At 34.1% G+C, this 69861-nt stretch overlaps 11 protein-coding genes and 1 long non-coding RNA gene across 12 annotated transcripts; 5 read left to right on the top strand and 7 right to left on the bottom strand.

Annotated features, from left to right (window-relative positions):
• The first annotated feature begins 408 nt into the window (after positions 1 to 408).
• On the top strand, positions 409 to 6005 carry LOC110690578 (protein MICRORCHIDIA 7-like). The gene is made up of 20 exons (XM_021867439.1): positions 409 to 623; positions 825 to 988; positions 1880 to 1954; positions 2057 to 2091; positions 2198 to 2306; positions 2554 to 2646; positions 2753 to 2837; positions 2960 to 3035; positions 3188 to 3316; positions 3505 to 3603; positions 3693 to 3794; positions 4010 to 4186; positions 4271 to 4366; positions 4446 to 4497; positions 4642 to 4753; positions 4864 to 5164; positions 5276 to 5367; positions 5476 to 5560; positions 5679 to 5801; positions 5913 to 6005. The coding sequence occupies exons 1-20, from the start codon at positions 409 to 411 to the stop codon at positions 6003 to 6005; spliced, it is 2313 nt and encodes a 770-aa protein (XP_021723131.1).
• Positions 6006 to 13385: 7380 nt separating this feature from the next.
• LOC110690505 (pentatricopeptide repeat-containing protein At4g18520, chloroplastic-like) lies at positions 13386 to 16461 on the bottom strand. The gene has a single exon (XM_021867354.1). It carries the CDS (start codon positions 16253 to 16255, stop codon positions 14375 to 14377), a length of 1881 nt encoding a protein of 626 aa, XP_021723046.1. The 5' UTR covers positions 16256 to 16461; the 3' UTR covers positions 13386 to 14374.
• Positions 16462 to 17067: 606 nt separating this feature from the next.
• LOC110690504 (ATP synthase delta chain, chloroplastic-like) lies at positions 17068 to 18573 on the top strand. Its single transcript, XM_021867353.1, has 2 exons — positions 17068 to 17555; positions 17961 to 18573. The coding sequence occupies exons 1-2, from the start codon at positions 17220 to 17222 to the stop codon at positions 18399 to 18401; spliced, it is 777 nt and encodes a 258-aa protein (XP_021723045.1). The 5' UTR covers positions 17068 to 17219; the 3' UTR covers positions 18402 to 18573.
• Positions 18574 to 20117: 1544 nt separating this feature from the next.
• Positions 20118 to 23036, bottom strand: LOC110690503 (leucine-rich repeat extensin-like protein 3). The gene is made up of 2 exons (XM_021867351.1): positions 21525 to 23036; positions 20118 to 21140 (listed from the first exon to the last, which is right to left on the bottom strand). Exons 1-2 carry the CDS (start codon positions 21706 to 21708, stop codon positions 20374 to 20376), a joined length of 951 nt encoding a protein of 316 aa, XP_021723043.1. The 5' UTR covers positions 21709 to 23036; the 3' UTR covers positions 20118 to 20373.
• Positions 23037 to 24876: 1840 nt separating this feature from the next.
• LOC110690595 (glutaredoxin-C5-like) lies at positions 24877 to 26004 on the bottom strand. Its single transcript, XM_021867453.1, has one exon. It carries the CDS (start codon positions 25658 to 25660, stop codon positions 25220 to 25222), a length of 441 nt encoding a protein of 146 aa, XP_021723145.1. The 5' UTR covers positions 25661 to 26004; the 3' UTR covers positions 24877 to 25219.
• A 6134-nt stretch (positions 26005 to 32138) lies between these two features.
• Positions 32139 to 34948, bottom strand: LOC110690502 (exocyst complex component EXO70B1-like). Its single transcript, XM_021867350.1, has one exon. It carries the CDS (start codon positions 34418 to 34420, stop codon positions 32360 to 32362), a length of 2061 nt encoding a protein of 686 aa, XP_021723042.1. The 5' UTR covers positions 34421 to 34948; the 3' UTR covers positions 32139 to 32359.
• A 353-nt stretch (positions 34949 to 35301) lies between these two features.
• LOC110690501 (haloacid dehalogenase-like hydrolase domain-containing protein 3) lies at positions 35302 to 39247 on the bottom strand. Its single transcript, XM_021867349.1, has 4 exons — positions 39022 to 39247; positions 36899 to 37368; positions 36530 to 36736; positions 35302 to 36444 (listed from the first exon to the last, which is right to left on the bottom strand). The coding sequence occupies exons 2-4, from the start codon at positions 37154 to 37156 to the stop codon at positions 36136 to 36138; spliced, it is 774 nt and encodes a 257-aa protein (XP_021723041.1). The 5' UTR covers positions 37157 to 37368; positions 39022 to 39247; the 3' UTR covers positions 35302 to 36135.
• Positions 39248 to 40028: 781 nt separating this feature from the next.
• On the bottom strand, positions 40029 to 43680 carry LOC110690499 (exocyst complex component EXO70B1-like). Its single transcript, XM_021867348.1, has one exon. It carries the CDS (start codon positions 43051 to 43053, stop codon positions 40819 to 40821), a length of 2235 nt encoding a protein of 744 aa, XP_021723040.1. The 5' UTR covers positions 43054 to 43680; the 3' UTR covers positions 40029 to 40818.
• A 7616-nt stretch (positions 43681 to 51296) lies between these two features.
• LOC110690497 (serine/threonine-protein kinase PBS1-like) lies at positions 51297 to 56090 on the top strand. Its single transcript, XM_021867346.1, has 5 exons — positions 51297 to 51846; positions 52450 to 52658; positions 53324 to 53513; positions 54248 to 54639; positions 54983 to 56090. Exons 1-5 carry the CDS (start codon positions 51723 to 51725, stop codon positions 55568 to 55570), a joined length of 1503 nt encoding a protein of 500 aa, XP_021723038.1. The 5' UTR covers positions 51297 to 51722; the 3' UTR covers positions 55571 to 56090.
• On the bottom strand, positions 55766 to 59344 carry LOC110690498 (bidirectional sugar transporter SWEET15-like). Its single transcript, XM_021867347.1, has 6 exons — positions 59108 to 59344; positions 57865 to 57901; positions 57556 to 57766; positions 57239 to 57403; positions 57033 to 57152; positions 55766 to 56947 (listed from the first exon to the last, which is right to left on the bottom strand). The coding sequence occupies exons 1-6, from the start codon at positions 59154 to 59156 to the stop codon at positions 56738 to 56740; spliced, it is 792 nt and encodes a 263-aa protein (XP_021723039.1). The 5' UTR covers positions 59157 to 59344; the 3' UTR covers positions 55766 to 56737.
• A 5747-nt stretch (positions 59345 to 65091) lies between these two features.
• LOC110690495 (delta(3,5)-Delta(2,4)-dienoyl-CoA isomerase, peroxisomal-like) lies at positions 65092 to 67071 on the top strand. The gene is made up of 2 exons (XM_021867344.1): positions 65092 to 65809; positions 66566 to 67071. The coding sequence occupies exons 1-2, from the start codon at positions 65182 to 65184 to the stop codon at positions 66754 to 66756; spliced, it is 819 nt and encodes a 272-aa protein (XP_021723036.1). The 5' UTR covers positions 65092 to 65181; the 3' UTR covers positions 66757 to 67071.
• Positions 67072 to 67204: 133 nt separating this feature from the next.
• Positions 67205 to 68953, top strand: LOC110690496. Its single transcript, XR_002505108.1, has 2 exons — positions 67205 to 68071; positions 68689 to 68953. It is a non-coding gene; the product is annotated as an uncharacterized LOC110690496 (long non-coding RNA).
• The last annotated feature ends 908 nt before the right edge of the window (positions 68954 to 69861 follow it).

The following is a 69861-nucleotide window of genomic DNA, read 5'->3' as shown; positions in this document are numbered from 1 at the left end:
AAAACAATGCCAAACAAGCCCTTCTTTAATTGCTTAGTTTACATTCCCTATATATGGTCTCAATAGTATTTGGATTTTAAGGTGAGTAGATTATAGAGTAGCAATGTAAAATTTAGGCGAGCTCTCAATTCTATTGGCTTTTTAGGCGAGTAGATAAAATTTACAAAGGATAGTATCGTAAATTTAAAATTTTAACCCGAGAGTGTGGGACCCACCTTCAAGATTTTAACCTACCTATAACTCTACAAGACTACAACTCTACAAGTGCATCATTCATTCATTCATTCCTATCATCCCCTCCTCCTCAGTTTCATCTTTTTATTCAGTTTTGTTTATACACTTAAAAGAAAACCCCAAAAAAAAAAAAAAAAAGGTTTAATTTATCTTGTTTTTTTCTTGCTTGGTACCATGATTAAGCAAGATATCTCAAAAGACATGGATTCAACCCAGTTGAAGAGGAAAAGCCCTAGTTCAACACCACCATCAGAAGTGTTTCCTGATCTCATCGAAATCGATTCGGATTCCGAGGACGAGTCGAATATTAATAAAACCAATGATAATGATGATACATTCATTGAGAGAAGGTCGAGTTTTTCTGAAGATTCTTTTGTTGATGATAACAGGCTAAAGAAGCCAAAGGTTGAGATAATTGATGATGATAATAATAATAATAATAATAATAATAATAATAATAATAATAATAATAATAATAATAATAATAATAATAATAATAGTAATAATAATAACGGTGATGATGATGATCAAGAAAATTTTAACGATGTTTTACCAGTAGGGTTTCTTGACCCTCTCCCTCCTTTGGAAAGGGAACTTGTTGACGCTAGTTATAAGAATGCCGGTATTGTTAGTAATGTTACGACGGCTGCTGTGACCGCCTCGTCGAATGTTGCTCGTAAACAGTTCTGGAAGGCTGGTGATTATGACGCTTCTTGTGTTCTTGGGGCTCATCCATCCACCTCTTCTTACTCCGGTATTTTTTTTTATTTATTTATTTATTTTTGTGTGTGTTGGATGAATGGTGAATTGATGAACTTTTGTATGCTTAGATTAATTGTTAGGGTGTTTTTTTTTTTTTTTTTTAATGAAATTATTTTTGTTTGTTTTATTTGTTATCTTAATTGGAGTTACAATGGATAGTTGTTACGAGTAACTTATTGGTGAATATGAGTCATACTCTTTGTAATTGAATCATGAATGATTGTTTAAATCTTCATACAAGTATAATTGTGTTTTCAATATACTTAAATATCCTTGCATTATAATACTCCCTTTGTACAAGGGAAAAATGGCCAAAGCGTAACCAACAAAAAAGAGTGAAGCTTATTATTATTGTTCGGTGTAATTTATATAAATACGTATTACTCTTGTACTTATTTTATATATCCCAAAATTATGGGAGCATTGTTGATGTTGCAAACACCTAAAACTAAAATGCTAGTGATGCTTGAATATCTTTTGTGCACCTAATGTACATATGATATGAAAATGGAGATAGTAATAAAAAAAAAATTGGGTACATGAGATGCTAGATGAAGTTTTCTTTGTCCTTACCTGGCCTTTCGTACAAAATAAGTATAATCAAGGCAAAATTATTGTAGCAACTCCGCGATAAAATTTATCTAGGGCCAATTTGCATCATTGTGGTAGACATATTGAGCATATAAGTAACACCAATCTATGAAAAACTGAATACTGAGGAATTCAACTGATTGGTAGTGGAAAGAATTGGTTTATCAAGAAATCAATAATATAGTAAAATTGCTTACAATGCTTCAATTCATTGTCTTAGCCTTATTTAATTTTTCGTTTGAGATCAAGTTACATTGCTTGATTCTAACAATATCTTTTCTCTCATTTACAGCCGGAATGGATCATGTTAGAGTCCATCCAAGGTTTTTACATTCTAATGCAACAAGTCATAAATGGGCATTGGGAGGTAAGCCTTGATTGTGAAGAATTATTATACAAAAATAGGCTCATTATGAAATGAAATGCTTACATACTTATGGTGCTCTGTTTTTCTTATATTCTTATACAGCTTTCGCCGAGCTCCTTGACAATGCTTTGGATGAAGTATGCACACAGATCTTAAACCACTGATCAAATATGCATCTCATGCAGACTATTTTTTAAGGCCATATTTTTTTTTATAAATGCTGTTTTTATGTTGTGTTTATAGGTCAATAATGGCGCTACTTATGTTAAAATTGACATGCTTATAAACGAAAAGGACCGTAGTAAGATGCTTTTAGCTGACATAGACCGCCATAGAATGCTGCTAGTTCAAGGTATGTTTCTCTGTTTTCAACTTTTTCTCTTCAGGATTTGGATGTAACATCAATAGTGTACAGGACAGCCGATTATTTTAGTTTGTTTAGAATAAAGTTGTCTCAATATCCTTCATTATGAAGGTTTTAATTACTTGAACTTGATTATTTTCTCTAACTCTGAACATGTTCTGCACCTTTTTATATCTCTGGCTTTCACAATGGCTGTTTGCATACCAAGTACTAATGATTGGCACATCGATTGTAGATAATGGCGGTGGAATGGATCCCAACAAAATGAGGCAATGTATGTCTCTTGGGTATTCAGCAAAGAGCAAGCTTGCAAACACTATTGGGCAATGTGAGTGATTCTGTTCAGGCAGTTGAAATAAGTATTGGAGCAAAGTTTACGAATGTCACATTTATTGCAGCATTGTTGCTAACTTTCTGAACTTGTTTTTACACAGATGGAAATGGTTTTAAGACTAGTACCATGAGGCTAGGGGCAGATGTTATCGTCTTTTCAATGTGTCAAGGGAAGGATGGCACATGGTTAGTCGTTTTCCTTAGCTTTTCGGTCTCATAGCTAGACACACATTATATGTCATCTAATTTAATTTGATGAGTTTAATATTGTTTTGAAGTTTCACGGAATGATTTCATGTATTCTGCAGTCCTACAAGAAGTGTAGGGATGTTGTCATACACATTTTTGACTAGTACTGGGAAGGAGGATATCATTGTTCCTATGGTAAGATCGATGATCTTTTAAACGAGTATTAGTATTATTCTTCGAATATTAGTACAAAGAGACAAACCGATCAATGATGATTTACTAAACACTTCAACTGTTGTTCAATTGGTGATCACTTTTAATTTGTTTCTATGTTTCTGTTTAACAAGATTGACTATGAGAAGAAAGGGGAAGTTTGGACCAAGATTGTACGCAGTTCTCTAGAAAATTGGCATGTAAATTTAGAGGCTGTTGTCCAGTGGTCTCCATTCTCCAGCGAGCAAGACCTCCTTCAGCAGGTAACCTCTGCTCGTAAATCTCTTATTTGCAAGTGTTCAAGTTTGACATTCATGTAACCTGTAGAATGTCCTCTGATTGATTAATTAATTTTGGTGTTTGGCTTTTCATTCATTTCTTTTTGATATAGCTCTGAATTTTATTCATACAAATATGCTTTTTGAGTCTAAATTTTTTGCTTTATATGTAGTTTGATTCCATAGGTTATCAAGGTACCAGAATTATAATTTACAATCTCTGGGAGGATGATAGAGGACAGTTGGAGCTGGATTTTGGTACCGATCCTCATGTATGTCTCTATATACTATACACTATGACAGATGCCAATCATTATCAGAAAAATTTCATAGGCCTAAGATATTTCTATTTTATGAACAGGATATCCAAATTCGAGGAGTCAATAGAGATGAGAAAAGGATAGCTATGGCTAGAAAGTATCCCAATTCTAAGCATTTCTTAACTTATCAGCATTCACTAAGGGTATGTGAGGTTTATAGTTTAATTCTCTGTACATAATACTCGTTTTATAGGTCAGACGCGCAACAAGTCACCCCAAGACTAGATGCATAGTCATAGTCACAATAAATACTATAATGACACTGATCTCTTATTAACAATAACTATATGACTGGTAAATCATATTTGAAAAAAAAGAAAAAAAAACTCTGACAGACTGACTGGTGCTTTGTTTTCAGAGTTATGCATCTATCCTTTATCTGAGAATTCCTACTGGATTTCGGATTATACTGCGTGGGCAAGATGTCATGCACCATGAACTGGTGAATGATATGATTCACCCAAAACAAGTTTCATACAAACCTATGCCTATAACTAATGGGACTGTAAAGGATTCAGCTTTACAGTCAGAAAATGTACGATCTCTAGATATTCTACATTTTGCTTCTTATAGCTGATTGATATGAAAAGGTCAACTAATAGTGTCATTATGTATGTAGATGCAAGCTTTGGTGACACTAGGATTTGTGAAAGATGCTCAAGATCATATGGATATACAAGGGTTTAATGTTTACCACAAAAACCGGCTAATTAAGGTTAGTGTTTTCTCAGCCCTTATACATCTTTGCTGTTAAATTTGTTTAGCATATCAATGATAATTTCTTGTTTTAACAGCCCTTTTGGAGAGTCTGGAATGCTGCTGGAAGTGATGGTCGAGGAGTCATAGGTACCCTTTTCTCTTATGAATATAGCAAATTGTGGTGCTTTTCGATTTGGAATTTGATGATTTTTATAAGATAATGATTATGCATAGGTGATTGCATAATTACATAGTTATTTACCCTTTCCAATATATTGTTATCCTGTGTAGGTGTTTTGGAGGCCAATTTTGTCGAACCAGCTCATGATAAGCAGGGTTTTGAGAGGACAACGGCGCTGTCAAGACTTGAATCACGGCTAGTTCATCTGCAGAAGACTTATTGGTTTGTTGATCTCATCACTGTCTTCTCCTAACACCCCCCCCCTCCCACCCCTTTCCCTTTTTTTTTTTTTTTTTTAATCTTAAGTTTAATCGCGCTTGTTTTTCTTTTAGGCGTGACAACTGCCATGAAATTGGTTATGCACCACGAAGATCAATAAACAAAGTTGTTCCAATAGTGTCTTCTCCTCTTCCAATTAGAGGCAATGGCAATGCTATAAAGGGAATGACTCCCAACAGAAGTGATGACAACGCTTTGGAAATAATCAGAAACAGTAGTAAGAGGAATTCTGTTAAGAAAATTGAACACATTTCACCAAATGTTGAATCTTTAAGTGAAGATGATGAGATGACTAATAATCATATCGAGTTACCATCACCAACAATCCAACACAACCTTTCCAGTAGTAACAAGGTATATCAGATCTTTGCATGATTTAACTGCACCTCATCAATGTACAATAAAATTCCACAGATTTTCTATTGCAAATAGTATAAAGTTAATCAGATAAGTTGTACTACATAGGTGGAACAGATCAACAATGACAAGCATACATCTACAGAAATGAAAGCAGAAGTTGAGATGTTACGAAAAGAGAACCTTGAGTTGATACAGAGGTATCAATTCCTAGCGCGATGAGAACAAATTTTTTTGCTCATTCTTTTCTGTTTCAATTCTTGTTTTCAGACTAATTACCCTGTGTTTTTTCATTAATTCTGCTGTAGGCTAGAAAAGGCTACTGAATCAAGGGATGATTCGCTGCGAGAGCTACAATTTGAAAGAGATAGGAGTAGAGCCCTTGAAGCTCAAGTAAGTGTATAGTTAGTTGCACAAGTTGCATTGCTATATTGGCTCATTTACATGTAAAAACCGAAAGCATATCATAAATTGACACCGAGATTTGCATTATGTTATTATGAACCTACAGTTTGAAGAGGCCAATAGAAAAAATGCTGAAATGGACAAAGAGCAGGAAGCTCTAATCACGATATTTGCAGAGGAAAGAGAGCGAAGAGACACCGAAGATGAAAAGATGAGGGAGCGTTTAAGGGTAAGTCACACCTTCTTGACTGAGAGAGATCGAATGCGCTAGCTCTCATTGCCACCACACGACGACATTAGTAACTCTAACGATAATGTTGTATTTTTTTTTTCTCTGTAGGCTGCTTCAAAAACAATTGACGAATTGGTCGAAAAAGTGCACACAATGGAGAAATACAGGCAGCTTCCAAGATGTAAGCCTGAAATTGATTAAGGAGTGTGCCTCAGCTGTAATGTACAGGAATCAGAGTAATTTTAGGTGGGAGGATTATTTTCTTCCCAACTCAAGTTGTATCCATCCAACTGGATGGCTCAAGACATGTAATAGGCATAGAAATACCTCACAACTCTGTTTTTTTAAGATGTATATAGTTAATTGAGACCAGTTTAGATCTAATCAAAGTTACATATAACTTTGAATTCAACATTTCGTAATTGCTTTGTTTATGGATTTACTTGATACAACTAATTCATCCACAATAATGGTAGTCAAAAAGCTTTGTTAATTTGTGTTTTTGGAATTTGAAAAAATCTAATATATATATTTAAAGGGGAGTTTTTCCCCGAGTTTTTAGAGAGTCACGTAGGATTTAATTTTCTTGGCGCGCCAGGTAGGATTATAAATTTAGGTGGTAGCCAATTAAATAAAAGATTATTAATTTCTTTTACAATTAAATAATTCAAATGCCACGTAAGCAAAATTGACGAATGAGATTTTAAAGTTTAAATTAATTAAATACAAAATATTATCTTTTAAGATTAGGAATTTTATTTAATATTTTAAAACTAATATAATAACAATTTTAATCACATAAATATGAAAAATAATTTTTTTTTTTAAAAAAATACTAACAACCGTATGTCGCACGGGCAGTAAAACAAAATTCAGTAATAATAAAATGATAGAACTTGGGCACCAAGGAATGAAAGAAAGGAAAATTGGAAAAAATAAAAAGATAAACTGAATTGAGAAAGCTACTCCGTAACTAAATAGGTTTCCTAATGTAAGAGGGTTAATAACTAATAGATATCCCACATTAGAAAGGGCTACATCTATAAATACACAACATTAGTTACTAATACGGAGTAATTTCATAATATCAGAATTAAGAAATTAACGAAAAAAAAAACGTATTGATGGGTTCATCATCAAGCAAGACAAAGAGAGGGGGGACGTGGTGGATATTGGAGTTGAACATCAAACCGATACCCGAGAAGCTGAACCATGGGAAAGCAACCTACGTTAGAGGCCGTATTGAGGGGAAGTGGATTTGCATTAAACGTCTTGACAAGAATAATGAAAATGGGAAAATCCTCAATAAAAAAAATGGAAGTGGGAGCTACTACATGATCTTTTCTACTGCAAACGAGGAACTACTCGACCCAGAGTTTAAGCTCACCGTAGAAATTTGTTCTACGGCGAGGCATCAACTCAAAGTAGAGACCATCGGAACAGCCGTCTTTCACCTTAAAAAGGACATCGGCACAACCAATAATAATGCTACCTTATACCAATATCTACACTGTCCGGCTGGGCTGTGCCATCCTCAAGTGCGGATCATACTCAGGCTGTTTAAGGATACTTACAGTATAGCCAACTATATGCGAATAACTAGGGCAAAAATTAATAAATATAGATGTTAGGGCCTATTATTATGTATAGTGTATAGTTATCGGACCTATCTCATGAGCCCTAATCTATTTGCTAGGTTGTATATATACGTTTGTTATACTCTAATGAAAACTACGGAAAATTATTTCGTGACATGGTATCGGAGCCAAAATCACTCTAAGTCCTACATCTCTAAATTTTTTCTAATTCCCACTATCAATTCCTACATTCTAAATTCTAATTTCTAAACACAATTTCTGTTTCCTGATTCGACATTCTCTAATTAATTCCCACTACCAATTTCTAATTCCACTATCAATTTTTTAATTACTAATCCCTAAGTTTGTGGGTTCTGCCAATTTGCGATACTCGGGGTTGCATTTCTTTAATACTTGTTCAACAATGGTGGATGAAGGCATGTTTATCTCTAATCGACGTGATAAGTCGACCTTGTACTGTACCCACTGCCATCGTTTTGGTCACGACCATGCCGCTTGCTTCCTTGTCCACGGGTTACCCGATTGGTGGCTTGACAAGTATGGGCATAAAGGGCGAGTTTCCTCTTCGTTTTCTGCTGCTACTGCTTGTTCTTCGACTGCCCAGCAGGCTACGCCATCCTACCAACCAGAGAACTCCGCGACCCAGCCGCGGGACAGCCCTCCCAGCCGCAGCCAGGCCGTGGAGTGGACTGCCCAGCAGGTTGGGAGTCTTGCTCTTCCTCGGTTTGCTACTAAGACTGCCTCTACTACTTTGACAATGCTTTCTACTTCCGCCACTACTCCTATTTTGGGTGGTGTGTTCGATTCTCGTTCCGATTCTATTAATGATGATTATTTATCTTTGTCGTGGATTATTGACATTGGTGCATCTCATCATGTTACTGGCAATGAGACTTTTCTACTAGATGCTCACTCAATTATTTCTTGTCCTGTTGGTCTTCCGGATGGTGCTAAGACCATGGCTACTAAGGAGGGTTGTGTTGTCTTGGCAGATGGCATTACTCTTCAACATGTTTTATTTGTTCCGCAATTGAATTGCAATTTGATTTCGGTCTCTAAATTGATTGATGATTCTAATTGCTTTGTCCGATTCAATAATTCTCTTTGTGCTATACATGATCAATCCTCGGGGAGCTTAATTGGAGGTGGTGAACGGATAGATAGACTATATTAATTTCGGCGTCTCCCAAAAGTATGTGCTCTCACAGGTCCGGACATTTCTACATTTGAGTTGTGGCATCGTCGTTTGGAGCATCCGTCGGAGAAAACTGTCAAATTGCTTCCTTCTATTCGAGGTAGTTCTGCTCCTAAGTGTTTACATAAAGCATGTGAAATTTGTCCTCTAGAAAAACAAACCCGAGCCAATTTTCGTGATAGTGATAGTCGTGCTAGTCGTATTCTTGAAATGATACATTGTGATTTGTGGGGACCGTATAAGACGGCTTCTACTTGTGGTGCTCACTATTTTTTAACTATAGTGGATGATTTCTCAAGAGGTGTTTGGGTTTATTTGCTGAATGATAAAACTGAAGTTTATTCTTCTTTCTGTTCTTTCTTTGCTATGGTTAAAAATCAATTTGATGTTACTGTTAAGTGTGTACGGAGTGATAATGGTACTGAATTTAAACACATGCTTCCCTATTTTGATGAACATGGCATTCTCTTTCAAACCTCTTGTGTCGGTACCCCTCAACAAAATAATTGAGTAGAACGTAAACACCAACATATATTGAATGTTGGTAGAGCATTGATGTTTCAAGGAAATTTGCCAATTGATTTGTGGGGTGAGTGTATTCTTGAGGCGGTTTATGTTATTAATCGCACTCCTTCTCTTTTACTTGATAAGAAAACTCCATATGAAATGCTTTTTGGCAAAGAACCTGATTTTGATGCACTGCGTGTTTTTGGGTGTCTTTGCTTCGCCATAATCAAAAAATAATTTGATTTATTTTCATGTTTTACTATTAAGTTATTATTGTTTACTTTCGATTTTTTTTTATAGAGATAACCTATGTAGGAATCGAACCTACATCCTCTATGCATTTGCATAGTGCTCTACCAATTGAGCTAATAGGTTTTAGGCCTTTTAGCATATGTTCTTCTTTTTTTCATTTACCGTAAATGTTCTTAAGTTTTTTGCTAATACTTTAGTTTTTCAAAAGTTTTTTTTGCTAATACTTTAATTTTTTTTTCTGCCAATGCCTTTTTATATGTTCTAAATTATTTTCCTATCATCTAAACTTTTTTTTATCCATTACTTAAAATTTTTCTGTCTATGCTTTGAATTTTCCATATATTTCTGAAAATTTTCACCATATGTTCTAAACTTTTTCTATCTATAATCTTAGAACTTCTCACCCTATTTTCTAAACTTTTATCCTATATACTAAATTTTTTCACCCTATGTTCAAAACTTTTTCCTATTCTAAACTTTTTTTGATGTACTAAATTTTTTCGCCCTATGCTCTAAACTACCTACATTACCACCCAAAAAACCACTTATTGGCTTTTACTACCTACATGTATTCCAACTCGTTAGTATTTTACCAATGTTATCGACGATGAACTGAAAGGAGGCAGATTTGCGGCACAACAAGTCAATAGGGACTCCAAGGTGAGACGCAAACCGGTCAACATTAGCCATGCCTAGAATTTCCTTGAACGAAGTTTGCAATTAAGGAAAGCGGGGTATTAGGGATGAGTTTAAAGTGAGACTTGGCAAGATTAATTTGTTGGCCCGAAATGTTACAGGTGCTGTGAATAGGGATGGAAATGGATCGGGTTCGATCGGGTTGAGCTCCACCCGCATCCATCCATTTCACCCGGTCCATCCGTCACCCGCATAATACATCACCCGAAATCCATCCATTTCACCCCGTCCATCCGTCACCCGCATAATACATCACCCGAAATCCATCCATCCACCATCCGCGGGTGAAACGGATGTGCTGGGTGGTAAACGGGTGGGTGAATAAAAATTAATTTTATATAAAAAAAACTTTAGAAAATTATTTTGACCCTTTAATATTAAAATAATTATTGTAAAATAATTGTGATATGTCAAATATTAACATAAAAAATAAAATATAATTGTACCATACAACTTCTAATATTCAAATATTATATATGTATAAGATATTTATATTATTTATTTTTAAAAATTAAAAATATTTATAATACTAAACGGATGGATGGATGGGTGACGGATGGGATTAACCACCACCCCGAATCCGACCCGATCCATCACTCGATTCACCCGTCACCCGCCTCTCATCCATATAAACCGAGTTTTTCACCTGTTTAACAAAGCGGATGGACCGGATGGTCGGATCATCCGCTGAATATTTCCATCCTTACATGTGAATAACGGCTGCAATGGCATGGGTACTGTGAACATTGGCCTTGTAGAACAACAAGGCGTCGTTTGCAAAGAAAGGATGAGAAAGAGAAGGGCCTCTAAGCCCTAGATTTATACCATCAAAGTGCCTCATGAGTTTAGTTTGTGTTTTAGATTTTATTTGATTTTTGTATGAGAGTTGATTTTGTGGATCACTGCTGGTTAACTAAAGCCATTCTGTTGGGTTTTAACTACCACTGCATATGCTTAGCATTCAAGATCATATGAGTTATGTTTTTGAATTGGTCTTAAGAGATAATTAACCTCCTTTTAGTGTCCAAATCTTATGAATTTATAGAGTAATTGATATTAAAGAGAGGATATGAATCTTAGGAAATTTTGACATTACCACCCAAAAAACCACTTATTGGCTTTTACTACCTACATGTAAAATAATTGTATTTTACCACCAAAAAAATTTCCAAAAATTGGATTTCACCACCAACTAACGGATTTCGTCCATAAAATAATGAGGTTGATGAATTTGTTTTAATGTGTATTTTTGAATGAATTCTCCCTTCATTTTTAGTGCCCCACAGTAACATGACACACATGCTTGCCAATGCAAAATTTGACTAATAAAATATCTTTAATTATCATTAACTATAAATTATAACTATCATACAATTTTAATAATTTACTCATTGAGACGATTTCATCAAATACCCACAAGAATACATATTAGTTTTTGTTATGTACGGAGTATAACTCACAAACATTGGTCAAAATATGTTTAATGAATAGTGTCAAATTCTCCAAGGGGCACTTAAAAAAAAACGAAGGGAGTACATGTCATAAAACAACCCCAAAAACTTTTAATTTGAGTTCGTAACTCCACTCTTTGAGGCAAATTATACGAAGTACCAGTTGTATATACAATCACTTTTATAATATAAATTGTCATTAAATTAACATCACAAAGGGCATGTTCCGATTTATTGCAATTAGAACAACTAAACAGATGAATTGATTGGGGTTGAATTGAACCGAGTTGAATAGAGTTGAAATAAATTATTTATTTGAGAAAGAAATTAGGAACTAAATTGAATTGAAAAATGAAATTAAGATAAACAGAACATGCCCTAAGTAACATTAATTATTTAACTATTTAGATAATTATATACTCCCTTTGTTTTTTAAATAAGTGTTTTACCAACGCTATTCAATTCACTCGACCTAGATAGTTTGACTATCGTTTGTGGTTTATACACAACATATATGCCCAAGAGAGATAGAACCCTCATTATAAATTGGAGGGAGTACAAAGTATACACAATGCAATACCTACGGATATGGAGTGATTTTCTGTATATTTTAGATCGATTTTGAGAAAAATAAAAATAAAAACAATAAGTTGATAGAGCTTGGCAACCAAGGAATTAAAGAACGGTTAGTTATTGATCGATGGGAATTTTTTTAAAAAAAAAAAAAAAAAGGTTAGTTATTGATCGATGGGAATATCATCAAGCAAGACAGAGAAAGAGGGGACGTGGTGGTCGTTTGAGTCGTACATAGATCCGCCGGAGAGGGAGCTGAGATATGGGAACCTGCCATTATTGGTTGGTGGTTGGATTGAGCGGAGCTGGACTTGGAAGTGCTTTTCAATTCTCGAAAACGATGGAGTTCGGAACAAGAAGTTCATCTTCTTTATTCCCAACAACAAGCTATCCCAACCTGACTTTAAATTCAATGTATCAATCTTTTCTGGGTTCCCGATTTTCAACATAGTCACCTTAGGAACTGTCGTCTTTCAACTTAACAAGGACATCCCACTCAATGCTATCTTCTGCCAAGAAATAGACTGTCCGACACTGCGACTTCAAGGGCGGATCAAGGATTCCGGGAAAGGCACAGCACACATTGTACGAAAGATTAAATAGTATAGTCAAATTCATTACTAGCTTGTAATTTTGTTCTTAGTTTAGTACTACATTTGTTTTACTGTTTTGGGTTAAATCATTATCCAAGAATTCATCATAATTTAATTAATTCATAATTAGGGTTCAATTCAATTCTTGACTTCTAAATCCTTGAAATTGGTTTGTACTGTACGTGTTTTTATAAGATTTTCTTTGATTTTTGTATGAGGGTTGACTTTGTGGATCACTGCTGGTTAATTCGATGTTATGACAATTCAGCGTGGATGGCATTGGGGGGCCAAGGATCGGGTAGCCCCCCTTGGATCCGCCTATGTCCACAATAATAGTTAGTTGCAATTATTTAACTATTTTGATAATCATATAAAAAGTACTGCGTATATGTAATGCGATGTATTTATGAAATTTGCAAAAAATAAAACAAAACTATCAAAAGTTACTCATAATGTCACAAAAGTAAAACAAAACTATCAAAAGTTACTCATAGCGTCACAAAAGTTTCGTGCCGCACAATAAATATCCCAATGTCAATAGGTTTCCTAATATAGGAGGGTTACTACGGAGTCAAAGATTTTACACATCAAAAACTGTTATATAAGGCGGCTAGGCCTACAGCTATAAATAAACAAACATAACAAAAGAGAAGAGTTCGTTATTGTAACACAGCAAACAAAGAAAGCTTATTGATGGGATCATCAAGCAGCAAGAGTGAGAGAGAAGGGACGTGGTGGATGTTAGAGTTGAGCGCAGAACCCCGGGCCGGGAAGCTGAGCCATGGGAAAGCAACCTTGATAGCAGGCTGGATTGAACGGGGTTGGATTTGGAGTTGCATTGAACGTCTTGACAAGAATGCAAATGGGAACTACGTATTAATCTTTTTTATCGGCAACGACGAACTATCTGACCCAGAGTGTAGTAAGTTCACCGTAGAAATCTATTCTATGTCGTGGTTTATACTTAAAGAGCCCATTGGAACCGCTGTCTTTCAACTTAATAAGGACATCCCAATCAACGCTACCTTCTACCAAGAACTACACTATCCAGCGGCCTTGGGGCTGTGCCAACCTCAAGTGCGGATCAAACTCAGGCGGATCAAGGATTCACACAGTATATACAAGGACAAAATTAACTAATATAGATTATTCAAAGTGTATAAGCCGGATTTAAGAAGGTTTAAGGTTTTTGAACCAAATATTGTACAAAACTAGTTAGGAATTTTGCAAGTTTAATAATTAAAATAAAATAAAATAAAATAAAAAACGGAAATTTGTTCTTGGTTTTTAATTCTAATTTAATAACAATTCTTTGTCAAGTGCTTAAATTTAAATCCCAAAAGAACAGTTCAAGTAAAACTCAGGCACTGGTGGTGAATGCCAGGAATCCAAGATTGTGAGTCCCTTGTTTTCCATGCTTCAAATTTTCCTGGTTTTTCTGTTTTGTTTCTCCAATTTTACTACAAAACTAAAACCTTATCTCCTCATGTAGTAATTAATAGCATCTAGTAATCATGTATGATCAAGAAGGAACAAGAACTTTTTCGTTTTTTAAGACGTATATAGTTAATTGAGACTAGTTTAGATATAATTAAAGTTACACATACCTTTGGATTCAACTTTTTGTAATTGCTTTGTTTATGGATTTACATGATACAACTAATTCATCCACAAACATATGTACAGTTAGTCAATAGAATCAGGATCAACTCAGTTGCAGTTCATCAGTAAGAGATTCTGTATTCCATTCCACACCTCCACACGCACTAAGAACAGTTGTGACAGTGTAATCATCCACTTGAAGACCTTCCTCTTGCATCTGGTACATGAGCTGCAGAGCTTCGCGGCAGTACCCATTCATTGCATATCCCACTATCATAGATCTCCAAGAAACCAAGTTTTTTTCTTTCATACTGTTGAAGACTTGTAATGCATCTGAAATACATCCACATTTAGCATACATATTAATCAGGGAGCTCCCCACGAATATATTGTCTGAGATCGTAGGGGATTTATTCAAAGACGAGTGTATTAGTTTTCCATGCTTAACTGCTTCTAGGCTTGCGCAAGCCTTCAGAACAGAGGAGTATGTAAACGGGTTTGGTTTCACTCCTTCACTGAGCATTTCTTTCAAAAATTCGAAAGCCTCAAACTCATATCCTAGTTGAGTACAACCAGAGATCATGGCGGTCCATGAGACAACATCTCGAAGGGGCATATGTTGGAGAACCTGTGAAGCAAGACCATATTCACCACATTTGCAATAAAGCCACACAAGAGTGCTCCCTATGTAAATGTTGTTCTGTGATGAATTCTTCAGTAATTGTGCATGAATTTCCTTCCCAGTTACCAGAGCACCAATAGAACCACAGGCTCGGAGTATACTTACAAATGTCAAATTATTTGCTGCTACTTTTCTTCGTTTCATCACATGGAAAAGTTTCAACGCCTCATACCCAAGCCCATTCCTAGCATACCCAGCAATGATAGAAGTCCATGTAACCATATTTCGCCTTTTCATCCCATCAAACACTTTTCTAGAATCCTCAATTTCTCCACATCTTGCATACATATCCAGGAGTGAAGTGCCAATATAAACATCATTGTTTATAAGTTTCTTAACTGCTATGCCATGCAACTGTCTCCCGAATTTCAGTGCCTTCTCTTCTCCACACGCCTTCAAAACGCTACATATAGTGTGTTCATTGGGTATATATTCGTGCATAAGCATTTCTGAGAAAAGTGAGAAGGCCTTCTCACCATAGCCTTGTTGAGAACAAGACGTGATCATAGTGGTCCAAGTAACCACATCCCGCTCTTTCATCCCTTCAAAGACACGAAAAGCACTCGAAAAGTCACCACATTGTGCATAGAAGTACATAACAGCACTATCTACTATTAAATTGCTCCATCTACCTTTTATAATACAAGCATGAACCTGTTTCCCTAACTTATAATTCAACCTCTTTCCACACAAAATCAACACACACACAAAAGTTGTCCCATTCGCTTGAATCCCCGACTTCACAAATTCACCAAAAAGACTAAGACCCTCATCCTCTAAACCAAAATTCAAATACCCATTAAGAATTGTGGTCCAAGAAATAACATTTCTTCTCTCAGGCATTTCATCGAACACCTTGCGAGCCTCTTCTAACTTTCCAAAACTCAAGTATACACTAATCAAATTGTTATTAACAAACACAACAGAATCATTCAAACACTTCAAAATCAAAGCATGTATCAATTTTACATCTTTTAATCTAGAGCATGATTGAAGCAAAGAAGCTACCCAGAATGGATCAAGTCTAACCCCTTGACCCCGCGATACCGAAATTCCAACAATTGGGTTCTCTTGTGAGATTTGGGCATCGCTAACTTCTAATAAATCAGCTGAATTTTGCGATGATTTGTAATTTAAACGAAAATTTGGGTGATTTCTTTGAAGAATCAAGTTATGCGTTTTGCAGAAGTTGGCATGTTTTGAAGATTTTGATTGCAGAGAGAAACCAATAGATGAAAGGAGAAGATTTTGGGGAAGAGAATTATGGAATGGTAGAATGAATGTTGAAGAAAGAGAAAGCATTGAACTGAATTTGCAGGACGTTGGTGTTCCCGCTAATATTAGTTTGTTTTCTGTTGGTCTGAGTGTAGAGTGTAGTAGTTATTCTGTTATCCTTCGTGAGTACTGACTACTATGAGTAGTATAATTGGAAATTTGCATATATGAGTTGTGAAACGATGAGTTCAGTTTATGGTTAATGAAGTAGCATGGTTGGTTGGGTTGGTAAATGCAACCCCTTATGAGTGCTAAAATGCAGAGTATTAGTGTTCATTAAAGGTCACGTGTCATGGTCAACGTTGGAGCAAAAAATAAACGGTGACATTCTGGCTTATAGTAGCCTCTTACAACATTTTGCATATTAAGAGGTAATTTCTTGCAATATTCAATAATACGTAGTTTATCATAAAAATCGGTTTTAATACTTGATAGTTTTTTATAAAAAAAATCCTTGACTTTATAATGATATTTTTTTGCTAATATTAGTTCAAATCTCAATCGTTTAACTAGTTAACGAAAAAGTTATGACAAATACAGTTTCCAAACAACGTTACATCAATGGGTAAACTTTATTCTACTATGCTATGGCCTATGGGCAAGAAGCTAAGGAGTAAGAATTATCCCCTCTCATCTCTTTATAAGTTCATAAGCCCAAAAATACAAAGATCCAACTATTTTAATTCAAAGTTTCTAACCTAACAAAGAACAAGATAAAAAGAAAAACGATGAACAATGATTTTGCAAGAGTGACCCCACAACAAGAACAAATCTAATTTCCGCGCCAATCAAATTAACATCACCACATCTCTATTTTATCCTCCATTTTAATTTTATTTTATTTTTGATCCCCTCTGAAAAACAAGAGGTCATCTTTCATCCAAAACCTTCACTCAAAACCTCCATCCATTCTCTGCTTATCTCACTCTCTCCACTTTCTCTCTCTTACTTTCTCTCTCCTCGCCTCACTTTCTCTCTCTAGCCTGCAACAATGGCGGCATCTCTGCAAACTCCAGTATCCTTGCAATCCAGAACTAAAACTGTTGCAGCATTATCAAATTCATCATCGGCTACCAAAGCTCCGACGCCATTTTCTCTCTCCTTCTCCTCTTCTACCGCCACCTTCAACCCTCTCAGGCTCCAGATTTTAACCGCCTCGAAGCTCACCGCCAAGCCTCGCGGCGGCGGAGCTCTCGGTGCTCGCATGGCTGACACCACCGCCAGCAGGTACGCCTCCGCTCTCGCCGATGTCGCTGACTCCACCGGTACTCTTGATGAGACCAGCGCTGATGTTGAAAAACTCTCCAGGATTTTCGCCGAAGAACAGGTTTAAATTTTCATCGATTTTACGAAATTATAAACAATTTTTAGGATTATTTCAATTTTTTACGAATTTGTTGATTTATATCTGTGAATTTGTGACGTACACTCAATTTTAGTTTGAATTATTGTAGAAGTTTCACGTAATTTTGATTTTATCTGTCAAAATTTCTACGCCCTAAAATATACACAAATTGCTGCCGATTAATTATGTTCGAATAATGTGCTATTTTATCTGTTTATATATTTGTCAGGTTATTTATTGCATCAATTTTAGTATAAGTTCCTGTAATTTGATATGTTTGAACAATGTGATGACATATTGGAGCAAAACTTAGGTTTCTGTAAGAGTTATATACTTCGTAACATTGTTGGAGTGATCGCCTGATTCAGTTGAATTCATGTTGTATAGGTGTATTACTTCTTTGCAAGCCCAGTGATTAGCATTGAGAGAAAGCGTAGTGTCTTGGATGAGATTGTTAGCACCGCAGGACTTCAGCCTCATACCGCCAACTTTCTTAACATCTTGATTGATTCGGAGCGAATTGATCAGGTTATTAACATATTGAATGCATTTGAGGATGTGTATAATAAGATTACCAACACTGAAGTAGCAGTGGTGACTTCGGTGGTGAAGTTGGAGAGTGATCACTTGGCTCAGATTGCTAAGAGTGTTCAACGGATGACAGGAGCGAAGAATGTGAGGATTAAGACAGTGATTGATCCTTCACTGGTTGCTGGATTCACTGTCAGGTATGGTAATGAAGGTTCCAAGTTGGTTGATATGAGTGTGAAGAAACAGCTTGAGGAGATTGCTTCTCAACTTGATTTGGAAGATGTTACACTTGTATAAATGTAGTAATCATATGGTCATCTAGTAAATTTTGCTAGATCAATGTTCTGAATTTAAATTTGGAATTCTGTATTTTTGAAACTATATGAACTCAATTTGTATAATTATGTTAATGACAAACAGATTGTACCTTTGTCCATGATTTTTGCATGATATAAGTGATTCCATATTATATAACATCGTGTCATTTTCCACGAAAAGGTGTTTATCTATGGTTCATTGCAAATGTTTTCTTTGTGGCAGACTATTGGAAATACTATAAGATTTTGGACCATTACTGGGAACTAATTTTCTGAATGCCTATATTTATTTAAACTGCAAACACATCTCAGCTCTGTGCAGGGAAAGGTGAGCATATGTGGCTTTGAGCATCAATCTTTGTAAAACAAGTAATCTTACTTCTGTCTGTATTAGTTAGAAGCTATGATTACTTCTGAGTTCCCGTGCTGTGCTTCATGCTTCGGCTATTGGACAATGAATATTGAATGCATTTGCGCCATTTCTGAGATACAAATTGGTCGTTTGCCTGTCAGATGTAGCTGCATGACTTCCCTACCTGTTTATTGAATGGCATGTTTTTGTTTCTGCAAATACTTTAGTTTCAAGCATGCAAACCTGTCTACTTATTGAAGAGTTGTCACGGAGTTTATAGTCTTTTAAATACCTCTATTTCCTTTGTAATAACTTTTGAACACAAGCTAGCAAAATACTAACATGTTGAGCAAAAATTCGTTGCGTGGACAAGTGTCTAGTATGCTAGCATAGTTACCTTGATTAACAAAGTTCCAGTTTTTGGAGCGGGATACAGGAACACTGTACAGCAAATTGCTAATTGCTACAAGCCTACAATGCATGTTTATGGGGCATCAGGTCTGCAAAGCTGGGTTTCTGAGAATGCTTCTGAAATTACAAGTTTTTCATTGCTCGACTGCTTGTTCACTTTTGAAACTGTTCTGTTCAAGAAATCTTCTATTATTCTACAATGTGTTCTTTGATGGTCATAACTTTGTTTGATCTTCATTTTATGCTTCTTTGCATTCTTCATGGCTGCTATTCTGATTCAATCTCTTATAATCTGGTGGCTGTAAAATGCTGTGTAATTAGGATCCGATGCCTGTTTGTCTTCTATATTCGCACAATATGCTGTTATGTTTGTTTGCTGGAAATAAGTCTTTACTAAATATTTAAAATCTCTATGTTTGATTTCAATGCTAGGTATCAAAATGTGATGTGTACATTCATCGCAGAGTACTATGCATGTTTGTGAAGCATAAGCTGTGTAATTAATAGGCTGGAATTCTGAGAGTATCCAAAATAACAATGTTTCCATGGTTAGTTTACTTTTGAAACTGTTCTGTTCACGAAATCTTCTAAAGTTCTACAATGTGTTCATTGTTGGCCCAGCTTTGTTTGATATCCAATTTCTGCTTCTTTTCTTTCTTCACAGCTGCTATTATGATTCAATTGCCAGTAATCTGCAATTCTGGTGCTAGTAAAATTCTGTGTAATTGGGATTTGATGCCTGTATGTATTCTACTCTTTAATTTTCACAATAAGCTGGTTTGTTTGTTTGCTGGAAATAAGACTTTACTTATTTGTCTTTAGAATCTCTATGTTTGAATTTAATGTTAGGTATTGAAATGTGCAGTTTTCATTTTTTTTTTTACAGCAGAGATCATATTTTATGCTGATAATTTGGTATGATGTCAGTTGTAGTTCAGTGCCATAATATATTGCTTTTCTTTTCCTTGGTATCACTTTGCTAAAAGGTTGTGAATCAATGAATGTATGAGGCTATGAGCTATATTGACTGTAGTAATTTGACACAAATACATTACAATATTTATATGTAATTCCTGCTGTACATCATAGACTCATATTTTGAGTCACAATCTGTGTAACAAGGAACAATATAAAGCAATAATTTTTTGATAGCTGGAAAACAAAAATCCTACTTCATGGATTCTGTTTTCTAAGGTTGTGATGGAGTGAGTGGAGGAATTATCGGTGTCCAAGTTCTTGGATCGCGTATATCAAATACAGGTGGTGGTGGAGATGTAAGTGGGATGTGAGGTATCCATGTTCTTGGGTCTCCTAGACTAAAGGATGGTGGAGGTGGCGGTTGAAAGAGGGAAGGAACTGGAGGGAATGGAAAGGGTAAAGATGGAGCTGGACTTGAAAATGGAAAGGGTAAAGATGGCGGACTTGAGAATGGAAAGGGTAAAGATGGCGGACTTGAAAATGGGAATGGAAAAGGTAAAGAGGGAGGCGAAAATGGGAAAGGGAAAGATTGCAAGTTTGCAGCTTGTGATTTAGAAGTTCTTTGATTTGGTAAAGGGAAATCATGTGGAAGCAAGGACTTGGATGAACTATCAGAATTTGATGATTCTTTTACTTTTTCTGGTTTCCTGCACAATTTATCATTCTTTTTTCTCGGTTTGTAACTCAGAGAAGTGAAGCTGTAAACACAAAGATTCTCTTTTCTGGATTTGACTGATACTTCAGTTGTTGTAGTTTTCAGGGCTGGAACATTGCAGGCTGAAGATGGGCTTCCCAGCAAACTCGCCTGACAGAATGACTGGATCGGAGGACCATCTACACAATCTATTCCATCAACAGAAGGTATTTCCAACTTGTATACTCCATGTATGTCTGTTGTTCTGTTAACTGAGAAGTTTATCATCTCCGCGGTTTTTGGCGATTTTGCATTGAATTTGCATTGTATGTGTACATCGGCACCTATCATATCAACAAGAACCTATTATAATTTGGTTTTATGCAATAGAATGTCAGTGAACTGGCTGCCCTGTGTTTGGTTGGAAGGAAAATTCTTTTTCCGGGAAAACTAAAACTAAGTTTCCTAATCCTTATCTCAAAGGAGTGTCTACATTTTCCTAACCCTTATCTCAAAGGAATGTCTACATATTCCTTCTCAATCTTCTTTCATATACACTCTTAAATTTTTGCAACCAATACGAAATGAAATTTGAAGGCTAATTTCCTGTAAAATGTACATTCCACTGAAACTAAAAATTCCTTTTTAAAAATATTCCTCCAAACCAAACACAGCTTTATTCAAGATTTTTTTTTTTTTTCTTTAGTATGTTAGCTATAAGTAATTACCTGGGATGAAGTAGCTGTGTTTTGAAAAACCATCGTTGAGGCAAGTATCGCAGTAAACAGCACCTACCACAGTGATGCGAGAGCTGATGGGCGCCGTCGTGGATTGAGCCATAAGAACGAGAATGTGACCGAAGAAAATCACAAAGAATAGAGAGCTAGACATTATATCCATGGGATGAGACATGGGGGAAGTGATAGTAATGTAGGATAGAAGGTTCTAATGAGAGAACATCCCAGCAGTTAGAAATACAGAAACATTAAGTAGTCCATGATTTGAAGAATCAGAGGCATAACTTTTTATAACTTGTAGATAATCCTTTATATTTTCTGCAGTAATATGCCCGTGAGTTTATGTTGGTGGGGTCGATTGTTATCACAATAGATGATGCTCTTTTTTTATGTTCAATTTTTAATTTTTTATTCACTACAAACAAAGTCATGTGAAGAGGCAATTTGGAAGATTATATGGCTTGAAATTCATCATTTCTTTGATAATTTTGTTAAAGGGAATCACGGGTGTTTGTAAGGGAGTTGTAACCTTTGTTTGGTAGTTAGATTGATTGTTTTGGATTTGTCTTTTTGTTTTCTATATAAATACCACTAAGTATATCATGCGTGGTTATTGAATTTGAGCCATTGAATATGCTCATCTATCTACTGCTGTTAAGTGTTAAGCGTAGTTCATTAACGCACTTGTTTGCTTGGCAAAATTAGTTGTGGGAATAATGTGCAATGTCATTGTGCTGGTCTGCTTACCGCGTAATTCCTACAAGTTAGCGGTTTATAATTTTTTTGGTAAGGAAGAAATATGCAAGTAATTGCTACGAAACTGTCTACTGCTGTGCGGAGGTCCTGCATTAAATGGAACTTGTCGTCAGCAAGGTTGACAAATTTAGCCAGCATAGCAGCACATGGGTATTTGCCTTAAGAAGAATTGCTGGCTGGTTAATCATTAGGAAGAAATGCTAGTGAATTGCTGAGATTTGTGAATAGTATGTGCATATTACATGAAATGCATGCGACACATGTCTAGTGGAACTGTGTTATTGGTTTGTGTATGTTGGCTAGCTTACCGACGTAAATTTGATGATGTAAATACCTTTTGGCGATGCTGTTGGTAGGGACAAGGTCACGAACTCACGACGTCTCACGTTGTGTTTCTAATCGACAAGTGCACTTGTTGAAACTTAGCCTGCATTGGTGAACTATGGTATTTGCACAAGATTGAATCTGTTGGAAGAGGCTAGACATGCAGCATGGCAGCTAAGTATGTAATGATGTATATGTTTTTCCCCTTCTTTGTCATTCTCTAGTATCTAATCTATCAAGAGAATTTCAGCACAATTGATACTTAGCTCATCATGTTCCCGTTTTTTTTTGCTTTGTTCTCATCTTAGAAAATTTCATGAAATATTCAAACTTGTAAATTACAATTCTCATAACTTAGGTTATGTGAAAAGCATGGAACCAAGGAGGGGAGGTGGGTTGAGTAATAAGCTTTTTGTTCTCTTCCATTAAAGATTTACTCACTTGTTCATAGTTCATTCCATTAGTCACTTTTTGTTTTTTACACTTTGACTTTTTACAGTCAACTTTCTAAATTTTTAACTATAAAAATTTACTATTACAAAAATTAAAACTATATCAAGTGAGAATGTAGGATGTTGTTAGATTCAACTTTAAATGCATTTTATAAATATTAATTCATTTTTATAGAGTTTTTATTCATGTATACTGTATATATATGCGGTAAAAAAAATTAGCATTAGAGATTATGACTAGTGATTGTTAATTTGTGAGCATTTATTATGTAATTACTACCTCCGTCCTCGAAGAATGACCTATTTGGCTTAATTTTAATCCCAAAAAGAATGACCCATTTGCATTCAAACACCCACCAATTTGCGACAATATTTGTGCAAAATTAACTTCCCCATATAAAAATTTGATTTTTCATGTAATTTTATTACCTTTTCTCTCTATTTTTTTACAAATTCCATGTAAATTTATCTTTTCAATATACTTTTACTTCTTTTTATTTAACTTTCTTAATACCCACGTAATTAACCCAAATGGGTCGTTCTTTCGGAGACGGAAGGAGTATCAGTATTTGAAAATAAAAATTTATTTTTAATTTGCAACCTCATGCAACAAAATTGTTGTAAATCAATTAAAAACTTCATATATTCTCTTAATATTGTGACAATTGGACTTTTACTCTATTCACCCACTCTTTTTTTTGACTAGATTATGATTTATATGTAAATATTGGGTGATTTTGTTAACTTTATCTAAATTTATAATGCTACCTCCGTTACATATTATTTACAACGATTTGACATAAAGTAGACAAGGAAAATGTCTAATAGTTTATGTTATGGGTTGAGAAGTGTAAAACTCAACATGTTCTAATATTAGGGGATTGAGGAAGTATAATTTTATTTGCTAAACAATCCATATATACCTCTCTTGTACAAGAATAATATTGTTCTTTCCTCAAGTATGTAAAACCCTTGTGTAAAAAAAAAAAATGTTAAACCCAAAAATTCAATTACATCTTTTTCTAAACCTGTATCTAAAGCTTAAGAGTCATTTGTTCTTTTTTGTTACTCGTTTTAATTCATGTGTTCTAGTAAATAAATAGAACTGACTAGATAAATCATCATCATCATCATATCCAAAATCATTTGTTACTCGTTTTTATTCATGTGCTGGTAAATGAATAGGATTGACTCTTACAGGATGTACTCTCATTACATTTGTTCTAAGAAGTAACTAGTCAAACAACACACCTAAGCTAATTGTGTGTAGTGTGTACTCTTTTAGCATAGCGTTTTGGTACCTTAGATTAAAAACTAGTGAGCGTTCCGCGCGATGCTTTAGGTTATTACAGTGCTCATAATCTTTTATCAAATGAAAATAAAAATAATTTGTAATGAATTAATTACAATTTTGCAAGGATTTAACAGGTGAGAAAAGAAACCTTCAATAGCTTCTTGTATTGAATGGTGCAGCAAATGTTACAGTTTTGAATCCTACTATAACCTAGCCTAGAACTATATACCCCTTGTTAATTTGTCCCTTTGAGTCTGTGACAAATGATGAGAGAGTTGGGCCATGACCCATGGGCTAAGTTAAGGCTTGACATGACCCATGGGCCTTGTAGGTCTAGGATAATACAAACCCATTGTTCATGATGCCTTTTTCTTTATTTTTTTCTTTACTTTATTATACAATATAAGGGAAAAAGAACTTGTGAAAGTTGCACAATAGTAAAAGAGCTTGGAACCAAAAAATAAAAAAATAAAAATGATGAAAATTGAAAAGTGCGTATTCATTTTGACAATGTAAATTGCAATAAATCTTTCATTTCACCTTTTACCACAAATTACAAAAACCATCTTGAGTTCAATTACAATTATAATCATAATTATATTAACACACACAAGACACACACAACCGTGGCATGCTTTCAAAATTGTGTGCAACGCAATTTCCCACCACTAGCTAGTCAAGTAATTAGATTCAAGTCATATTACTACAATTATTCATACTGAAATTCATGAATAAGTCGGAATGATAACGAGTTTAATTAGTCTATCTTAAATTACGAGTTCTCAACTAATATAACGAACTTACTCGTGAACTATTCGAGTTTGGCTAATAAACTAATTATTTGATCGATCGAATATAGTTCATAGCCAAAGAGCACCGGCTTCCTTAAGGAGAGGAACAAGGGAGCCATTAATATGAGAAGCCATAACTCTATCCATAGCACCAACAAGTTTACCACCAATAAAAACAACAGGAACAGGTGGTGAATAATTAGTACCAAGCAATCTAATCAAAGCCTTCTCCATTTCTCTTCCTCTTGGATCTTCGTCGAGTTCATACACCGTCGGATTAACTCCCATACCACAAAACAGCCGCTTCACCGCATGACACATACAACAAGTGCTCACACTGAATATTACCACCGCACTCTCGGATGCTAGCCTCGCCACTTTCTCGAGCGGGTCGGCTGCTTCTCGAATGTTCATCATGTTCATGTTCATGGATGGTACTCCTATGTAGTATGAGTATCCCCATGATGATGACGACGATGATGAGGATGGTTCTTGTAAATGGTATTGCATTTTGTTTTTTAGGGTTTAAGTAGTAGTGAAAAGTAGAGGTGTTTGGAATGAAATGATTTATTGGAAATTTAAGTGAATAATGTTTGAAGTATATAAGAACTTTAGGATAATGTTTCAAAGGAGAGAAAGAGAGAATGTATATTGAGAGAAGAAGTGTGTTATGAGGTTGTGTTTTTGGAATGAGAGCATGCATGCCCTTTATATAGGCGTGGGAACATATACAAGGTTGATGACGTATGTAATTGATTGTAATAGTGGAGTATAATTGTGTATTTTTTTGTCCATACTTCATATGATGATCATATTATCATTTATATTTTGTATAACGTAAAGTAATGATTAGTAAATTTTAAAACAATCTAATTTTGTAGATCAAATAGACAATTCTTACAAAGCACAAGAAATGATTGTCCACTTGTTTGATTTTCTATAATAAAACTTTCAAATGATGTATAGACGGGGTGTGATTTGAGGTTTTAAGCAAGATTTCAACTAGTTATGTTAGTTCATTATCTATATAAATAAAGCAATGATGAAAGTACCAAGAAAAAAAAAATGGTTGTTTAACATGTTATTATGTGCATATTCACATTCATGGATGCAATTTGTTCAACCAAATATCATTGACTCATTGTGTAGCTCAAGTTATGTCTCAATTTAGCCCACTCGACTAGGGTGTGAGTAACTTAGGGCCTCTTCTCATACGTTTATTTTCAGTTCAGTTCAGTTCAACTCCTAATTTCCTTCTCTTATAAAATATTCATTTCACTTCAGTTCAGTTCAGCTCGATCAGCCGAGTTCAGACTATGAGAACAAGCCCTTATATTAGGGGATTGTCCAAGTGTGGTGGAGGATGGCGTTGTCTTTTATTTTTGCTTAAGTATGAATAATAATTAGTCGTCTTTATAACTTCAAACAAAATTAAGGCAATAATGCAGGAGTAATATAATGTTAATTATGGGGTATTTAAATTCTTTTTGAAGCCAAGGAGAGGATAACAACGAAGGGCATGTTAGTAATTAAAGAGGTTGTCTGTTAGTTGTCGTAACGCATGCCAAAAAGAAATACAGTGTCTTAAATTGGTTGTGACTTATGATAGGTATCTTTGTAGGTTTTAGGGGAGAGAAAACATGTGTAACAGTGTAAGTAAAAGAGTGATTTAACCAAATTAACGTAACATAATTAAACAAATATAGTTAAAACTTTAAAAGACAATAATAGCTTTAAACATAAAGTAGGTTATGTCAGTTTTTATCATATGTAGAAGGCGGCTAATGCTTTTAGCCTTTGTCTTCTATACCCAATTAGAATCCTTATGACTTTCAAGCTTTAGTCACATCTACGGATTATATATGTTTCAAACTTCTAAAAGATTAATATACTACCAAGTACTCGTACATATAAGTTGATTATACAATTCAAATATAATACTTACTCAAATTATAATATTAATATTTATGTCATTATATTATATGTGTTGCTACATTACTCTTGCGAGTCATGGAGTATTTGTTTGAATTTGTATTGATAAGTTTTCTACCTTTACAAAAACATGCATAAATAAGATGTGGTGGACTAGTGGTGTTTAGTTGGACTAGTTGGATGGTAAATAACTAAAGGTGTCATTACTTCACCCCTATTCGTACTCACAAAATATTGGGCACACTGTACACATGAACCATAGCTTAAGAATGAAGCAAAATTTTCATAAGCATGTGTGAAAAACTCCTTATATATATAACTAAGGGCCTGTTTTAATAGACTGAAATCAGATGAACTGAACTGAGCTGAACTGAACTGAACTAAAATGAATATTTTATAAGAAAAAGAAATTATGAGCTGAACTGAAAATAAACATATGCGAACATGCCCTAAGTACTCAATATATACAAGTACCAATACAAAATACGAAGTAGTATGTAGTTGCTTTTGTTAAAACACGACCATGATATATTTTATTAATTAACTTTCACTCACTCGTACGAGTACTTCGTTTAAATTTCTTAGCTCAAATAAAACCAATTTACCTATAAATTTGGAAAGAGTCTATTAGTCAAATGCTTATGCATACTGATAAACTAAGAGTTTGTTCTCTTTAGCCTAATTTCAATTCAGTTTAGTTCATTTTAGTTCAGCTCCAATCAGTTTAAAAGTTCAATTCCTAATTTTCATCTCTTAAACAATTCATTTCAGTTAAGTTTAATTTAGTTCAATTATAATCAGTTCAGTTCAATCTAATTCATTAAATCAAAACAGACCATAAAGTAATAATCAATTAGGCTTAATTTTGTTATTACTACATACAAGTACAAGTTAACTACATAGTTATGTAGTACGGAGTAGATAGTACCAACTAGGGCACTACTAGGCTACCTTTAACAGGAGCATGGTTTGGCAAGGGTATGTAAGCTAAGGCATGGAAGAAGGGTTTGTGAGAAACGACTTTAACCGTGTATTCGTTAATGTAAGATCATCTCAACTTTTTTAAAAACGTAAACGGCTGTTTATGTCCTTGTTGTCGCATTTACTGAGGCAAACATCAGCTTTCTTATTTATCCGAATTATTTGTGTGGTGATTTTAATGAAATATTTGGTGGTCAATGGTTTCTTTTTGGCATATATGTCGGATATACAGTTTCTAACATCTTGCTCTTTTTTTTCTTTCTATTTTTGCAGTACCAAGTTGACTACTTTATTTTAAGTCTTATGGAGAGATTCTTTTATGCTCATTATGACATGATTATTAACACTTACTACAAAGTATAATTTTCAAAGTTTGTAATTGTAAGTTTGTAACAACATTTCCTTCTTCCAAATTATCAAAAATTAATAATTACTTGTAATATGCATCCCTTGCAAATGTTTTTGTTTGAAAAAAAAAAAAAAAACCTTCATAATCGTCTAGTATGCTCTTTGCTACTTCGTATCTTCCAGGCCAGGTAACCACTTATCTACTTGTCTGTATGGTTTATAATTTTTCTTAATTTTTAAAAATAAAAACAGAGAAAGTATATGTTTACTAACGAATACGTAAATTCAATAAGTTGCCCCTGCCAATGAAATCCATCGGCGGTAAAGTAACCCAGTTGAAGAGGTATAAGAGATTTGATTTGAACTTCACAATTCCTCGATCTTTTTATGCCACTCCTAGGGCGGATTCGGAAAAATGGAAATTATATATTGATTTACTTGACACCTCAACATTATCTATAAAGTAATAGGTTTTCTTTTGGTCCAAGAACTCAATATAAGCAATAAATTTTGGAATTGATAACTTAGGATTAAAGGGTTAGTTTTAATGTTATGACAACAAATACTTGCATAGTCATACATATACATGGACCATGAAATCTACAAGTACTAAAGTCAAAGAACTTAGGGTCTGTTCTCTTCCGTTGAAATTCAGTTCAGTTCAGTTCAGTTTAGTTTAGTTCAACTCTTAATTTATGTCTAATGATATTGCTAATGATATAAAGCCAAATTTCATTCTTTTAAGCTCTTATTACAACAACAAAAACAACAACAACAATAATAATATTAATAATAACAATAATAAAAATAATAATAATAATAATCAATAAGTAATAAATAATAATAATAATAATCATCAATAAATAATAATAATAATAATAATAACAATAATACCAATAATAATAATAATAATCATCAATAAATAATAATAATAATAATAATAATAATAATAATAATAACAATAATAAAAATAACAATAATAATCAATAAGTAATAAATAATAATAATAATAATAATAATAATCATCAATAAATAATAATAATAATAATAATAATAATAACAATAATAACAATAATAATAATAATCAATAAATAATAAATAATAATAATAATAATAATAATTTGGGGTTAGATACTAGTTAGATATATGTATTAATTAAAACATTAAAGAGAGTGGGTTAGGGTGTTGGACTGTTGGGTCGTCGCCTCTGTTAGCTTTTCGTGTTTTTTTCTTTTCTTTTTTTTTAATATTTTTTTTAATTTGTTTAAATGGGTTAGATACATGTAAGTGTTTTGTGTTCTTTTTTCATAATACTATTTTATTTTTAAATTAAATAGTATATGTGTTTAAAATGTTTAGAGGTTTCAAGTTTTTAATATATTTTCCATAAATTTTATAATTATATAGTATATTTATCGTAAATATTTTAATATGTACATTTGTATATACACATATGTATAGAAATAAATAATCAAAGATCACTAATCCGTAGTTAAAAATCACTAATTAATAAGTTCAGTTCAATACTTCAGTTCAGTTCAGCTCAGTTCAGTTCAGCTCAACTTCTAATTTCCCTTTCTTATAAAATATTCAGTTCAATTCAGTTCACTGAGTTCAGCTGGGTTCAGTAAATGAGACACGGGCCCTTACAAAATCATCACAAAATAATTGAGCTATTAGTATAATTGAGCTATTAGTATCACATTTGAGTACTTTGCAATCATCCATCGTTATAAATTAATCATCACATTAAAATAGTAATTCTAATACGGAGTATATACAAATTGCTATGTCGGATTGCCGGCCAAAAATCCACAAAAACAATAATAGAGGAAGCATACTCATCGATTCAAGTGTTTTAGAAGCTACTAATAACTAATAAGATAAGGCATAAGGGGTTAACCTATGAAACCAAAAGAAATTAGGGGGGTGTTGTATTTGTATACCTAAAGTGATGACAATTGAAAAAAAAAAAAAACCAAAGGATAAAAAAGTGAAAACAAAGTCTGAAATGTGGCGTGCAAAAAATGGCAGTCAATTTTACCGGGTTATGGGCCTCTCGGGTACTGAGGCCCATTGGATGATCCCAAATCCCAATACTATGATACATTTATGACAGCAGTAGGATCTGTATTAACAATAACAGACCAATCAACTTTTTTTGTGCTTTTTTTTAATTATTTTATTCAATTCTTTTTGGAGTTGCTTTGCTCAGCAAATCCAGGGCGCATGCACAGCCTTTTCACTGTTCATTGTTCAATCTATATTATGGACGTCATGCACTGCTGCTCACTAATCCCACTTTTTATTTCTAACACCAGTATTATGCATATTATACTGTGTATTTATCTTTGTAATCTTTTCCTAAATACAATGTTTGTACGGAGTAACAAGTACTTTTTCATTTTACATTAGTTTGAATTTTTAATACGGAGTATAGGTATACAAATATTTTATTCATCTTACATTTGAACATTTGCAAGAAGTTTGAAATGTGGCATATTTAAGGTTGTTATGATCATCAATTCATGTCTTTTTGTTTTTGAAAAAAATAAAATAAAATCAATCCATAAGGAAAGTTGTAATTGAAAATTCTTGGTGCTCGCGTGTCTACACGCACAGTATTGTACTATTGTGTCGTATTTTTTTTCGTGTCCGCGTGTTGTACCGTGCTTTTTTCATGTCAGGTCGGCCCAATGTAGTGTCATCTTTAGTCTTGATTGATATCTGTTCAAGTTTTTAATTAAAATAGACCTTTAATATGATATTAGAACCAGCGTGATACAAAGGTCACATATTCGAAATTCTTCCACCCCTCCATATTCTATTTATCATTGATCAGGAATTCCTGGTAAGCAGTTGAGCACAACTGCCAATCACAAGGATTAGCAATTGGGTACGTATTTGTGCTGACTTTATGACCAAGTATGGTACCACACTTATGGGCTTAGAACTTTTTCTTTCGTATTCTTTTTGACAAAATTGGCTAAAAGCCTACAACCTGCATACTAGAGCAAATTGCCATAAAACATAAGCCCAATACAAAATTGCCATAAACCACTACTCTTATTTCCAAAAAAAAAAAAAAAAAAAAAAAAAAAAAAAAAAAAAAAAACAACTACTCTTTGAACTAAATTGTATCTCTAAAATCAAAATGTATTTTATATGATTAGGTATGGGTTCGATTTCTATTAGTTGTGGTTCTTGTGGGTGAAACTGTGGAATACTGGAAATTCCCTTTCCCCCTCACAAATTCCTCGAAGAATGGGTCATTCTCCTTGCCCGCCAAAAAATAAAAAAAAAATAAAAAGTATTTAACATAGTTTTTAATATTTCGTTGAGTGTAGTCACTAGTCAACAACAAAAGAGTAAAGTAAATGAAATAAATTAGAGATTAAGAGAATATAAATAAACTAACATAATTAAAAAGATTAGTAATCTAAAATTCACAGTATTCCATGTTTAGCACTAAATTAAGCAAGCTTTGTACAACACCTACTTATTCACTATGCCAATGACATAGCATCTTTCATATCAAATTGCAGTTTATTGCATAATTACAGAGTTTTAGACTAGATTATCTCACACTAATATAATCAGTTAATCAAAGACATGAAAAGTTACTTTAAAATACTATATTGTGAGTTGTGATTTTCTGATTTCAAACCAAATTATTACCAAGATTGCAATTATAATGCTATAAGATAGACATTGTTAAAGTTGCATACTTCGTATATAATATGAAACAAGAAATCTCTCTATACATATAGTAGGATACTCAAAAAGCTTTATTTGAAGCCTGTCTTGAGCAAAATTGCATTTCATAGTACACCAAAATGAATGTTTACAAACTTAGTAATGACAAAAAAACTTAGTTTGAAAAACAATAATACAAGAAAACAAACCATTTCTCTCCTTAATCTCCCTCCTTATCACAAGATGAGGGGGCTAGTTTTTCCTTCTAGCCATGGACAAGTTTTGGTTCCCATCAAACAACTCTTCGATAGTACTCTCGATATCTTCCGGTTGATACTTGATATACTTCTCGCGCTGCCTTCCATGGGTAAAATGTTGTCCGAACCTTGCTAAGAACGACCTATAAGCTGGAATCATTACAGCCGAGATGGACACTCGAAGCTCCGATTGAAGTTGTTCATCACTCACCACCCAAGCACTTTGTGTCTTGTGAATATCATCAAACATTTGGTTAAAAGCCTTGAACCTCTCTTTTAGTACCGGCTTTTGAACCTTATTATTAACCTGCATTCCTTCTTGATTTAAGCATTGTAGTACTCTACTCCATGTCTCTCTTTGATAACTCTTATGATATCCTCTTAACTCAGATGATCTTTTCCTACAAAAATTATTCCCAACCAAATCGTGGATTTCAGCTGATTCCTTGATCTTTTGTAGAATGTATCTCCCGTTGTTCATCAAGAAGATGTATCTTAATGAAGGATCTTTGTATAGCTTAGACTTTGCCTCTAAGTTTGCATCTAAAAGGCTCATTATTGTCAATAGCTCGGCAGCAAATGGTGTTTGTTTCGGGCCTTGATTCTTGTTGTTGCGGTTATCCTCCTCATCCTGATGCTCTCTTCTCGGCTCTAGGGATTCCAGATTTAGTCCGGTGATGTGGTGAAGAGAAAAGACTTGCTCGAGGCTGTCTTTGAAATCACAAGCATACCACAAGTAGTTCATTGTGTATCGAGTCAGCGGGTGGACAGCCCCTCCAGGAACCGGGTTCCTTGCAACGTCGTTTTTGATGGAGTTCTCTAGATCACAGAAGATGAAAACAGCAGCTTCTCCTAAACGCCGTCTCACAGAAGATAACTCAGACCTCAGCTCATTAGCACATTCCTTAGAGCACATTTTATCAAGGGCGGTAATAAGGTCAGTTAGAGTATCATAAATGTCAATCACCTTAAACAACCTCTCAGCCGAACGCTTTGTCAAGGAAATTGCCTCAGCAAAGTTAAGGAAGAGGATGACTGCTGACCGAGCAAGGTTAGAGAACATGGCATCACTGATCGAGGGGTGCTCATTCGAGAAGACAGAATCGCAGAGTTTCTTCTCACCGGGCAAGAGGACATTTGCCACATACTTGACAATTTTGATCCAATTGCCTATGTGCCCCTCAAGAGACTCCCATTGCATCTTTTGCACTTCATCAATGCTTAGTTTTTCGAACCCTTCTCGTTGCATAGCTTCCTTGAAGGCATTTCTTCGAAGAACACTATATACTTGGCAACATTCGGTTTCATACCCTGCAGAGATCATCAACGAACCAATCTTCCTCATGTTAGATATACTTTCCTCGCCAATCATTGGATAGTTGTCCTCCTCAGATCCTTCCTCATTAGACTCCGTAGCTTCTAGCTTGGCAGAAGAGCGTCTAGAAGGGTTTGCGGAATCTTCTAGAATGATTCGCAGCTCCTCCTCCATGAATGTCATGGCTCTTTGGACAACGAGTGAAGTGAGGCTAAGGCACGAGCTTAATTTTTTTACATTCTCATCAGATGAGGATTTGCTTAACATATTGGACAATTTCGACAACCTACTTACCGAATTGAGCAATACATTGTCTTGTTCAACATCCTCCCCGAACTTCAATGTAGATTCTGATGAATCATACCTTTCAATCTCCACCTGAACCATCTTGGCAAAGGTCTCAACCGTCTGAGAAATCTCAGGGAGATTCGAGTTGTCCTCCATCAAGGAGAGCTTCTCGATGATGCCATCGATTTCCTCGTTGAGCTCTTCCAATGTAGGTTGATGATGAACTACTTCCTCTACCACACCACCATTTTCTATCTCCTTCACATCAGAAACCGCTTGGATCAACACAGCATCATTGGAAGAACGGGTTCTTTGAGGAGGACGAGGAAGGCGACAATCTACATGAACACTAAAACTCGAGGATTTGCTAAGACGTGTAGATTTTTCTTTCTTTGATAAACCACGCCGATCATTAAAGCTACTAGACTTGGATGCAAAAGAATTCTTCTCCATTCTTCCCCCCCTCGAGTTTTTATTTTTATTTTTATTTGTTTTCGGGGGAGATCAGAAAAAACAAAATGGCCTTACAATTTTGTCATAAGCAAAACAGAAAGACAAGAGAGGAGAGAGAAAGAAAGATGAGGATATGGTGGGAAAGAGTGAGAAAGAGAAGCGAAAACAATGGAGAAAATAATGGTCTGAAATTAGAGATGCCTGAAATTTTGATTGAAAAATCTGGAAAATTATACTTTCTTCTAAATTTTTTTTTTCTTCTTTTTTTAATTTTGGATGGCCGTTAATTTTGGGAGGGAATGGCAGTTGATGGTTGACCCTATATGGTGTGAGAGTTTGTGGGAACCACGACTTTTTGGGGGCCCACAACCGTCTACTCTTTTATTGTCAACTTGAGCACATCTGTACATGATAAATATAATACCATATGCTAAAATAAATATGCTTTGTTGCATATAATTAAGTGCCTAAATTTAAAAGAAAAAAGTTTAAATTCAGAGCAATATGCTAAAAAATTCAGAGAGTTGATTAATGAGAATTGTAAGGGTGATTTGACTAACCATAGTATATTATCAGAATATAAATATGGATAATGCTAGACCATTTCCATAATCATGATTTATGATCTAAACGAAGAAATGAAGACACCTTCAAAGCTAAAAAAAAAAAAGACAAGCGAAAAGTACGTAGTAGTATAAGGGTTGCTTATCTGAGGTTTTTTCGAGTTAATTCAGCTGGTCATACTCGATCGATAACATACATTAGTATAGACTTTTAGTTTAATTAGGTTACATAGCTCGACGAATTGTGCAAGAGACAATTTTGGCCGACTAATTGAACAATAAACAAATAAATAGAATGTTTCGTTACCAACTTTAAACTATTAAAACATTAAGAAAAAACATTAGCCTTACTCAAAAAAATAACATGTAGTATAGTAATCAACTTAATAGGAGACATGAGATGGAGTTCAGGACTCTGTGTCTCTGAGGTTCTCCTAATTCTGAGACCATAACTATTCTAGATAGACAGCATAGTGCTACAATTTGAGCCTGTTAGTTAAACAAACCCTCAAACCAAATATGCATATAGGCTTAGCTTATAGCAACTTCTCATACTTTGTGAGGCTGCGTAAAGATGGCAGTGGGCCAACAGGCCAGCAAGAGGCAGGCAAAACCAAGGCCGCATTTTGCAAAGACTGGCACAACACAGGCCACAGGGGCAATGGACTGTCATGATCAATGCACGACTAATAAAGGGAAACGCTTGTGGTGGCTCAAAGGTACAGCCAATGAGCCAATGGGATGGCCGATTGGCCATTATGGCACTTTTTCCATGAGCAGTAATGCCCAGAGGCCGCCATACACTAGCACAGACCACTGTCATAGTGTCATCTTTACTTGAGGGTTGAAACCTATCATGAGAATTTTCACCTAGGCTGATTGGAAAAAAAAAATTACTTACAGAACTAAGATGAGGAAGAGCTTCAACAACAACAGTTAATATATAGAAGAACAACTGAACAAGAGAAGCAGAATTCTTGAAAAAGAGATGCTTCTTGTACAATAAACATGACTAGGGAATGTGTAGATGCTAAGCTCTCAAGGTTACAACAGACAGTGAAGACAGGCCTAAAGAAGATCTAGAAAAGCAAGTCAGTGTTAAAATTCATTAATATGGTAACACCAACTTATATTTCATCAAGTTTAAATAAGTTAAAGTTTCTTCAGCAAGTCAATGTTACCAGAATTTAGCAGATCTTGCACAGATGCCAAATCTGGATACACAGGTGCTCCGGATTTTCTCCAGTTCTCGGCATCTGGAGTCTTAAATCTATCTAGTAATAATGCGTGCATGCCCAAGCTCTTTGCTGGAAGATAATCCTTACGCATGCTATCTCCAATATGTAGAGTTTCTTCAGGAGCAACATTTCCTGCCCTCTCTAATGCAATCTCATAAATCCTTGGGTTTGGCTTCTCTACACCTTCAATACCAGAGAATACTCCAAAATCCCATTCAGAATCCTGAAATTCAGAATTTAAAAGTGTTTTCAAGGTCATTGAACTCACGATGCAGAGTATAGACTAAAAGCCAAGACACAACCTTTACCTGATTTATCCCCAAGGCAGGAAGAATTACATCTTGATAACGGTATTCTGCATTGCTCACTAGCCCAACCAGCATACCTTGAGCACGGACCCATCTTAGGAAAGGAATGGAATCAGGGAAAAGAACATAAGGGGCAGATGAGCCAAATGACGCATATATGCGTCTGAATATCTTCTCAAATGTCTCTTCATCATAGTCATATCCAGCCTATCACCAAGAAAACACTATACATAAGGGGGGCAGCAAAAGATTCTATGACATCTACTGAGGAATTATCCAAAGATGACCCCAATAAGCATTTCCCTTTTTTTTTCAAATACAAACAATCAAACAATTTATGGGATCAATAGCCAAAGCAAAAACATTTACCCTTATGAAGGAGTCTCGAACACATGTCTTCCACCAAACAATATTGGGCATCTTTGCAGCATGGCCAAAGCAAGGATAGTTCTTGGCCATATCAGTATATGCAAGTTTAAAGCCTTCATGCATGCGTTTGTAGTCAGGACATGGTAATCCTACAGCTTTAGCAGCCATACAATAGTAATCTCCAAGCTCCCCTTTGTAAGCTAAGAGAGTACCGGTAGCATCAACAGTTATACAACGCAACTTTGACAAAATTGTCATCTCTGCAGTCCAAACAAGTGGCCAATGTCCAACTATTGCACACTATAGCAAAAAAAAAACTTCAAGATTCAATTATAGTACACTTGCCACACTACAGGACTTCAAGGTTTGCAAGAAAATTTTAACTTTCGAAGATGACTGCAGCTGAAACCTCCAAGCAAGATTTATAAACTCCTACAGTCAGCCATTAAAATCAATAATCTGAAAATTTTCTGCAACAGTACACAAAGAAGTAGGTCAGAATAGGCCTCTAGTGGGGAGTCAAGGAGAAATTTTGGCAAACTTAACAGAAGGAGAAAAAACAACAATATTTGATCAACTAGTCTTGGAACATATAAGTGCAGTGGTAGACTAAACAACCACAAACAACGAGTGCTGGTGGCCTGAGTAGATGCATATCTAATGCCTTGGACATGATCTCCATCTTTCCAAGTGATCCAATGTAGTTCAATATAATCCATGAAAGTGCACGCTTCTCCTAACTATTGGAGACTTGATGCTTCTCAAAGTTCTCAGACTCTTTGCAAGTATCAGACTTGTCAGAAGTTTTTAACACGGATACAAGAAGCTTTATGTGTTTTTCTAATGTAGTTTAGGGATCACACTTAAGTGTTATCATCTGTTTAAGGTGTCAGATGTGTATCAAACACAAGTTTGGCTTAGAAAATTAGAGTGTGTCAGAGTATCAAAGGAGGGTAATATAATCACTTACCTTAGACTCCCAGGGAAGTTAATGATCTTTAAAAAAAATTCTTCGAATCCCCTAAATTTCTTCTTTAATCTATAAGTTTCTAATTCTTAACAAAGTATGTTGAAGTCACTGCTGAAATGGTGCTGAAGTTATACAAGACACAATGACCATCATGGAATAGGAATTAAATCCATTACTTGATTCAGCTATGCGAATGACTGAATGACTTAGCATTTTACAAAACACAGACTTACACAAAGTGGGATCTGATAGAATCATAGAAGAATAGCATTTGCAACACTTTGTCTTTCTTTACTGCTCTAAGCAGCAGTAAAATTTACAGCTTTCCTTCATTTATCTCTACTCAATACCAAGATTTTATCAGACAATTAAATGAAAGTTGTTCAATTAGCATTTTAAATGCTTCAAAGTTCAAACAATTAACATATGATCCACAAATTTTTTTAACATCCATCCAAATACATTTACAGCACTTTGCCATAAAACAGCCTCAACCAATTGTTCTATATTTTTAATGTAATTAAGGGTGTTAACCCAGGTCGAGCCAACTCGAGTTTTACCATGTTTAAATTCAAGCTCAGCCGAGTTCTGACCTTCATCCGATCCCCAACACTTGCTCAAAAGCTTGTATTTCAATGATTATATAATGTACAGAACTAGCTTAAATGAATTTCATAATGCTCAAAAGTTGGAATATATCAAAAAAGTGATCAACTTGATAAAAACAAATAATTTTTTGATTCCTACTTAATGCATCAACTTATGACAACACAAAACTATGGTTCAAGGAAATACCTAGTTTACAGACATCCGACAACTGTTCACAGAATCAACTGATGTTTTTAACAAAAAATTATATGCCATTTTAATCAAATAAACAACAAGTTAATTTGTGACAAACTATGATTCTATATTACAAGAATCAACTGGCATCAAACTTCAAAATATTAAATTAAATCAAATTAGAGTTGTTGAAGTAATAATCACATAAATCAACAAATTTGAAACATGCAATCTCATGTAAAATAGAATAACAATAATCCAAATGAATCAACAATTTAAAATGAATCAATCAAAGAGGCAAAATTAATCAACGAAGAAGAAACACAAATTACAAACGAAATTGAGAGTAAAAAGGAAAATGAAGACATACCCAGATGCAGAAATCAGACAAAGAATCTAAGATAACTTGGGTGAGTCCGAAATTTGTAGCGAATTGGTCAAGCATTTGGGAATAATTTATTTAAATTAAAAAGAAAGAAAGAAAATAGAAGTCTCAACTGGAGAGTAAGAGAGAGAGTGCCGCTGAATTGTTAATTACGAAGTTAACTTTTTATTCAAGCACACAGATTAATGTTGGCGGTGGTAATTACATAAATGGATTTAAGTTATCGTTGGTTTAAGCCTAATCTAGGGGCCTTAAAACGTGAGGTTGGTCTCTAATCTTAAAATGTACTCCGTACTCAAGTTTTCGCAAGAAAAATGATCATTTGACATAAATAACATGTGTCTCCTGCTAAACACTCATTACAATACGGAGTGTAAGGGATAGCTCAAGTGGTTAGAGCTCCCCTCCCAATTTCCAGTAGGATCAAAACTCATCACCCGCTCTTGTAGCTCTCTAAACACCAAAAAATATATATATATACTTTAACTAAATATATTTTCCCATCATTAATATCTTTAATAATATATTATTATAATTGATATTTTTTTATCTGCACCATATTGCAAAGGGAGTAGTAAAATAAATAGTCGAAAATTTATATCTATAAATAATGTATGCTTAGTGTATCAATTATTTTAAAGTCGTAGATAATGACATGACATGTTAATGTGGATTTGAAAGACAAAATGACACAAGAAAAATAGCAAATACATATGATTTGCAAACTAAATCTTTCCAATATATGTTGTGTCTTTCGTCCCTTAATTTTTGTGCCTTTACTATTTCATGGTTTTCAAGAAAAATGGTTGACTGTTAAATTATATCGTAAACTATGTGTTAGGAAGATTATACTTCGTATTAGAATTTAGAATAGAATCAGCATAAGTACCTTACACTTTCTAAAACCTACTGTTAGTTTTATTGCCAAACACAAATATGTTTAATGTTTTAATGCATAACAAAATCATGAAAATCGAAAAGATATTTGACAAGTACACACTATGAAATTCAAATAAGGTTCCACTTAATTATTTTTCAAAATATTTTAACGTACAAATATAGTTACATTTCAAGAGATAGGATAGTAAGATAAGTTCAGACCAAATCAAATCAACAAACATTAGAAAATTTCAAATAAAAAACTAAATTAGTTTTGGTAGTTTACTCTTTTTTGCAGTGTACACATTGAAAATTAGATATTTATAAATAGATAAATCTCAATTAAAAAAATAAAAATAAAAAATCCATTTAGCCAATGATCCCACTTCTGGAGCATTATTTCCATTGAGCCAATGATCTCATATTCCAACTTATGAACTTAGTAAAGCTTTAATTAATGCTCCATAATAAAGGCCTAATCAAATAAACAACCTGAAAAATTACCCATTAAAAATGCTTAAAACTTCCTATGCTTAGCCACGTGGTTGTCAGAAAAATAATACAGTATTAAGCTCTGATATCATCCTTCAGCTAGACAAGGAAGACACTAAACAATAACATGGATTTTCTGTTGGTACATCAACTTAAATATTCCATGAACAATTATCAACCCTAAGCAATTAATATTCTGAATCAAATCCTGTTAATTTAACTAAAAGGAAAAGAAAGAAAAAAATAATAATTAAAATTACAATACTATCCAACACAAATTACAAAAGAAAAAAAAATACAGAAGATTAAAATACACTAATGAGTATGTAATGTAACACAAATTAAACACACCCAAATTCTTTTTCCTACATTGTAATATAATTCATATATATGAATAAATATGATCTGGTCCTATATTTTTCTCCTAGCAATGGAGCTAGGATTTCCATCAAACAACTCCTCAATGATTGTCTCAATGTCATCTGGTTGAAACTTGATGTACTTCTCAACCTGTCTTCCAGGGGTAAAAATCTGTCCAAACCTCGCCACGAAGGACCGGTAAGCCGGAATCATAACAGCAGAAATCGATACTCGAAGCTCCGACTGAAGCTGCTCGTCGCTTACCACCCATGTACTCTGAGTCCTGTGAATCTCATCAAATAACTGATTAAAGTTTTTGAACCTTTCTTTTAAAATAGGCTTGTGTATTTTTCCGTTGACTTGTAATCCTTCTTGGTTAAGACATTGTAACACTCGGCTCCAAGTCTCTCTTTGGTAGCTCTTATGGTAGTGCCTAACATCTGAGGACCGTCTCCTACACCAGTTATCCCCTACCACTTGGTGAATCTCGGTCGATCCTTTGACCTTTTGAAGCATGTATCTACCATTGTTCATTAGGAAAATGTACCTTAAGGATAGGTCTTTGTATAACTTGGATTTCGACTCGAGGTACGAGTCTAGTAAATCCATGATGGTTATGAGTTGCGAGGCGAATGGTGAATGCTTCTCTTCTTGTTGATGCTGTTGTTGTTGTTGATCAACTAGCTTGCGTTGTTGATCGGATGAGGATGAGTGATCAATGGCAGAGAATTCCTCTGTTTGCTCTGTTCTTAAATGTTGTTGGAAGACTTGTTCTAATGTATCTTTGTACTCACAAGCGTATTTAAGGTAATTCATGGTGTACCTTGTTAAAGGATGGACCGCTCCACTAGCCACCGGAGTCTTTGTGTTGTCACCTTTGATCGAGTTTTCGAATTGACAAAAGATAGATACTGCAGCCTCCCCTAGCCTACTCTTTGCAAACCACAACTCCGACTTCAACTCCTTCATGGACTCCTCCGAGGAATACATGGGTGTTTTAGTTTCGACCCAAGGGACCGTGTCACGTAGAGTCTCATACATGTCAAGAAATTTGAACAATTTCTCCGTGGCACGTTTGGTCAATGCAACAGCCTCGGCAAAGTTAACAAGGATGTAGAGGATAGCGTAGGAGATGTCGTTGTAAAGGAATTGGCTAGTGCGTACACGATCAGGAAAAACTGACTCGTAAAATGTTTGCTCCCCTAAGAGAAGGGTAGAGGTGCAATGCTTAAAGACGCAAATCCATGTTGAAATCTCCCCTTCAAGAGGCTCCCAATTCATCTTTTGCACATCATCTGTGCTAATCTTGTCCAAACCTTGCTTCTTCAATTCCTCTTCAAAGGCGTGTCTCCTCGCAATGAGGAAGACATTGCAGCATTCCGTCTCATAGCCTGCAATGATCATTGCATTGGCTATGAGACGGATGCTTGATACAGAGTCGGAAGAAAAGTAAGGGAAGGTAATAGTCGTTTCCTTCCCTTCCTGTTGTTCTTCCGACTCTGGATCACCACCCTCCTGCAACTCGCAGGAGTCTGCCCCTTCACCCGATCCCTCATCCTGGTGATGATCGTGTGGATGGGCAGACGAAGCAAAAGATTGCAGCCTCCCTTTGAGGCTCTTCAACGAAGAATCCGTGTGCTTAGAATTCGAACAATCTGCAGCATTGTTCGAATTCTGGCACACGGGTTCTTCCAGAATCAGACGCAGCTCCTCCTCTAAGAACACCATTACACGGTGCAGGACGGAGCTGGTCTGATTCAACAACGGCATCATATAACCCGATTTCAACCCATGAATCGCCTCCATTAGACCCGACAATCTATTAACAGCTGCTACAAAAGAAGAATCACCCTCAACATCGCGGCCAAAAACAATCGAATCCTGCGCAGTGGACTCGTATTCCTCGATCTTGGCTTCAACCTTCTTAACAAACATAGCTACCTCCTTAGAGATTTCAGGGGGATCATCATTATCGTCATTCGAAGACGAGGACAGGGAAAGAATGAACTGATCAATGTCTTCAGAAAGCTGATCAAGGGTAAATTCCTTTTCCTCCTCCTCTGCCACCGCCTCGTGTTGCTGATCATTCTCTAGTTCTTCATCAACTTCATGAATTGTTACAGGTTGACGTAATTTATGATCGTTATTACTATCATTATTTAAATCTGAACTGACTCGTGCCGCGAAACTGTAGGATTTGCCAATGTCTTTCTCATCTTTGCTCTTGTTATCATCCTGAAATCTTGAATCAAAACTCAAGCATTTCACAGGATGATTATTTGCCATTTTTTTGTTTGTTTGTTTGTTTGTTTTTTTTTTTTTTTTTTTTAATGGAGAGTTAAATGAATTTTGAGGTGTTTTAATGGAATAATGATTAGAAGAGGAAATGGAATAAGGAAGGAAACATAGAAAGAAGGATCATAGCGGGAATGGAGGAAACAGAACAAACTTTGATTCGTTAATGTTTTATTTTTTTTAGATTTTTGTTTTGTGTATATTTTTTAAAATTTTATTTAATAAATAAAATAAGATATGTTTAATCAAAAAAAAATATGAGGTGTAAGGATTATGTTTAGTTTAGAAATGAAAATGGGTAAGAAGTGGTGGATGGAAAATAAAGGAAATAGTTTAATTTTAGAAGAAAGAGAGAAAAATGAGAAATGGAAGGGAGAGGTGTTAGGAAGGTGGTAGTTGACAGTTGATGCATCGTTGGGAATGGGAGGTAAGGTAATGAACATTTCAATCTTCTTGCATTTTGTGCTCTTCACGACCTCCTTTCTTCCCCCGCTTCTATCGCTGTGTTGATGACATTTTTTATTTCTTTTATGCAAGCGTATGGTGTAATATGATACGGATTATCGGATTACTACACGAGACGAATCAAATAAGATTCCATAAAAATGCGTTATGAGTATAATATTATTTATTGTTTTTTTATTTCACAATAATTAACATAGTTAAACTTGGTAAACATGTAAATATATTACGATGATCTTAAATATATATAATTAATTAAATCGTAGTAAAAGATATTAAAAAGTTGATATTGTGATATTTTATACTCGTATTAATGTCTATTAAAAGATAAATTTTTTTTGACACTTTTTGTTTTTATTCCATTATTAAAAACAAGTTCAGGATTACTAGATTAGTATATAAAAATATCGATCATACTAGGACAAGGGGACAAAGTACTACGAGTACTTTAACAGTTTAGCTTGTATTTCCGGTTATTATAATTTAAGATATTTTTTCGCTTTATACCCCTTTGACTATCAATTTGTGATTTTTTAGTAAGATTTAAACTTAAGAACTTCTCATATACTTCCAAAATATTAGGATATTGAGAAAGTGATACGAATTACAAAGTACAAAAGCATAAGAGATTAATTTGTTTAATCGGATTAATTTAGGAGGTTATTATTCTCTTCCCCAATTCCCCCCACTTCTAAAGGGTCTAGTTAGTTACTCCGGGTCATATGTATATATGAGAGGTTCGAGCCCTTTTCCTTACCAACCACAAAATGAGAAAATTGTTACTCGTATTATCTTATTATAAGACAATATAAATTGAAGGTTCATCTGTGGTGCAAAACCGCAAATGGCAGTAAGGCACTCCACATTGCTACTCCAATGTTTATTGGGCCTACGGGCCTTGTTTATGTTTGACATCCAAATGTTGTGAGGTTGATTCTCTAGTTGGAAGCCCAAGAAAATGAAATATGTAGTATACAATATACTACGTACAAATACTCAAATGTACTCTATGAACCTATGAATTTTTTTATACTTGAATTTAAATGTATTTGAAGGGATAAAAAAGTTTTCTTAAAAGCTTTTGTTTACCCTAAACTCCTATGCTTCTTTTAATTTGCAGGATAAGCATGTGTTTGCTTCTCTTCTCATAAATGAATCGATATCTTCATATATTATGTGAAAGGCATATATTCAATCATGAAAAGAGAATTTCATTTAATGAGAACTCATAGGAAATTAATTTTATGATTCAATTACAAATTAGATCTAGAAGAAGTTGGTGGACGGTAGTATCCATAACAATAAGATTAACTTTGTTCACTTCACCTTTTTTTTTTTTTTTTTTTTACGAAAACCTTATGTCCACTTACTCCAAGAAAAAAATGTTTAGAAAAGTTCAAATAACACAAATTAGACCTAGAAGAAGTTGGTGGTATCCGTTACAGTTTGACCTTGTTCACCATGCACTTATTTCAAGGATTTTTATTTTTAATATTTTATTTATTTATTTATTTATTAGAAACCTTTAAATAAGGTTATAAAATATGATAAATTTGAACAATATTGGGGTTCTAATAATAATTAAGAAGGTGATTATGATTTAAATGGTTTAGGGTTTATCATCAATTGTATGATCAAAACATCATCATAGAGACATAGATTGTGAGTTGAAGGTTTCTATATACTTGTAATTAAAGATCCGAATCGAAAATCACTACTCGCCTCAAAGCTTGAAGCGGTAGAGTATGAACTATGTCAAATATGCAAAATAATTATGGTTTTGATTAAGAAAATGTCAATAATCAAGGTAGCCGAATCGAAAATCATTGCTTGTGTCAACACATTTATGTAGTTTCTTTGTATTGGTAACACTATTCAGTTCATTTAATACTCAATAAATAAAAACTATTTTAAAAAAATATTGATAATATTTTGAACATACACACCAAGATTATTCTAACAAAATCACATGAATATGCTTTTCATTGAGTATGAATCATCACATATAGTTAAAAGAATTGTGTAAAAGTTAAATTGTTACAAATATTGGTAAACAAAAAAATAAGGCTTGGTAACTCTATTCATCTTACTTATACTAAGGCTAACAACGAGAAGATAAATAGTACTTTGTACTCTTTAACTATACGTGATAAGTAGTTTATTTTTAAAAAATAAGGCTCTATAACTCTGTTTATCTTATTTATATTAAGGCTAATAACGAGTATATGAATAGTACTTTGTACTCTTTAAATATATGTGATGAGTATTGAGTAGTGTATTTATTATCTAAATTTGTACTGTGTCTAGATCCTCCCATGGACCTATGGACACTCTTTAATTTGCAAGTGTAGCAGCTTGATTGCTTTTGAAGAAAGTGGTGCATATTCATATTCATATTCGAAGTCCAACATATAATGTCAACTTTTGCCCTCTTACGCACATATTCTCATTCCTAAATAACAGTAAATCCGCATTTTCTTAGTCGATCCTTTTCATTTTTGTACGTACCATAACTACAATTCAATGTTAACCCTTCTTTAACCTTTAAGTCCAACTGTGCAACTAATGTTCTATGATCCTTCTGCCTTCAAATATTATTGACTATCTGGCATGCTTATTAAATTAATGTCTTATCTCTGACATTGTAACATTTACTAGTTGTTAAAAGAAAAAAAAGAAAAAAAAAAAAAAACAACAACAACAACGCCTTTAGTCCCAAAATATTTTAGGATCGGCTAACATGAATCGTCATAAGGAATCGTGCGATATAAAGAAAATGACATTACAAGATAATCATTTGAAAAAGTTTAGAAAAAGGTGAGTAGAAAAGTGAGAAAAAGGAAGAGCATCCAAGAAAAATTAAGGGAGTTTTAAAACAAAAGCAAAATAAGTTTTAAGAAAGTATTCAAGGAGTGGTTAAAACATTAGAGTAATCAAAACATAATAGTGTGAGAAAACTTTAGCAAATGAAATCAATATAAGTGATAAAATATTAGTGAGATACATAATAAAATCAAATACTAAAATAAATTTAGAAAGTATATATAGAATTATGACTTGTCGTTGACGTGCTCCCTCCACAGCGCCTTATTTAACACCATTTTCTTCTTTAATTCCCAAAGGACGTACTCATATCACTCTCAACCACCCTCTTCCCAGTTTTCTTAGGTCTTCCCCTACCTCTTGTTAAGTCGTGATCCCTACACTTTGCAATTCTTCAAGCCTCCTTTACCGGAGCATCACTTGGTCTCCTTTTTACATGGCCAAATCATTTTAAGCGATTCTCCAATTCCCAATTATCTCATTACTCAACCAATCCTTTCTTGTATAGCCACACATCCATCTCGATAAAACATGCACATCTCTGCCACATTCATTTAATTGTGGTAAAATTGGTACTCATACAAATGTAAATCCTAATTAATTAGTTTACCTGCATGACCATTAACTTTAATTTGTGGTAAGACTGATACCCATACAAATATAACCCTAATCAATTTACTTACATGACCATTATTAACTTTAAATCTTTGGTATGTGATATATAAATTGAGTACGACCCTGTTCTCATCAGATTATTTTCAATTCATTTCAGTTCAGCTCTAATAAGTTTAGTTCAGTTCAGTTCAGTTCAGCTTCTAATTTCCTTCTCTCATAAAATATTCATTTCAATTCAATTCAGTTCAGTTCAGTTCAGTTCAATTCAGTTCAGCTATAATAAGTTCAGCTCAGTTCAGTTAATGAAAACAAGCCCTACGTATATGTTTTTCTTCTTCTTACAATCCTTGCACATTCGTATTGAAGACTACATTCAACGCTAACATTAGATAATTTTTGTAGAATTTTATGTATAAGACTTTAATTAAGGTGGTCTCCCTAATATGATTTTCTTAATTACAAAAGGGTATGGCTTTTAGGTGATATCCGTGAAACAAGCAGCGTATCGTACTATCATGTGGCAAGTCAACCACCGCGTAATTATGTTTCTGTTAATCAAATATAGTCTCGTTCCCATTTAGAAGCTTGGAATTGAGATTAGTGCAAAACAACCTATCGTATTGTTTGCTCCAAACATTTATTAAATTATATTGTCATTGGTTGATTGACGCATAGTGGGGAATATGAATAATAATAATAAACCCATCTTCAGAAAGGTGGATACTAGTCGATTAATACCTTTATTCCTGAAATTATAACACTTTAACCGTCACATATGTCAAACTGCTTATGTTAAAAGCAACAATCCAACGTGTAACATAATAATATTTGATTTTTGTATATTAGTAAAAAATTATAGTTATTGTTAATAATTTTTGTTGCGAGTATTAAGGAACACATGAATCTAATATATTACAATAATAAACTAGTTAAATAGTACTCCGTACTTCCGTAGTAAGTTTTGTGTGTGGCCAGGCAGGTTAGCTACATAATGTGACCACATTTATTTAAAAGAGTAAATCTTATTTATTAATATATATATATATATATATATATATATATATATATAATTTCAAAATATTCATAAACCCAATTTATTATGCGTAACTATTATGTGTAACCCTAATTAAAAAAAAAAAAATAACCTTACTTATTCATTCGAGTTGAGTTAATCCTTATTACTACTCAGTTAATCTATACTTAGTATTTAAAAACTATAACCAAGAAAATAAGAAAACACATGTCCCCATCCATCCTATTACACTTCTCTAACCATAGTGTCACATGTCATCTTACACTATTAATTTTTTATTACACCATTTTTCTTTAATTCTTTCATTAAACTTATAATCCATCTTTCATACACACTTCATCTCTCCCTTTTAATTCAACCTTTTTCTATTCTCTCTTTAATTTTAACCCTTCCACCTTCTATTTAAGCCTCTTTTTCGATTAAAGTTCCAAAATATTAATTTCTTTAATCATGTTTCCGATTACATATTATACCCTATAATGACTTACTGAAATTTCCTCACTTATCTATTAATACAATTTTATATGAATAACCCGTGCATCGTACGGGACAGAATGCTAGTTGCTTATAAGTAAAGTGGCCACATATAATAATAATTATTTGTGATTAAATAGTACTTTGTATTTAGCTAACTTGTAACTTTGTAAGGGAGTATAATAATACAAAGTATAAAATGTCTAAAAGAGAAATTAAAAATTAAAAAATGAAAGAGCGGGCAAAAAAAGTATAAATATTAATTCTAATATTTTGAGGGTAAAATTAGGACCCTAGGCACTCGAAATTGAGAAAATAGAATTGATTTTTTAAATGCAAAAACTTACGTAGTAATTTACTTTATTATTAGGGAACGAAATTATTATTCAAGTGCCATGTGCATTGGCACAAATTGAGCATGCTTAATACCTTATTTAAATGCCTAGTACCTTATTTAAAATGCCCAAAATACCATAACATGACATCCTAACCCTTACAACAGACAAGAGAATCCCCAAAATACCCTGGAGGATCTCAAAGATTGGTTTTGCATAGTTACATCCCACCTCCATGGATGGGAGGAGAGTGAGGACGTACAAACATGTCAATATGATGTCATAGGGGAAGAATTAAAATAAAAAAAATAAAATAAAAAACAAATTTCATTTAATTATCAAAAACAATTTTGGTGAAATAATGTAAAAACTTATCCTTTTATCTACTACATATACCCTTTACTTTAGCATGTGAATTCATCAAATGATCCATAAGAGTGGGTGGTTTCTTCCATTCTCCAAAATATGTATATCAACTTTTATGGGTCAATAATGAATTATGAATATGATGATAAATGAAATTCAATGATTGGATATATATTTATTTGCATCTAACACTTTATGAGTTTTCCAAACTTTTTCATGATAGGAGAATACCAAACAAAGAAGGCAAAATATGGACTATAGAATGATTATTATTGGATGAGCTAATTAAGAAGAATTCAACAATTCACATTGTATATATACATATTTGAATTTATAAACTTTTGGGGTTTTAAGGTTGATTCAATTAACTTGCACTCTAGAAGTCTAGAATGTGATGGTAATTAAATTAGTTATGTGTAATTGGATAATAGAATATAAAATTGAATTTTAAAAAAGATATTTATATTTTTAAAAAATATATAAAAAGTTGTTATTTAAATAACACAATTTGTTAAAAGGTAACTAATGTCAATATCTCTTATGTAAAATGTTGCAATTAGCTATCATGCATCTCATATATATTAGTAATATGTTGTTAATTAAATTGTGTCACCACAACAACCAAAATTGAATACACGGTATAAATTATGCGGTCAATATTTCAGTAGGTTAGTTTCCATCATTATATCCAATATTAGGTCTATGTTTTAATATCTTTACCAAGGTATATTATACTATGTATGATTTTTTTTTTCCATTAGATTTAAAGCTCAACTTTCAACCTATATGTAGTAACGAATAACGTTATATGGTTTACATAAACACATTTATTGATATTACTAGAACATCAGGATGAATTTTTGTGCCGGCTAACTTACCAAATTCATTAAAAGAATTACTCCGAAGTCCGAATAAATTATCCAATAGAAACATGGTCTTTCATTTACAACACCCCCCAAGTAATATTTTTTATTTTTTTATATTTTTATTTTTTAAATTTAAGTAAAAATAAACTAGCTTGACACGAGCCCCACAACTACATTTGTTAGAGTACTATAATTATTATAATTAACACTTGCACTTGATATATTTAGCATTTGAATTTGATATTTTTAAAAGCATGTTAATTTAATATCCGAATATTAATGTAACATCTTACATTACAAATTTAATATGGTGCAATAAAGCAATTTTATCAACTATCACTTTCAAATTCATACATATTTTATAAAAAATGAGTTTACTATTTCTCCTAATTTGATACAAAGTTATAAAACATTATGTTAAAATAGGCGTACATAATAACACCATGCATAAGTAGGTTTAGGGAAGCATCATCAACTATTTAGGGTATGTTTACATTTACTTAATTTCAGTTCAGTCCAGTTCAGCTCCAATCAGTTCAGTTCAGTTCAGCTCCAATCAGTTCAGTTTAGTTCATCTCCTAATTTCCCTCTCTCATAAAATATTCAGTTCAGTTCAGTTCAGTTCAGCTTAGTTCAGTTCAGCTCCAATCAGTTCAGTTCAGTTAAGCTCCAAACAGTTCAGTTCAGTTCAGTTCAGCTCCAATCAGTTCAGTTCAGGTCAATTCAGTAAATGTGAACAGGCCCTTAGTTGCTTATTTCTACTGACAATTGTTGTTAATTTTGTTAAATCTTGATTAATCTATGTGTATATAAATATATAATTATATTGGTGATGACGAGACAAAGTTGTCAAGGAGGAATGAGAGAGAAATATTTAATAGAGGATGGAAAAGGCTTAGTAAGCATCTAGATTTCGTTACGCCAGTTTAACCACTCATACTATGATTGATGTTGCCTTATGCACACAACATTAAAAATGGTGTTGTAGTTGTTATCTTTTAGTTGGTGTAAATTCATACTTAGTGTATTGCACAATCTCTCTTCTGTTACAGTAAAATGACCCGTGCAATACATAAATTAGATAATCCTATAAAGTCTAACCTAGATAGGAAATTAAAGAAGTTACCAACTATATATACAACTGCCTACAAAAATATTCCAACTAGATTTCAGAGAATAAATCTTAGATAGTTGTTTAGGAGAGATTATTTTATTTGAGTCAAAGTGATTAATCAAATCATGGGAGTAAAAAATGTGCCAAGTAAGACAGGAAAGAATGAATTTTTGGGTTGATTAATCTCTTCATCTCACTTTTTACATAAACCACCCTTTCTTTCATTCTCTCCATTTCTTTCCTTCGCCCCCCTAATTTTACACTCCCCTATTTTCTTTTCTTTTCTTTCTCAAAGTTTTCTTCAGTTGAAGCAACTCACCTACACGCCTTTCTCTCTCTTCTTTTGCTCTTCAAATCTCCTTATTTTCTCTCTCATAAAGTATATGTTATATGCTATATAGTCAAAGATTTATGATGATTTCTAGTGATTGTGATTATTATTGATTGAAAGAAGAGATTTTGAGAACTGGGTTTTGGGTAATTACTGTTCTGTTTGAATCAAGAAATCAAAGAGAGGTTTTTTATTTTGTAAAAATAAATTAAGAATTTTGTGTGTATAGTTTGACTGGGAAATGGGGTGTTTTTCTTGTTTTGAATCAAAGGAAGAAGAAAGATTGAATCCAACTTCTGGTGAGAAAGATGATCGCAAAGATGCTTCTCCTTCTTCTAATTCCAATATCTCCAAATTATCATCTGGTGAGTTCTATAATCTTCTTTGATTTTTTATTGTATTAATTTGTTAATTGTTGTGATCTAAAATTATTAAATTTTTTTAATCGGATTTTGATTATGATTGAGATTGGTAACTTTTGGCTTTTTGATTGATTATTTATGATATGATTGTAGTAGTATTAAGCTGAATTTTACTTTCTGTGAAAAAAAGGAATAAGATTTCAAAAGAATTGGTACTTTTTTAGTGGATTTGGAATTTTATATACTGAATCAATGTTCTTGGACCGTGCGGATTGTTGAAAGTGTATAAAGTTTTTTGGGATTGTTTCACTTAATAAGTATCATGACTTAATTTGGTAAAATTCCTTCTTTTTACTATTTTCAGTAAGTTCCATTAGGTAGGAAAATGCCTAATTATAGATGTCCCTTGATGAATTTTGAGTATCTGATCAATTAATTCTCGTTGCAATTGAATGGTAGACTATCCATTGCGGTGGAAAGATCGAATCTTTGTTTGATAGGTTGGTGTATTACTCGATTTTGCATCTCTAGAAAAGAGTTTTGCAATCTGGTGTTTCTCATGATAACAAATGATTTATATTAGCCAATTATAATGTGAATCTGCAGGAGCTGATCGGCTGAAAGCAAGAAACAATGTCGGGCCAAGGCGAGAATCATCCGTTCCCAATGATGGACCTATGGCCAATATTAGTAGTAGTGCTCATACATTCACTTTCCGCGAGCTTGCAGTTGCCACCAAGAACTTTAGGGATGAATGCTTTCTTGGGGAAGGAGGTTTCGGGCGTGTTTATAAAGGGCAGCTGGAGACTGGTCAGGTAACAATTCTTGACAATCATTTAATATGATTTTGCAATTACTGCTGTGATCCACCATTTCTAAGATGTGGATCATACAAACTTAGAGCCCATTTTCGTAATGATAAATCTCTCTATATGGTGACTTCTAACTTTCTAAGATCAAGAAGCTTATGAAGTTGTTCTACTTTCAAGGTAAATTTGATATGTAAGACTTAAAAGTACTGACATCAAAGTCTGATTCTATCAAACATTGTCTGAGTCGCTCTTTATGTACTGCTTCCTTGGTTATTGGTGCTCATTACGTAATTTCTCATATGTTCTATAGGATTGAGTTTGGGGTTGATGAAGCAGGAGAAAAGGGAATAAGATGATTCATATCTAATGATTAATCTATTATGCTATATTCTATTGCATATCTACAAGACCGGATATGTCTTGATTTCTCATATCTTCTGCATTGATGGGGTTTTTGGACCGTGATTCTGATAATCTGATTCTATGGTTATGGAACTACCATGTAAAACTAATGTATTATAACTATATTGCTTTCTTTCTTGATATGATTTTGTATGGAATCCAAGGGCTTATATTTCAAAAAATCTTATCGACATTTTAACTGTTAATTTAACTTACCTTAGCTGCATGTTGTTCCTTATTTAGAGTCAGTTTTGTTTTGCTTGCAGGTTGTTGCTGTTAAGCAATTGGACAGAAATGGTCTCCAAGGAAACAGAGAGTTTCTTGTAGAGGTTCTTATGCTCAGTCTTTTACATAATGACAATTTAGTGAATTTGATAGGATATTGTGCTGACGGTGACCAGAGATTACTTGTATATGAATACATGGCGCTGGGATCTCTAGAAGATCATCTCTTTGGTAACAATTTCTGATCTTACTGGTTTGTCATCCTTTCTTCTTGCTCAAATTGGTTCTTGGATAGTGTTCATCACTTCACTTTCTATGATCAGTTTGTTTGTTGATGTAACCAAGGAATTTGAATAGAATGCCATGCTTGTAAAAAAAAATGTATTGTTTAGACAATGGAGGCTTCAACCAACAGATGAATATAATCAGAAAATCTTAATTATATTGAATCACTTGCTATGTGAAACTAGCTGCCCAAGGTCTTATGCTTACTAGTGAACAAACTCGTTATGTTGATGTGCCAAGGTAGACAATACCTGTAGCCAGATTGCAATACCTGATGATTTTGAACCTCTTGCAGTGCATAAAGTATATGTCGTGTTTCAGTTCTTTGTTGCTACTTTATATATGCAAACTATTATCAGTGGAGTAGGTTTCCAGATATTGTTCACGCAAGAATATGTAACGTGTCATAGATTCAGTAATTATGTGTCAATATCGCTGAGGAGCTCTTCTACAATGCAAGGCAGTTTATTGCTTTACTGTATTTTAACTATATTCAAAATTTTATGATAATGCTGAATCAGTGGTGATATGCAAAGTTATCTCAACTATATTTAAGGTTATGTCTGTAGAACCTATGAGCTGTGTGCACATCGCCATGAAAAACTCCACTTTTTTCCATCTGATATTACTGGAAGAAATTTTTTAGAATTTTGATCGACAGTTTAACCTTGTCCTTGTAGATCTTCCACCTGATAAAGAACCGCTTGACTGGAATACCAGGATGAAAATCGCTGCTGGAGCAGCAAAAGGTTTGGAGTACCTCCATGATAAAGCAAACCCTCCTGTTATTTACAGAGATTTCAAGTCATCTAACATATTGTTAGATGATGGATTCCATCCAAAGCTCTCTGATTTTGGGCTGGCTAAACTAGGACCTACTGGTGACAAGTCACATGTTTCTACTAGGGTGATGGGCACTTATGGTTATTGTGCCCCTGAATATGCTATGACAGGACAACTGACTGTGAAGTCAGATGTTTACAGTTTTGGAGTAGTCTTCTTAGAACTGATAACTGGTCGCCGAGCCATTGATAGTGATCGTCCTCATGGGGAGCAGAACCTTGTAGCATGGGTAAGATGATGGTCCTGTGAAGTTCCCACTGAAGTTGCTATTTAGCTCTTATTAGTTGATTTTTGGTTGTAGGAGTAATTTGTCTTAAACCACCTCTCAGTTACACCAATGTTTATACAACAGTGATATGCTTCACCTGTTGCAAATAACCAGCCATTTTTTTATTTTTATTTTTGGGATATTGGCTGCTAGGTGCTTTGCTCTTAAACAACATTAGTAGTTTAATGAAAAGTCGAAAAATTAGAGGTGGTTTGTGGCGAATTCTTCCCTTTTGTAGTTTATCATTTTAGATTTTTAGCTCTTTTATTGTCGACAAGCAATTGAGCATTGTTTATTTGTGCAGGCACGCCCTTTGTTCAATGACCGCAGAAAGTTCTTGAAATTGGCAGACCCTCAGTTACAAAGTAGATTTCCAACAAGAGGACTTTACCAAGCTCTGGCTGTTGCATCCATGTGCATACAAGAAAATGCAGCTGCTCGACCCCTTATTGGAGATGTTGTGACGGCACTCTCTTATCTGGCTAACCAAGCATATGATCCAACTATGAAAGATAGGAGCAGAGATGAGAATGGTGGAAGAATTGCAAGGAGTGAAGATGGTGCTGGTTCAGGGAGAAAGTGGGACTTAGAAGGCTCAGAGAAAGATGACTCCCCAAGAGAAACAGTCAGAATGTTGAATAAGGATTCAGATAGAGAACGTGCTGTTGCTGAGGCCAAAATGTGGGGTGAAAATTGGAGGGAAAAGAGACGACAAACTTTGGATTTGGAAGGTGGGTCTGAAAAGGACGACTCCCCAAAAGAGACCGCTAGGATGTTGAATCGGGATTCAGACAGAGAGAGAGCTGTAGCGGAGGCCAAGATGTGGGGAGAGAATTGGCGGGAGAAAAGAAGGCAAAGTGCTCAAGGCACAAATGACAACATGGAAGGGTGATTCGCCCTTCAGCTTGTACAGTGTCAGAAAAGCAGAGATGCTTCAGGCAGGATAACTAGATACCGGTTTATGCCCTCGTGTTTTCATCTTTTTTTTGCCTTACCAACTTACAAAATGTGTTGAGGCTTTGTATGGAGGATCAGAAATGCCCACCATGTATGGTTGATGTTAGTTTCTTTCCCCTTTTTTTTTTTCTTTTCTTTTTTCCTTTTACATGACAAGATTGGCAGATATGAGGAGAAATCAGATGACGACGGGGGGTATATTGCAAAGAATCAGAGTGTATATCTTCGGTAAGAAAGAAAAAAAAAGGCACCTTTGGCTCCTTTAAAAACATTTCTGTATGCAGTCATTTTGCTGAGCTTGTTTCTTTTCCGCAATTGCGGATGGCAGGTTCTTTCTTGGTTCTGCATTTTTAGGAAATACTCAATGGATTTGGTACTTATACCATTGTTGAGTGTTATAAACTTATAATACAGCAGCTTGAAGCACTCTATATCATATTCATCCATGTTTCTTATGTCTTATATATGAGCTTCTCATCCCCTTGTTTCTGATGCTTAAGTTTGCTTATTTTTCATATAAACCTAACATGCCAGTTAGAAAAGAATCAACAGTACTGTGCAAAAAGGAAGGGTTTTTTTCTTCATTGGGGTTAAGAGATGTATGCAACTTTAGGAGGTTGTTTCTTATTGACCTTTTAGATACCGAGGGAAACTTAAGAAAAATAAGCACCTTAATACAATTAGTGTTTCATACTATCACGATTCAACTGTTACCTTGCAGAGACATACTTCTTCAACCTTGACCAAAATTTTACGGTATTGTTCCTGTTTTTACTAAATCAAGCAAATCTTATGATCTCTACCTGTTTCCCAACTATCTTACTTTTTTCAGAAGTATTTATTTTTCTCATACTACCGTTCTGGTGTAGTAATAACTTCTCACATAATTCATTTAAGTAAATGGCTCTAAACAGAAGAATAATGTGAGTTAATTAGGTAGTTGCATTCAATAACAAAAAAAGGTTGGGAAAAGAAGCAACTAAATGTAGGATACATATGATCTTACTCCATATGATCCTAATTATCCTAATAAATACATGGCCAAAACTCTCGGGCATATTACTTTAACGCGGTATATACTATGAGTTTGAACCTTCAGATATCAGACTGCAGGATCAGCAGTTGATAGTTCAGTTTGGGGTTCATTGCTTCTGTCTTGCTGATCAGTAGTTGTCACGTTTCCATTAACCAAGTTTGTCCGATTACTTGAAATCCTCTGATCTACTGATTCCCGGGGGATGCAACAGTTTTTGCAGATTGCATATAATACCATCTGGAGTACCCCCAAGGCGAATCCAAAAATATTTGGAATCTGATTTTGATGATAAGAACAATATGAGTGTGCTGAGTAGTGTTGAAAGGGGTTATTCGAAACATGGTGTTTATAAATGACTTACAGATACGTATAAATCTTGTCGTAATAAGCCATATGCAAACCATATGATCGCACACAGCGTGAGGCAGAAGGATAAGAAGAATGGCATGTACTCAACACTCTTTGTTCGAATTACTTTCACCTGAAAGACACAGATGTATGACAGTACAGGGGTTAAAAGAATACGCGTTTTGGTATAAAATGATGAATATTATGAGGATTTCTTACCATGATTGTCAAGGGTGCTGCAAAAACACCAATGGAGACAATAGCACAAATGATACCTAGCACTTTTACGCGGTCTGTACCTTCTCCCAGTTTCAGTTGAATGATGAGAACTATCATAGAAAAAATCACCAAATTGAGTGAAAGAACTAGTGTGCCTGTAAAAATCTGCAACAGGGTATGAAGATTAAATTGAATCAATCCGACATTCAAAATTAACAATCCCTCCATCTATAACTAATTGTTAAGTTGATAGCGTGATTTAAACTAGTAATGTGACAAGAAGTAAAATCAGGCAGAGGGATAAGTTTGACACGTACCCTGGCTCTTCTAGAAGCATAAGCATAGTAAAAGGCGATGTACAGTGTCTCAATTATGCATCCAACAGAATTTATGCTAATTAGGAAATATTCCTTCTTCTTGAGCAGGGCATAGTATAACCAAAGCATAGCACTAAAAAGTGCTGCTACATAAGGCACAGATTGGAACCCCTCAGTTGATTTTTTCTTATATATTTTGTAATATGTAGGCCTGCAACATAAGTTAATTACCATAACATAAGTTTTATACCGCGACTAATAACTTAACAGTAACAATGACATGAAGTATATATATGTTAGAGAACTTACAATGGAGCTAGGTATACTAATCCTGAAATCATGTTGCCTGAAACATAGAATTAAGGGGGACTTTAAAGGATGTTTAATTTGATTAACACTGTTTTAAATTTCATGTACGATGTGGAATTTAAGGACCTAAACTATATTATGCTTGTATATAAGATAATTTGTTTGTTAAGAAGGCAGATTATTATGGTAATATTCACAAGAAACTAACTTTAGATAACGTTTATTTAATAGCTAGCAACTTGCTAGGTATATAAAAAAAAAAAAATGAAAAGTTATTTTCATATAAAAAATACAAGAAAGAAACTAAGAATAAAAATATACAAGGAATTTATTTGTTTTAAACCTAAACATGCATCAATCATGTACAACCTATGTAGTAACCACCTTGAGGATGAATGAGGAAAAAATGATCAGAAGAGTAGAAGAATATTGTTAGTTGATTATTAATATATCAATATACATAATAATCATAATTAATAATACGAGGGGAAAATTAAGCAATATAAATTAATTAAGAAATACAATGAATTATTAAAAATTACTCTGTATCATGACTTACAAAGTTACAATAGAGATAGAATAGAAGTGTTTTTAATAAATTTGTTAAGGATTAATTTTTTTAGGGAAAATTGAGATATAGCTAAAAGTGGCTTGCTACGTATAGCATTATCTTAATTAATTTGCATGGTTATAAATATATATATCGGTGAGTTTCACTATCATATGCTACGTACTTTTGACATCTATTATTTCAACTTTTAGATTTTAAAAGTGTGTAGTAAAGCCAATAAAAAGGTGAAATACTCCATAAATTAAACAACGAGCTTGAAGATTCTAGAGATGAAGGGACCAAAAATAATTTATTTGGCAAGTCATAAAAATTATTTTGAGCATATATAAGAGTATATCTTTTCAAGCTAAGTCATCTCTAAACTATTGAAACACATGGAATGATGAATTAACTTATGGAAAAGTATATCATGAGTTTTTATTTTTATAATAAAAACTTTGGTACGCAAATAGAGATATTTTTGAAAGTAAATCATTTTGTTAACGTACTCGTGATACTTTAATAGTTACAGAAAAAACCTTGATAGTAAGAAGTGTTATAGATACATATTTGGAGATCGAACATTAGATCATCATGAGATAGTATTTTGACATATATATATGAAATTAAAAAAAATGCGAAAATAATAATAAATCGATAAGATGAAGAAAACTTGATTGCATTTATAATCACCTAGAATGCCGACGATTGTGAGTGATAAAGTACTGGTGTGCAACGCCATAGTAAGTTGATGATCACCTTAATTATTTGTGTAATTAATTAAGAAAATGATGCTTTAAAAGCTGTAATTATGGCTTCTCAAGGGGAAAACTCTTTATAGTTTTCATAGATAAACAACTATGGTTTATGAAAAATGAGAGCTCAAGATTATTAAATTGCTAAATAGAAAAGGAGATGAGGTAAGAGAAGTGTGTTATGTGTGTGTTTAAGTTAATTGCAATTTAAATTAATCTTAGTTGCATGACAGGTACAGACTAGGTAGGTAATAAATGTGGACTAATATCATTCACATACGTACTTGTGTGTGTAATACTACGTATACTTACATTAACATTGATATGTTCATACACATACATCGAACGTATGCATGCTTTTAAAAAAAACTACTACGTACAATATCAAATTAAGTATATTCGAAATTTAAGGAGGTGTTAGAGACGATATGAGGTCACCTTGTAAAAATTGGAATGCATTTTAAATTTTTAGCTCATTTGACTGACTTGTCACATATATCATACACTATTAATTCTTATTACATTTTAAGTTTGTATTTACTATCGTGTTGAAATTAATTTGGAAATGAAGTGGAATAAAGAGGGTACAATACCGTGATTATCTTCTAAAAATACTTCTAAGCCCTAAAGTCCACAAAACTACCATATACATGATCTAGTCTCCACTTCTTCCGTTTATGCACATATACATATCTAGCTGTGCTTATGACTAAGATCATACAGAGTAAATGTTAAAGAAGTTTTTTGAGAAGGTTTGTTTTTGGTAAACTGCAAAATTTTCATTTGAGTGAGGTATACTTTTTTTACATGATCTCTTTATAGTCTCAACATTCTTTTTGAGCACAACCTAAAATTCTTCTAAGTCGCCTTCAAGTTGTCATCATCATCTATTTTCAAACTTTTCTTTTGCGAATTAAGAGCCGATTCTTAGATTTCTTGTCTAAATAATTACTTCAATTCTCATGTTATTTTTGGTAATTATTTGCATATGAATTATAGTTATATGATACATGATTAAAGACTTTACTATGAATAACTTTTGTATATATCCGTTGTAAAGTAATTTACTTTACATCAAGGGTCATTTTTTATCAAATTGAAGGTTTCTTTTACAATTTTTTAAGTAACTTTTATCAATAAAGTATAAATATTTCGTAACTTTTATTTATGTCAGGGTAACTTTTATTTATTTTAGGGTAACTTTTACTCATTATAGGGGTAAGTTTATAACGGGTTCAATATTTATTGTACATCCGATTTATTTAAAAGTTTGTCCTTTACTAAATGTAAAACATTTCTTACCAAGCTAAGCTTGATCGATCTAGCTGCAAAGTTTGCATGCAATGTGAGATCAAACTCCAATAGTGACACTTTGGGTTGGGGATTTTCTTACCCTTCCCCCCATTCTCAAAGTGTCTAACCCGTTAAATTGAGTTAGGAGGACATGTGAGAGGTTCCGGCCTAATAAAGTCTTTCTCCTTAATCGCCAACCAAAAAAAAATGTAAAACATTTCTCACATAATTATTGAGGTTACGTTGTTATATAACTACCATATCATCACATTAATTGTGAAATAGTCCTCGGCACTTCATTGATATCAATCATATTATCTTTCTCAAATGATCGTAAGAAAGAGTTGTGGGATTATCAAATTCCATTTTCTTCCTATATAAATTTATGATCCTAATTAAGAAAGAGTTGCGGGGTAATCAAATTCCATTTATTTCTTCAAATATAGAAAAATTCTAAATGACTACTCCATAAATTTTATCAATGACTGATAACAAACATAATAACAACCCAAAATGGCCCACACCTTTTGTATTAAAATTGAGATAAGGCCAAAACAAAAATAAAGAGAAATAAAGATACATTATCTATGCATGATGCATCAGATTTTGAAGAGTAATCCGTGTTTTCTTCACCTCAATTTCCGCTATTGATAAATACTTTTATTGATTAAGGGTATGTTCTCTTACGTTAAAATTCAGTTCACTTTAGTTCAGTTCAGTTTAGTTCAGCTTAGTTCAGTTCAGTTCAGTTCATCTCAGCTCAGCTCCTAATTTCCTTCTCTTATAAAATATTCATTTTAGTTCAGTTCAGTTCAGTTTAGTTTAGTTTAGCTCAGTTCAGTTCAGTTCAGTTCAGCTCAATTCAGTTCAGTTCAGTTCAACTGAGCTCACTCAATGAGAACAGGCCCTTAGGGCCTGTTTACATTTACTGAAATGAGCTGAGCTGAACTGAACTGATTGGAGCTGAACTGAACTGAACTGAATTGAGCTAAAATGAATATTTTATGAGAGAGGAAAATTAAGAGCTGAACTGAACTGATTAGAGCTGAACTGAACTGAACTAAAATTAAGTAAATGTGAACATGCCCTAAGTTGATTTTCATAGTGGAGTAATAGATATTGATTCGATGAATTGTAATTTGTTACACCCTCTCAAATCTTGTTCAATTATGCCATTTGAATTATTTTTTTTAAATTGACCATTAGATTGTACTCAATTGAACTTTTTATCCCAAAAATCAACGCAACGTGCTTGAAATCACTTCCACCACACCAAAACTACCCTTCAACTCAAAACCACCCTATCTTACCCCATATTCCACCATTTCGTAGCCCAAAACTACATCCACCAACTCGAAAAATCCCCGAAAATAGTCTCACCACCTTGAAAATCAACCCCGCTTAGGTGCTTACTCAACAAATACCCAAAAGTTCAACTTTAATAAAAAAACTTCATCAAACGTCATGTGACCGACACATGGGTAGGTCAATGCTGGAAAATTAGATCAACGAATGAAATCCGGCCAACAGTAATATTTACAACATTTTACTTTTATTAGATAATTTCTTACAACACTTTTTTTTATTAGGTAGTCTCTCACGAATTCTGAATTTTATTAGGTATTTTCTGACAAAAATCATTTCAAAATAATATTCCCTCCTTATTCCTTAACTCCTACCAACGCATTAATCGACTTGAAAAAATCCAAAGATAGTTTGCGTTTACATATATATCCTTCTTATAATTGTATTTATGATGAGCTAGTTTGCTATATCTATGAGCAAATAACACATGTTTTGTGTTATGTTTCTATGGTGAGAGTTGAAGATCCAGGGTTTTATAATCTCTATAAAAGTCGGGAGGACCACATGAGTATTTTCACTTAAACGGCTACACATCAGTGGATTTCAGTGCGTATTAGTGCGAATTCATAAATTGTCAATCAAATCTACAATGTATTTAGTTTAAAGGTGTATATTTGTGTTGGAATTTTTAGTTTTTTAGGATTTATATGTAAGTCCCGTTTGACTATATATTTATTAATGAAATCCCTTTTTCTTCTTGTCAAAAAAATAAATAAATAAATATATAAAACATGTTTTGTGTGCACATAAAACTTAATTGTAGAATTAATCACAATTCACAACATCCTAAATTGTACTGCCAACATAATTTAAAACTTATTCTATTTGTTTATCTATCATATAGTGTTTATTAAAAGTAAGGAGAAGGACCTTACAACCATCACCTCTTGCTGATCAAGTAAAGTCCAGCTTTGTGGCTAGAGTGCTAAACTTAGGGCCTGTTCTCATAAACTGAACTCAGCTGAACTGAACTAAAATGAAATGAATATTTTATAAGAGAAGGAAATTAGGAACTGAATGAACTGAACTGAGCTGAACTGAAAATAAACGTATGAGAGCAGGCCCTTAGCTTATATGCAGATAAGAGGATATGATAGGAAAAACTCCAAATACAAAGAGCCTTGATCTATAGAAATTTTAATCTTATGACCTTTAAGTTGTGAAGTTAAAAGTTTACGTCATCTATAAAGTACAACCATGAGACATGTTGTTTAAGCAATTAGCTAGATTTTCGACTCTTTAGTATGTACTTCATAGTAGAGATGATCAACAATGGCCCGGCCCGTTAGCCCAATCTGATCCGACCTGAAATAAAGCGGGTTTGGGCAAGCTAAAAACTATTCTTTAGTTTAAAGCCCAAATCCGGCTCGAAAAGGCTGTTTTAACCTGCCACTTTAGGACATGGCTTGGGTATGACATTTGATATTAAGGCTCGGTCCAAATTTATAATCACCTCTACTCCGTAGTCCATACTACCGATGAGGCTAGAGATCAAATCTTACCTATGTTGGGGAATTTCCCCCCCCCCCCCCCACCCAAAAAAAAAAAATCAAATCTCATAAGTCATAAAATCGTATTCCGTAATTCTTTCCTCACCAGGTACCACCACTAGCAATTTTACATGAGAATATTGTTTTATTCACTAATTTTGTCATTTAAGGGTCTATTCGCTTCAGCTTAATTATTTTCAGTTCAATTCAATTCAATTCTTAATTTTCTTCTCCCATAAAATTATCAGTTCAGTTTAATTAAGCTCCAATAAGTTCAGCTTTGCTCTGCTCAGTAAATGAGAACATGCCCTAATTTACATTCCAACTGAAATTAGATTTTCTAAAAATTTAAATTACTAAGAAAAAAAAAACATTTAATATTTCAAAATTACAACTAATATGAAACGAATGTCCGAGTAATACAAAAATGTCATAATGCTCCGTAATACTTCCTCCTTTTTCTTTTAAATGCAATACATCTTCTCGGCATGTAATTTGAGGAGAGATTAAGCAATGTAAACGGACAAACTAATCAAATTAAATAAGACACTTAGTACCTAACCTATCTCTAAATCATAGTGTTCAAATTATTTTGTTAAATTCGTTCGTCTACCTACTCTAATCAATTCCTACAAAAACGTGTCAAAAAGATGTGTTACATTTAACAGAAAACCGAGGAAGTTTATACTATAGTTAGCACTGTCAAAACGGTTTGATAGTTCGGGTTCGGTTCGGTATTAAATCGGGTCGTTTAAAATCAGTTTAAGTATCTCGCGGGTTAGTTCCAGTTCGGTTTAAATAGTTATCGGTTCGATTCGGTTTCGGTTTATTCGTGAGCGGTTTTAATTCGGTTCGGGTTGTAAACAGTCCGGGTAGTAAACGGCTCGGTGCAGACGGGTTGCAGTTTATTAACGGTTTGGTGTAAACGATTTTTATCCCGGTTCAAATAGTTTCAGTTTGGAAACGGTTTTTGGTTAGAAACTGTTTGGTTCTTTTTTAGGTTTAGTTTATAACTAGTTCGGTTCTTTTTCGATTCAGTTTATAACTAGTTTGGTTTTTTTTCGGTACAGTTTATAGCTGGTTCAGTTCTTTTTCGGTTCAGTTTATGGCAGGAGGATTTTTAGTGGAAGGAAGATATTTTATACTATGATAATAATTTGGCAGGAAGATATTTTATACTATGATAATAAATTTTCAATAAATATTAATTTGGCAAGAAGATTTTTGTACTATGATAATTAAATTTCATTTAAAACACCTTTTAACTTGATTTTAATAATCTCTTTATAGTAAGCAGTTCGTAGCCGATTCGTTTATAAGAGGTCCGGTTCATAAACGATTCGGTTGGCAAGCGGTTCAGTTTATAAACAGCTCGGTTTATATACAGTTCGGTGCAAACGGGTCGCGGGTTGTTAACGGTTCGGTGTAAACGGTTTTTATCCCGGTTCAAACGATTTCAGGTTGCAAGCGGTTTCGGGTTAGAAACAATTCGGTTCATTTTCGGTTCAATTTGATTTCAATTCGATTTAGAACTAGTTCGACTCATAAACGGGATTGGTTTTTATACGGTGTAACGTTACTCGGATCGGTTCGGTTTCGGGTTCATTAACATACGGTTCGAGTCGGTTTTCATTTCAAAAAAAAATGTTTTTAATCAATTCGGTTCTCATTTGGATCGGTTTCTTTTGAGCAATTAAACGGTTTCGATTTGAAATTTGATAGGACTAACCAGTCATTTTTGTATTATATTCCGTACACTATTACCACGTTTATCAAGGTGGGGCTTTCCTACTGACCAATGTTTGCCTAACCTTGTACTCCCCTTTTCTCACTCCGAGCTTCGTGTTCGCTTGTATCATCAACAATGGCGGAATACAAAACCCTAAAAGTCAACCCAATCAAACCAAATTCCTCCGTCTTCTACCTTTACCTCAATCGTCCATCCCATCGAAACGCCCTATCAAGAGACTTCTTCGACGAATTCCCAAAAGCCCTAAAATCCCTCGATCAAAACCCTAACGTCAGCGCAATCATCCTCGCCGGCGCCGGAGATCACTTCTGCTCCGGCATCGACATCAAAACCCTCACCTCCATCACCCAATCGGCTGATCGCGCCCGCACCAACGAGCGCTTTAGGAGAGAGATTAAGTACCTGCAAGCGGCGGTTACCGCTTTGGAAGAATGCCGGAAACCGGTGATTGCCGGTATTCATGGAGCTTGTATTGGAGGTGGAATTGATATTATTACAGCCTGTGATATTAGGTATTGTACTGAGGATGCTTTCTTCTCTGTTAAGGAGGTTGATTTGGCAATTACTGCTGATTTAGGGACTCTTCAGAGATTACCTGTGATTGTTGGATTTGGAAATGCAATGGAATTGGCTTTGACAGCGAGGCGATTTTCGGGTTCTGAGGCTAAAGAAATGGGTCTGGTTACTCGGGTTTTCGATTCTAAAAATGATTTGGATGGTTTTGTGGCGCGCATTGCTGAGGGTATGTTGATTTTTGTCTTGGTTTTTTTAGTTCTTGCTTTAGGTACTACCAGGTTATGTGCAACGATAGAGAAAGGTGGCATATTTACTCAGTATTGTATAGCTATATATTGGGATGAATTGTTTGAATGATTGACTTTAATGTAAGGTTATGTGAACATTGCTTTTGATTTTTATTATTAAGGTTATGTTTAGCAAGAATCTTGTGATGTTTAGAATAAAGGTCCATTCTTGAGTAATAAGCCTGTACCAAATTAACAATCACTTCATGGGACTAAGGCACTAAGCAATGCAGGATTACTGGTTTAAGCACTGCACTACAGGGCACTCATTAGTCCACTTTTTGTGGGTTTTGATGCTTATTATGTGTTATTCCCTTTTAATTCTCTAATTGCTCGGGAAATCAATTTGGAAAGGTGTTTGAATGGCTTGTTGTGCTTTCAGATATTGTTTTGAGAGTTGAGAGTATAGGTATTCTTGTTTTCGTGTAACCGTTCTTGTTCACGGCTGATTTTCAGTAGTCGTATGTTATTACTAGGCTTGTTGAATGGTAAAAGGCTTTTAGTAAGAGAATCAAGGAAATGTTAGTGATCTTGTATACGGACTATGAATTTTGTTGTCGTGGTAGAAACTAGGAAGTAGCAAGGTCGGTTGATATAGTTCAATTAAATGCACTCTAGTCATCTAGTTGCCAAAGGACTTGTTTCCAATAAAATGCTTCGTGTGCAGTTCTAATATCATATTCTATGTTTTGCAGAAATTGCAGCAAGATCTCCTCTAGCTATCACTGGTACTAAGGCAGTGTTACTAATAAGTAAGGACTTCAGTTTAGACCAAGGGTTGGACTATGTAGCTACGTGGAATGCTGCAATGCTTCTATCTGATGACCTAAAAGAGGCAACCTCTGCCTTTTTCCAGAAAAGAAAGCCAGTTTTCTCAAAGCTTTGATCAGCTCAGGGATTCAGGTCATGTTGTTCTTCTTGGTATTAGACTCAAAGTTGAATAAGCTATTTAAGCTCTAGCAGTCAGGTATACTGTACTTTTATCACCAGCTTGGAGGTTTTAACCTTACCTACTTGGTCTATAATGAGTCTTATGGTTGTACAGCCTTGTACTTGTACGAGTTGTACCAAATTGTCTTTCTGGTCCCTTGTATAGATCTTTTACATCTCATTTGTTGTAACAATCTCCTTATTGTTTGTGAGACGCATTCTAAAATAAAATCCTTGCAGAATTTATGTTATTTTGGGTTTTTCCTATGTATATTCTTATATGCAGGTTTCATAGTTAATTGTTATTAGACTTGTAGGCTGCGTATGATGAGTCCTTTTTCTTAATCAGCTTAAACATTGATATAGAATATATGATATGGGTGTTCTTCAAAAAGAATATATGATATGGGTGAATATCTTTGGACCTTCCCTGTACTTGGTAAGTTGTTGGTCCATAGGGATTCAGAACGCATTGATTAAACATAACCTGCTTAGTTCTAGGAATTGCTACGCATTTAGCAAAGAGTGGCCCAAGTATTTATGGGCCATGATCCAGGGCCACATGAAATCAGTCTTAGGTTATCTTCCTTTTTTTTTTTCTTTTATCCCCACGCTGCCCCTTCTTTTCAAAGGTAGATTGGTCTTTAACTCTTTGGTGCTGCTCAGCAAACTGAATGGTTTCCTAAAGATAATGAGAGCTTAAGAAAGGGAGGATGTGTGAGTCAAAGATTTATAACAACAATACTACCTGCATGACATGAGTAGGAGTTTACCATATAAGAACCTTACCTCTATAAGGCTTTTATTACAGAAATCTCTTTTGATTTTTTTCCTTTATATAACATGCATTGCCTGTGTCCTGCTTTCACGAGAAGTATACAATCAGGAATAGAAGGTGATTGCTGTGAGATTCATGGCATGCTACTGCATTTTCTTCTAAATTAATTTAATCATTATTTTTAATAAGAAATAACTTATAGTGGATGCTGGAATCATCGAAAGCAAGAAAAGACTTCAAATAACCTTTAGCAACTTGTTGTCAGTTATATTATTTTTCTTCTCCTTCGGTGAATTTTTTATATTTTGTTTCTTTTTTGGTGAGAGGTGAGTAATTGTGTATTCGTATTGATGTCTGAAATGAAGCCTGGTTGGAAAGCCGAGGAGTTGTTATTGTCCAGCACCCGCTGCAATGAATTTGAAAGAGTTCTGTCAAATTTGAACTTGCCTGATGCATCACGGTTCCAAGTTCTGATGATCACAAAGGTTTTTCAGTAAGCACTACCATGAATGTCTGTTTACTGTTTAGAGATCCATAATCCTATCTATTGTTTTCCTTCTCTTTGCTTTGCTCTTGCATCTGCTTCTGAAAAATAGGTTTTATTTTATTCTTGAGGACTCCTGAAGCAGACTAGATCTGGCTGTATAGATAACTAATACTGGTATTCCTATGGTTCCAGCATTGACTGTACTTGATTGGGGTGTGTGTCAATTTTTTTTTTGGTCATTACTTGATAACGTGTTCATTAATCAAAATTCAGTTGCATGATTCATGGTCTGAATGAGAATACCTTCTCAAGTAGAAATTGAAAATTATATTTTTCTTATGCCATCTGTGGACATGTCAGTCATATACTCATATGTGGAATAAATTACATTACTTGTATTTAACTGTGGTGGAGTTCCATATTGAGCAAGAGGTAAAACCGTGAAACATTACCGGTACTTTGGTTCGAGTTTAGACAGTAGTTTGGCTTCACTGTTTTTGTGATGTCTGAAGCATTCTAGGAATTTTGTTCTGATTTCAAGTTAGCCTGTTTGTCCAATGCTAAATTACCCATTCCTGTACTATGATGAACACCCTTCTAAATTGATATTCCAATATTTGAAGGTCATCAACAATGAAGGCTCATTTTGCAGAAAATGCTGTCTGAATTTGATTTGTTCCTACGATTACTTCACAATGAGTGCGATTTGTACCATTGCTGAGGTTTTATTCATTGGCACAAGACCAGAGAGACCCACCACATTAACATCAACAAGTAAAAATTGGAGGAAGTGCTCGTGTTCTTTTCCTTTTCCTTTCTAACTGTGTTGCTATTTTCTTTACCTGTTCATTGATTTCACGTGCAATTGGAATCTCTTCTTTATTTGCATTTGTTGCTTTGAACTATTTCTTTTGATCCTTTTCATAGCTAGTGGTAGCCACTTCATTCCTATTGTAAAAGTCTGTTGTTTGATGTCATCTCTGAAAGCGAGTTGTGATTTTTTTTTTTTTTTAGGTGTACTTTTGTATGAGCTTAATATTTTCTTCATCTTTTGCTTCAAGTGCTTGGTTCATTACCCGTTTTTTTGGTGGCCACATCAGGCTTGAAATTTCAGGATTTCGTGTCACCATTGAAAATGAAATTTAATTTTGTTGTTACATGCATTATGTTTAACACTAAATGAGTCATCTAAAGTAAAAGCCACCTAAGTAGGAGATTTGGCAAGACAAAAAGAATATTATGTGTTGGAACTTATGTGGAAGCAGGTATGTATTGGCTATAGCATGCTGCTGCTTGCGTTTTGAAAGGTAGTTTTCACTTGTCTATATTGGTTGCTTGCTTGCTTTAGTTTTAACAGGGAAAAAACCATTAGGTCAGAAACATTTTTCGGAGAACTGATTTCAAAATCAGAAAACCTTAATGTTTGTTTCCGTGTCCTAGATGGAAAAAAATTGGAGTGCTCCGCTTCAGAAATCAGTTTGAAGGGTATAGAATTATAGATTGAGGCGTTCATGGTGAATGAAAATAGGCATTGGCACTTAAACTTCAAGTTATGCTTAGAAAACTTACTGATGAAATTAGCTAACAATTTCTGATAATTGGTTTTTACTTGTAGCAAGATGTAATTGTGTTACAATTTGTTCAAAGTTCAAACCTATTGTTGAATGTTGATAGTCTAGCAGAAATTGCTTTTCAAAGGTATAAAATATGAATTTAGTGCCCATTTTTGTAACTAATGGTGTCATACTATGATGTAATTGATGAACAATATTTGCGCAAAATGGCAAAATTACAAA

This window comes from Chenopodium quinoa, unplaced genomic scaffold (genome assembly GCF_001683475.1).
Source record: "Chenopodium quinoa cultivar QQ74 unplaced genomic scaffold, ASM168347v1, whole genome shotgun sequence".
In the NCBI taxonomy this organism is placed as follows: Eukaryota; Viridiplantae; Streptophyta; class Magnoliopsida; order Caryophyllales; family Amaranthaceae; genus Chenopodium; species Chenopodium quinoa.
This window is presented reverse-complemented; position numbering and strand designations above follow the sequence as displayed.

Bases quoted from the DNA above. Each gene is read 5' to 3' on its own strand.
- LOC110690578 (XM_021867439.1), top strand. From the start codon at position 409: ATGATTAAGCAAGATATCTCAAAAGACATGGATTCAACCCAGTTGAAG. The intron at 624-824 runs GCTAAAGAAGCC...TCCTTTGGAAAG, and splicing joins TCTTTTGTTGATGATAACAG to GGAACTTGTTGACGCTAGTT. The intron at 3,036-3,187 runs GTAAGATCGATG...CTGTTTAACAAG, and splicing joins AGGATATCATTGTTCCTATG to ATTGACTATGAGAAGAAAGG.
- LOC110690505 (XM_021867354.1), bottom strand. From the start codon at position 16,255: ATGCTTTCTCTTTCTTCAACATTCATTCTACCATTCCATAATTCTCTT.
- LOC110690504 (XM_021867353.1), top strand. From the start codon at position 17,220: ATGGCGGCATCTCTGCAAACTCCAGTATCCTTGCAATCCAGAACTAAA. The intron at 17,556-17,960 runs GTTTAAATTTTC...CATGTTGTATAG, and splicing joins GGATTTTCGCCGAAGAACAG to GTGTATTACTTCTTTGCAAG.
- LOC110690503 (XM_021867351.1), bottom strand. From the start codon at position 21,708: ATGTCTCATCCCATGGATATAATGTCTAGCTCTCTATTCTTTGTGATT. The intron at 21,141-21,524 runs GTAATTACTTAT...TTGATATGATAG, and splicing joins ACACAGCTACTTCATCCCAG to GTGCCGATGTACACATACAA.
- LOC110690595 (XM_021867453.1), bottom strand. From the start codon at position 25,660: ATGCAATACCATTTACAAGAACCATCCTCATCATCGTCGTCATCATCA.
- LOC110690502 (XM_021867350.1), bottom strand. From the start codon at position 34,420: ATGGAGAAGAATTCTTTTGCATCCAAGTCTAGTAGCTTTAATGATCGG.
- LOC110690501 (XM_021867349.1), bottom strand. From the start codon at position 37,156: ATGACAATTTTGTCAAAGTTGCGTTGTATAACTGTTGATGCTACCGGT. The intron at 36,737-36,898 runs GTAAATGTTTTT...TCTTGGTGATAG, and splicing joins TTCGAGACTCCTTCATAAGG to GCTGGATATGACTATGATGA. The intron at 36,445-36,529 runs GTAAAGGTTGTG...TCTGAATTTCAG, and splicing joins CTGCCTTGGGGATAAATCAG to GATTCTGAATGGGATTTTGG.
- LOC110690499 (XM_021867348.1), bottom strand. From the start codon at position 43,053: ATGGCAAATAATCATCCTGTGAAATGCTTGAGTTTTGATTCAAGATTT.
- LOC110690497 (XM_021867346.1), top strand. From the start codon at position 51,723: ATGGGGTGTTTTTCTTGTTTTGAATCAAAGGAAGAAGAAAGATTGAAT. The intron at 51,847-52,449 runs GTGAGTTCTATA...GTGAATCTGCAG, and splicing joins TATCTCCAAATTATCATCTG to GAGCTGATCGGCTGAAAGCA. The intron at 53,514-54,247 runs GTAACAATTTCT...TTGTCCTTGTAG, and splicing joins TCTAGAAGATCATCTCTTTG to ATCTTCCACCTGATAAAGAA.
- LOC110690498 (XM_021867347.1), bottom strand. From the start codon at position 59,156: ATGGCGTTGCACACCAGTACTTTATCACTCACAATCGTCGGCATTCTA. The intron at 57,153-57,238 runs GTAAGAAATCCT...TGTGTCTTTCAG, and splicing joins CAGCACCCTTGACAATCATG to GTGAAAGTAATTCGAACAAA. The intron at 56,948-57,032 runs GTAAGTCATTTA...CATCAAAATCAG, and splicing joins GACAAGATTTATACGTATCT to ATTCCAAATATTTTTGGATT.
- LOC110690495 (XM_021867344.1), top strand. From the start codon at position 65,182: ATGGCGGAATACAAAACCCTAAAAGTCAACCCAATCAAACCAAATTCC. The intron at 65,810-66,565 runs GTATGTTGATTT...TATGTTTTGCAG, and splicing joins TGTGGCGCGCATTGCTGAGG to AAATTGCAGCAAGATCTCCT.